Source organism: Nuphar pumila, chromosome 3 (genome assembly GCF_984573655.1).
Source record: "Nuphar pumila chromosome 3, dmNupPumi1.hap1.1, whole genome shotgun sequence".
Classification (NCBI taxonomy): Eukaryota; Viridiplantae; Streptophyta; class Magnoliopsida; order Nymphaeales; family Nymphaeaceae; genus Nuphar; species Nuphar pumila.
Window position 1 is genome coordinate 53,203,113 of NC_143251.1, and position 72,089 is coordinate 53,275,201.

Here is a 72,089-nt window from a genome sequence, read left to right on the forward strand (position 1 = left end):
CTTTCTGAAGTAGTATCTTGCTTTAGTTCTTGATTGAGCCCTTTTTGGACACTTCAGTGTTCACCCGCTCGTCTCGTAACTATCGTCGGATATATCTATGTTCAAACACGCAGTATATGCGTTTTTAAAATGGTATCTCGCCCTAGTTCTTGGTTGAGCCCTTCAGAACACTTCGGTGTTCACCCGCTCGCCTCGTAACTATCGTTGGATACGGATCTAGGTGTATATCTGTTGATTCTGCCGACGCGTCCTATATCGCACAGGCTATGTAATTTACCTTTGTCATCGCGTCGTATGATGCTAAGGCTCCCTGTTTTCTGCACTTCCGATTACTGCACTTCCGATTATGCATTTACTTACGCCGTCGCGTCGAACGATGCCAAGGCTTCTGCTTTCTGCAATGTATTTACTTACGCCGTCGCGTCGAACGATGCCAAGGCTTCTGTTTTGTTATATATGTAGAATATTTCGTTCAGTTACACACCCTGAACAATAGTATATGCATTTCTTTACGCCGCCGTTGTATAAAGCACAGACTTCTGCTTATACTACATATATGGCGCATAAATGAGCGTTTAAAATGGAGACCAAACTCCAAATCGCCAATGCGATTCCCTGACCGCTCCTCGTTCAAGATTCTGCTTGACGAATGAAGCCCCTATTGGAAAGGCTTCACTTTTTGGCAAAATGCTCTTTACGTAAAGACTAAGTCAATTACGTATGGCCTGGCTATGGCCCAGGGTTCCTGCAACCTTGATGGATGCAAAGTACGCACAACGGTGCACATCCATTTCCCCGAATTAAGCGTGGTGATTTCCTACCAAAGAGGGGAGATGCCGCTGAAATGGATAAAAGAAACGCACGCTTTCTCCGTAAAAGAGAGGAAGTGCTGCTGAAATTTCTGAAGAAGCTAAGAATAGCTCAGAAAGAACGTAGCAGGATACTCTGACATATAGCAGAGTGCTACCCGGTTCATGTATTGCCTTCTACAAACGTAGAAGGGTTCGTCGCACCGCTGCCGATAGAGCAGGGGAGGTGCTGACGAAATGGTTGGCAGAAGAGCTGCCAGAACCAGTTGAACGACATAATGATGTCCATTGATGGAACGATGCCAGATCGGCTCATATCCTTGTGCCTACAAGGGCACCTTGCTCGTAAAGGCCGCTGAGCCGGAGTAGAGGTTGCGCCTTGGCTAGGTTTGTACTCGTCGCGTAAAAATACGCCGAGTAGCCGATCTATTTAGATCGAGTCATATGCATGCTCATTGAGAACGGTTACACAACCAGACTCGTAAGGGCCGAAGAGCCAGAGTGTGTTGTTTTCACCCAAAGAGGTGTGATGCTCGTGGTGGCCGAAGTGCCAAGAGCGGTGTTCTGCATGCATATGAATAAGACTTAAGGTCGCACATACCCCACGGTTGAAAATCATGTTAGGGGTACCCCCTCAGTAATGACCGTGTTGGGGCAGACTGAATGGGGTCGGGTACATACTCCCGTAGTGCTAAAAGCACGGGCTGTCTAAATGGCATGTAGATTTTGTCCAAGTAATTGTAAGACTGGCAGACCCCTTCAGGAATTATGCTCACTGTGGAATGACAGTGATGGTACAACCTTGAGTGACATGTATTTTACTTTGGACCTGATAGAGTCCACGATGGCCTCAGTCACTCATGGGTTTTGGGGTCATGGTTATCCTTAAGATCTAAGGATTGAACCCAACCACTGCAAGTAGAGGATGCATCCGAATATGGGCCTAGTAGGGTTCTCCCAGTTGAAACACACTGCCCTACTATGGATAGGGTCAACAGGCCTCTGGGGTATCTAAAATACATAGAATAATCAACCCCCAGAACATCGCGTTGATGCCCGGACAATAGCTCTACCTGCGTACCAAAGGCGGGAGCGGTTAATTATCAAACAATGCATTAGTTCTAGGTGCAGCGATGCTTTGAATGTATAAGTGAATGACGTGTTGAGTCAGTCCTGCATAACCTTTGTGAAGGTGTCATGTTCGGTATACTACTGGACCGACTGGGCAAAGACCCGTGTTGTATCCGCACGACTAAGTGAAGCTCGAGGAGCTGTCCTTAGGTGCGTGGGATACAGATGTGCCAAGTATGAAGACTTGAGCTAGACATCACTTTGAGACCCGAAAGTGGTCATGGCTAAGTCGTGGAGACTTAAGCAGTTATTCAAATCACAGCCCCGAAAAGGCTTGCTCTAAGTCACGAGGACTCGAGCGGATGTTCAACTCATAGCCCTGAGGAGGCTCTTGCAATTTACGCTAAGTCTTGGAGGCTTGAGCGTCGTTATTGCGCATTGCGACCCTAAGTGGTCATTATTGTACCTGAGTTGAATGGTTACATGATTGCATGCTTACCAGACCATCAGTGGTTCTGACCCCGTTTTATGGGGATTTCAGGTGTTGTACCTGCGTGGCGATATGCGGAGCAAGGCGGCATCGAGTTCCAGGGTTTCTCTAGACAGATTTTGTACTGCTTCCTTTTATTGAACCTATATTGTTTTTCTAAGCAGTAGTGTTGTAATAAACATGTGGTTTTCGATAAAATGGAACACTTTGGTGGTCAATGAGTTGCTTGGCCACATACCTGCAACGTGCTCGGAGCTTTCTAAAACCGACGACTCATTATCGTCTTATTCCGCTGCTAAAAGCTTTTCTAAATTCCGCTGCAAAGAAAAAAAAAAAGAAATTCATGAAAATTTTAACTTAGCTTTGTTTTGGAAATCCGGGGCGTTACAATTCTGTATCATGGCCCATTGCCCTGTGGAATTTATAGAACTGTTCTTTAAACTTTCTCATGATCACTGGTGGATCTGCAACTTTGGGAAGCTTCACCATTTCGTGGGATAGTAAATATTCGAGAACCTTTTCCAAAGGCTGATCGAGGAGAGTAAATTTTTTATCCCTGCTCCAATCGATATGCTTGGGCTTTTCCTGAAGATCCCCTTTTTGTTGAGGACCGCTTGAGAGAGGTTTATCATTGTTCTTGAAGAACTTTCCTTTTCTACCTCTGTTCTGCTCAGGCTTCGTGCCACTGATGCTGCCATTCTTGCTGCTACTGCCCTGATTGTCCCCAGGAGCATCGACTGCGTACGTAAAATGTGTCTTCTTCTTTAGATCCTGAACATTCTTGGCCAAAGTGACACCTTCATACATTCCATTTTCCACTCCCATTTCGAGCCATTCTGCTAGTTTCGTCAATTCAATAAATGATTTGGATGGGTATGGAAAAATGAGGCTTTTCAGGGGCTGAGAGAAATTATTGAGAATGATTTGGAGGGCGTGCTCCTCAGAAATGAGATTTCTCATCTTATTACAAATACTCCTCTACTTATGGATGAAATCTCTCGCCTTTTCATTGGGTTCTTGCTTGAGGTTGCACAGATGGTTTAGCGTGGGCAGAGCTTCTGTATTGAACAGAAAGCGCTCGACAAGCATATTAACAACTTTATCAAAATCCCTTAGCTCAATGAGATTGACATGGTCGACATACCACTTGGCAGCTATCCCCTCCAAACTACGGGGGAAACAGAGGAAAAGGGCACGGTTATCCTCGCTGAACCGGGCGCATTCTGCGAAAAACATGGCCAAATGAGCTTTGGGATCGCCGGATTCATCAAACTTAATGAATTTCTTGGGGAGGTTCTCCAGATTGTTATCCCCTTTTAAGCCAAGGTAGAAATCATGCCTGGTGTATGATCTCTTTCCCTTGTCTCGGATTTGCAGATCCTTGACTATCTTTGTTAATGTTTCGATCGGGTCTTCTGCGGGGGGGCCCATATTTTGGTTTGCTTATCGGCACAGACTCTTCCATTGTCCTCTTAGGCTGTTGCAGATGCTTGGGAATATAAATCAGTTCTTCTTCTTCTTCAGAGTTCTCTTCTGCTGATTCTGAATCTTTCGAGGTGCTGTCACGCTGTACTTTCTGTTTACTGATTTTGACCGGCTTTTTCATGGGCTTCTTCTTAAACTTGCCTTTAGCAGCTGCTTTCTTCGGACCAACCATAGCCTGCTCAGCCATCATTTTTGACATCATCTTTTAGAAGACTCTGTACATGGCAGGATCGACATCGCTCTCGTCCCCTGAGTCATGTTTTTTGGATAATCTGGGAGAGCTCATTTCTTCCTGCTCGCTGTCACTGTGCTGCTGAACAATATGCTTACCGGCTCTTGTCTGAACCATCTTGGGATGCCAAAGTTTTCCTGCAGAATACGGGAATGGTTAGAGTATGGAGAAGCTTTTGAAAACCATAATTTTTGAGGAAAAAGAATGAAGGATTTTGGTAGACAATTTCAAGAGATTATCCCATTACCCGGGATTGGGTCATCACAAGATTTGTGACAATTGTGTTACTATTTTGTTGATAACGGAAAAATGTGCCTTGTTACCTAGGCGAGGTTGTCAACCATGATAAAAGATGTTTGAAGAAAAGTAGGAGGAATGTCCCATTTACTCGGGATGAGGTCGTCACCAGAATCGTGACCATTTATGCTATAAAACAATATAAGAAATAAAATTTGGCCCAAAAAGTAATTTTTATTGATAGTAATATTCAAAGACAAAAAGAGGGTGGGCAGACAGTTTGCCACCACTCTTGATATTCAGAAGATACATTTGATCCTGGAAATACAGATAGAAAAATGAAGGAATCCCAAGTATATTTGGTGACATGGTACGCCCCAGACCACTGATCCGACTGTAGGTTGAATTCTGGCATGTTGCCCGTCGGGAAGCGGGTGTTGGCACGAACCTGTCACTGCGAAAACTGCCTGAGACATCTTTTTGGCTGATAATCAACACAGAAGAAGAGGCCAAGCAATCTGTAGCGCTTGCTGCGAGCATAGGTGTAACGAGGAACTGATTTTTTTCTATCGAAGAAATCCCAAACAATCTCCTCCTGATGCAGTTTCTCGATCAAGGCTCGATATTGAATGGCTGACTTCGGCTGTTTACTGCTGAATCTGAAAGAACTAGCCTTTGATGGCACATGTCGCAGGAACCACGACTACAGGGCATAAGTGCATCCTTCCACCAGAATAGTCTCTCCAAGAGCAAAACGAGCCAAGCCTCAATAAAGAAAGGCTAAAACGGTTATAGAGACTGAAAGCTGATGGGTCTGCTTGCTTCCCCATCTTCGAAAGAGCTGGGCCACTCTGATATCTATGAAATTTTGACAATCTTGGAAAAAAGCTAGTCCCACTGTGCATAGAATCATTGCATGTTGAATTCTGTCTTTTGTTGCTCGAGACAAGGTGTCAACCTCTTCGTAAGTTTCGTACTTGCGATAGAGTCTGAACAGGTCAATGAACTGATTCCCACTGATCTCAATGAGAGGCCATGATCTGTTCCTTGTTGCTGGGGCCAAAGCTTCTCGAGCATCTACCCCTTTGATGTTGATCAGGAACTGCTGCTCGATAGGATCATCTGGCTGACCAGCTGGTTCGGGCAATCCCATAATATCATTGAATTCGTCCATCAGTAGAGTCATCTCTCCCCATGGAAACCAAAATGTGCAGGTACGTGGATTCCACCATTCTGCCATAGCCTGAATCAAAGCTCCGTTGATAGTTCGCTTGCCTGCTACTGATGCCATCTCCAACCCACAGTCATCCAAGTGGTCTGGGAACATACGTGAGAAGGTGGCGAACCAAGAATAATACCACCGAGGGAAAAAAGGATGAGACTGGATGACCCGATGATCCAGGGATCCATCTTGTATTTGATAGAAGACATGATCTCGGGGAATGACAACATCGAGAGAATCAGACACCATCGAAATGATACTGGGGCAAAGAAGAATGAGGACAATTAGATAGAATGCAGGACTTACAGATAGACTCTTGAAGAATCAAACCTGGAAATTTTTGAAAGATCGAGGAATTTTTAAAGGAAATTTTCTAGGGTTTTTGAAGAAAATTTGATCTAAAAAGAGAAAAGAAATGTAGGTAGAGAAAGATATACACCTGGGGTTTTTAAAAGTAAGAAAAATTTTTGAATAATACACCCAGGGTTTTTGAAAAAGGTTTGATACATATATATGAGAGAATAAGAGAAATATCACATAACCAAAGCTGCACAAACAAGGATGCGCACACAGCATTCTCTAAAGGCTGACTCTAAATGCAATATTTGAAATGGCTTGTAGGACCTTAATCCTAACTCTAAGGTTCAGATCATCTGATTCCAATCAAGATACGCCGATATACTTAAGCTGAAGCTCGAAGTACGTGGCATAGAAATATTTCTTCGGTTCTAAGATAATGGCTTCCCAGCATCCTTGAGCACCTACCGATATACCTCGGACTATGGCCCTTAGGTACGTGGTAGGGGGGCGCGAACCCAAATAAATGGTCTAGTTGTGAGGCTCTCTACCAAACTATGGTTCAATGAGACAGCCCAACAACGTGAAGACCGGGACAATATAGGTAGGGAGGTTTTCAAAAACATGCTCAACATGCAATAAAGTCAGATGTCTCTAATGCAAGTCCTAAAAGAGATAGATTAAAATGAAGAGAAGCATACACTTGCATACATTGTTTGCATTCAATCCCTAGAATTGAGGAGAGTTATATTTCAGATCTAAGTCTAATGTGAGCATGGAATAATCTTCTCAATATGGTCCTACCAAACCACACTTAGATCCTATATGCAATGATGTCAGCTTAGGACAGAGTCTAGGCTTCTAAAGTTTGTATGGAAATGAAGCTGACATATGTAGAATAAAGACTTAGATAATATTAAGAAGAAAAAGACATTAAATTTGACCGAACAAAGACGAGTCCCATCACGGTCACCAAAACTGTGATCATCGCAAAAATTTTCCTCTCTTGGTATTTCTCTCTCTTCCTTCTCTTTTCTTTTCCGACCTCTATTTTCTCCTTTTTTGAAGGGAGAAAATAAAAGACAGAAAGAAAGAGAGAAGAGAAAAGAAGAGAAGAGGAACTCTTTTGCGAAGATCTCACTTGACTTTAATTTGAAAAGATTTAAAAGATTACTCGCCTCCATTTTGAAATATTTGCGGAAAAACTGGAAGACGGGATTCGCTCGTCGGTACGAGGTTCGACCATTCCTGGCGCCTTTACCAGGGGTAATCGAACCAAGGGTCAAATTCATGTCTTTTTCTTTGCTATAAGATTATCTAAAAATTTGTCCTAAGTCTAAATGCACAAAGAATCATGCTTGTGCAATGCAAGGATGTATGCTCCTTTTAAAAAAATGATTTGGAAATCCCCAAGTGTTTCTGAGATGAATCTGATAATAGAGTGAAGAAATGGTTTCTAACTTAGAACTTTAAGATTTAGAGTTTCAAGTTTCTTGGAATAATCAGAGTTTGGAAAAATAAATCTAGACTTCGAAAGGAATGATTTTGAAAAAAAGGAGAAGAAGAAAGGAAGTTTCAAAGTCATAAATGGACTTTGATTTAGAGTTTTTGAATCTGAATTTAGGAAAATAAATGAATATTTGAAATGGATATGAATTCTACATTTGAAGCTTTGGGATCAGAATAAGATATGAGAAATCAAGATAGAATTGAGAAATGGAATTGGTTTTTAGAATTTTGAGAATCAAGATAAACTTGGATTTTGAAATCTGGGATGAAATGGAATTGAATTTTGAAAGTTGGAATTGGGAATAGAATTTGTTTTGAAATTTGGAAGTCAGGATGGAATTTGAATCCAAAGTTTTGGATTCTAAATAAATTTTGAGATTTAAGATTGAATCCTGGATTTAGAATCCTAAATGGGGGTTGGATCTGAAATCTGAGATCCAAGATGGAAGTGAATTCTGGATCCTAAATGGAATTTGGATCTGAAGTCTGAGATCCAAGATAGAATTGAATTTTGGATCCTAAAATGAATTCTGGATCTGAAGTCTGAGATCCAAAGTGGAATTGTATTCTGGATCTTAAAAGGGAGTTTGGATCTGAAGTCTAAGATCCAAGATGAAGTTGGATTCTGGATCCTAAAATGAATTTTGGATCTGAAATCTGAGATCTAAAAGTGGAGATTGCACTTGGAATTCTGGATCCAGGTTGGGATTAGGATCTAACTTTGGATTCGGATTTCGAAAGTTCAAATGGGACTTCCGAAGATGGATCTGGGTTTTGAAAACCCAGATTTAAATTTAAAATTTAAGGAAGGATAAAATTTTGAGATTTTTAGAATCAATTTCAAAATTTGATTCTGAATGAGAAAATAAACTTGATTTTTGGAGCAGGAGATGACTTCAAAGTTAAATTGAACTTTTGAAGTTTGGATTTTTGGAAATTGAAGTTTGAATATAACATGAATTAGAAATTTCAAAGTCAATTTTGGAATTTGAAATCGAATTTGAATCTTGAAAATGAGATAGAATCTCGAATTTGAAATAGAAACTTGAAGAAAAGATATTCAAAATCACTTGGGTTTTTGAAAAAAAGAATTTTGAAAATATGATGCAATTCTATCCTAAATGATGAATGAATTCAAAGAATTTTAAATTTGGATTTTGAAAATCATATTTCATTCTTTAAATGAATGTAAATAAGATTAATGATATAGTACACTCCTAATTATGGTCATTGAATGTATTATATAATAATCACATTTAAATTCAGGTGAAGAATCAAACATATTTTGGTGCTTTTATAGAGTTTAGAATGAAATTAATCCTCAATATATCTTGACTATGGCCATTGATATATATATTGAATTAATTTTAGACTAAACTCTGATAAAAGAGAAAATATTTAAAGAAAATATGATGAATTTTGAAAAAAATCCATTGTAGATCCAGTGTTATTTTATAAAAGATAAAAATCTTAAGTTTTGTTTACATCCTGACTATGGCCATTGATGTAAATCATCAACTTAGGATTAATCACATTTTATGAAATAGTGCACGTGCCATTCGTGTTTCACCATTATGAGAATTTGAAAAATAAAGGCTAAAAGCATGAAAACAAGCAATTTATGGCATTTACAATGCTCATTCATTCTATCTAAAAAACTGGAAATGTAAATTCTCATTAAGACCTAACTTATTACAATATATAAAATTTGAATTTACAACTCCAAGTAATGATATTTTCCACATATTCCCTGTAAAACACCTGGTTAGTATGAAAATAGAAAAAAATTACACATATCATATAGATGTCAATGATAAAATGCTCATATACCAAGATATACATGATGAGAAGATGAAAAAAGACATATATACCTGTATACATACATATATATACATGCATATATGTATATTCATATATATATATAAGTATATATATATAGGGTATATACAATAGCTTGTGAGATGGGAGATGTGGTGAGGGACTGTAGCAAATGTGCTGAAATGTGGGTGGTTGTGTTGACACCTAATATTAACATAAAAATTGATATTAAGATACACAGGGTGTAAGTATGGTGAAGTGGTATGATGGTAATAATATGCAATGAGAAGGGTAGGTGTTAATGGAGATATTATAGGGGGTTGTGCACTAGTGTAGCTGCGGCAAGGGAATGAACTTGACTCAAGTTTCTGCAAACAACACTGTAGCACTGGGCATGTATACAAAGGTGTACAAGGGTAGTGAATACACTAATGCAGCAGGGAAGACAGCATGTGGGTGTTGTGACAATGAAGTGTTGTGGTGGCACAGGGGACCACAACAATGTTTATCATTGTTGTGAGCATACAGGGTGTGTTGAGAATGGGCTGTTGTCTGTTTCAATGGGGCTGATGAAACCTCTTCATCTTCCCTTTTATATGATCTTCGTTTTCCAATTAATAAATTTTCCTTCACTTAAAAAAAAAACAATTTGATGAACCGAGCTAAAAAAAAAGCCCAATGAGACAAAAGAAATATTTGGCTCCAAGCACATAAAAAATCATACCCAAATACAAAACAAATAGATAGTTTTGATATCTATTAAGATTTTTAGAAGGCTAGGCAAGTGAAACATAAAAGTATGCTGCAAAAAGATGAATCTTGTACAGGAATAGAAAATAAAATAGGAAACAAACTATTATTTAAAATAAGAGAAAGTCTCTGCTAAACTTGGAAAGGAGAGAGAATCTGGGTTCACAACTAACACACAATAAGAGATATAAAACTAAGGACCCAATCTCTGCAGATAGAGAACTCAGGAGAAGAACGGGAGTTGAACTGTTCCAACAAAGTTGAATTCATGGGATAAACGACAATCAGGCTCATGGAATATGATAGCTATGGGGCATGTAACATCACAAAATGTCTGCAGCAGATCCACAAGATGGTAATCTTACATTGGAAACACATAAAAAAAAAAGAAGCAAACCATCATCATATTGTTGAGTCCCAGGTTCAATTTCAGACAAATGGGAAGTAAGATACATAGAATGAGCCTCATCTGTTTTTCAGCAACTAATGCATGGATGATATAGTTCACCAAATTGAATACCACCGAGGTGAAAGCTTAATAAACCATGATGTTGAACTTATATAGGCCTTATTTGCATAAGTTAAGCTGACCATGAAAGTGATATTCCAAAAGCTTGACCCCTTTTCCAGTAAAACACTAATGACAGCTAAACAGAACAAGTAAACAACTAAAAGTGATCATATTCCTTACCTTGCCTATCCAATCACCAGGCCACCGGTTTTTGAGAGGTTCTATTGATCTTGACTTCTCCAGAACTTTCTCACTTCCTAGACCTTGGAAGCTTTAACAGTTGCAGAGATATGAGGATGAAGACAATAATACGCTGTGAGGAATGAGTGATAGATAAAATTGATCGAAGAAATTATTATTGTTAGCTGAAGTTCTGAATGCATTCAGCTTTACTTGAGAAACATGTTCTTTCACTTATGATAGACTCTATTCTTTTCAGCAACAGACCCAGAATTTATAAGGTTAAAAAAAAAATCTTTTAGAATATGCTTGGCATAAGACCCTTTCCCAGCTTTCTTTCTCATCCCTGCTCTTGACATAAAATGCCAACTAAATTCAAAAGCAAATCTGGACTATGGTCGCGCGAATAGTATGGTAGTTTCACCCCTTTTTTTGGAATTATAAATATACACAGAGTAAAGTAGAACATACTATCAGCTTATGATGCTTAAACACCAATTCGAGTCTTACCACCAGAATAACATTTTTTTTTCTGCGAAACTCCCAAATAATGCATAAGGTTTTTACATGATTAAGGGAGAAGATCGCACAAACCCAGATCAAAAGTCAACAAGGTGCTTAAGTTGAGATCTTGAAGCAAACTGGATGCATGGCTACCTTGTGATGGAAAGTGACAAGCTATCACACAATATGGTAGTAATATGAATGTTCAAAGCTTTGCTGAAATCAAATCAGGATGGAATCACTCAAAAGTGAGACTTGATGTGCATCCCTTTTTAATTCAGCGCGGCAAAGTGTATCCCCCTAGAATTTTACAGAATATTATAGCATGAATATAGGTAAACCTATATTGGAGTGTAGGAACATGAAGGAAAACGCAGAGGGTTAATGCAAGTTTGGAGAGATCGGATGAAAATGAAGACTATGTGAGTACCGAAATCCTTGTTCAGGGCAATGAAACTATTGGCATCTGTTCTGAATCAGACAGATGAATCAATGTTCATTTGTTCAAGGTTTTTAGCCTCAAATAGATCAATGCTGCCAATGAAATTTGGGAAATGCCATGGATGAAACGTAAATAGAATAAAATCTGATGTTATACAGAAATAATGAATGATGATGGATATGGTGATGTTAAACAGGAATGCAGGAGATATCATTGACACAGAGAATGAACCGCATGATATATCATAACTTCATTTTTAGAGGATATTGGAACGGATGTAATGAAAAACCCTCATTTACATTATAGCAGAACATGTGGCATAATGAAACCCAAAGGTTGTGAGCTTGCATTTATGCCATGGCAAAGCATAAATGCATGCTTACAGCAAGACTTAAGTAATAGGGGTGCCTATTTATATTACAATCTCACTTGATCGTCTACTGTAAACGAAAGCATGAATCAGAAAGAGGGTGAAAAAAAAAAAACAGAGGAAACGATGGCAAACCCTCAAACAAGATCAAAATGAATCGGATGGTGGGCCGCATCAAATGAGATTAGCAAAAGAAAGAAACCCATTATAGGGAAAAGATAACATGTGGAATCGATACAGGTATGCTATAATGGAAAATACAGAAAATAATAAAAAAAATGATCAAAATACTTAACAGGTTAACCGAGTGGAATTAACAATCAACCATAACACCTTAATTGAGGTAAAAAGATGGGATCACAATAAACGTAAGGAATCAAAACCAGAAAGAAAATGCAAACCGAAGACAAAAATGACAAGAATAATAAGAATAAAAGAAAAAGAAAGAAATAAAAAGAAAATCAGAGAAACTCAGTAAACACAAGGGGTTATTGGAATAAGTATTCCATTATTGTTGCAAAGGGGTGTGTTGGAGTTGCTATGAGCAACCCACCATCACCCATAGCACATTAGTGGGACTAAAACAGGAAAGTTTGAAAGAGAAAACGGAAAATCAAAGGGGATAGGTACTTACTGAGGCAATTTATAGACGTCCTGAAGGAAGGAATTGGCACTCCTTCGATGGAACTAGGGGGGAAGCCCGTTGTATCCTCTCGTTTGCTGGGATTTCAGAATTTAAAGAAGGAGGCTGAGAGGAGAGGAGAATCCGAGGAGATGGAGAAGCATACGGGTGGAGGGGTGAAGGTTGTCCGTGAAAGAGGAAGAGGAGACGATGGCAGGGTGAAAAACGGATGCCGAACCCTTCTCCTTCATGCCTCTTTTAAAGAGGAGAAAGAAGCTTCAGAAAATCGTTTGTTGAAGATGGACGGGAGGAGAGGATGGTAGAGGATGCGATCGGGAGGGAGTCGTTGCAAATTTTTTCCTTTTTCAAAAGAAGGGTCCCTTTTAAGAAAAATTTTTATAAAATGGTTTAAAATGAGTTTTTTAGCAAAATTAACTTTTAAAAAACTTAAAACCATTTGTTTTTCTCGTAGTTTTTCCAATTTTTTCGTTTTTGTGTTAGTTTTTATTTTTTTGCATTTTTAGAATAAAATCCTAAAGTTTTACGAGAAAATAAAGTTTTAAAACTATTTTTTTGTATTTTTGCAAAATATTTACAAAAGAGAGTTTTTATGAGAATTCAAAGCTATTTCTCTGAAAAATTCTTCAGAAAGCGAATTTGGACCTGGAATTTGAGGTGATATTCGAGGTTTGGACCTCGAATCGAGAAAATATAAAATAGTGGATCCAAATGGGTGCCAAATGAGCTGTTTGAGCCATTCAGAAAATGTTTTTGGTATTTGATAATTTTGATTTGTAAATTGAGTAACGAGGCTCAAATTTGGACCTTAAACACCGGGTTCGGCTCCGAAATCGAGTTTGAATGGAATTCAATCCAGAAAATCTGAAGAATAACTGAATTTTAGTTTTGATTTTCTCAGAAGATGGAGTTAGGGGCAAAAAGGTCATTTTTACAAACCTTTGAAAAATTTGGGGTGTTCACAAAAGTGAACTTCCCATTTAAAAGGGTCTCTTCCCCACGCGTATGAAACATGTTTTAAGGAAGCACACTTCCCCGAGTCCTATAGCATTTTTGATAACCCTGAAAAATCCCCTCTCATCATCGAGTGCACATTGGCTAGCCATCAGTTGAAGAAACCTTTAGGCCTCCCTGCCAACTAAGGAGCTTAGTAAATGAAAAAAACAACTTTGTTTTCAAAATCAGTTCACACCTCCCAATGGAAAAACACTTTCCCTTTTAGGTGTCCAGTTCAAAGGCATGTTTGGAAGTGGGAAAGATGTAAGAAAAGTGATACGAATTTGAAAATTCATACAATTTTTCTAACATTTTCAAACAGGAGAAAATTTCTCTTTGAGAGAGTTTTATTTTATTTTTTTATAGGAAACATTCCTCCATGGGGTAGGTAGAGGAATGTTTCTTACCAAGAGAAAATAGTGAGGTTCAATCCCCACCACCCATCTCACCACCACCACCAACATCCATCTCACCACACCATCACCCACATCTCGAACAATCGTCCTCCCCACTATGATTTTTCACTATCCATCACCACCATCCATCTCACCACTACCACTACAACCCACCTGAAAATGGCACCAGAAAAGATCCACTGCCACCACCCTTATAAGGCCCTGATTTTAAACCCAGGGGGATTCCTTTTTATAATTTTTTTTTAACACAATGAAAGACTTATTGATATAATCCCCAAAACTCGAGTGCATCACAATTTAGAATCAAATAATTCAAACCATTGTAATTCAATTATAATCAATATAATTTCATAAATGAAATTCAACATTTACAATTCAAAAAGTAAAAAACAATAGAAGAGTCCAGTCCATCCCAAAGCTTGAAGTCCCTATGTACCTTGACATCCATCTGTTTATACATGCATGGATCTGAAAAATATAAAGTATAAAGCGCAACACACATCATGTATCAACACAATACCTTAAACACTTACTAAGTCTCTCAAACAATCACAACACAATGGTTGCGATTAATTGTGTAACCTTTACATCATTCTTAGTTGGTATAGAAAAATACTAATCATGTATACTCATATGCGTGGATAATCATACAATGTATGCATATCCTTTATGTGCACAAAAACAAACAACTTATACATACATTTATGTGTAATTAAATATATAAGTGACATATACGTACATAAAATTTGAACATATAATCATAAATACATGTACTCACACATTCACTTATGCGTATAGGTCATTCGAGCATACACTTATACTCACATGCAATTCATGTATACAATTATTCTACTCGAGTCTATCACTAGACACACAATCAACTTACACATATAATTACATGTATAAGTCAAGCCCATAAACAATCTTGCTTGCCTAAAAACTTGTGCATACCATTATACATATTTATTTCATCCTGTTACCCTGGAACACCACCCCTGGCAAATCTATGGTTATTCAAGTCTCACAGGGAGTGTTCATTCAACATAGATGTATCTTTCTCATGTTTTAATCCTAAGGATCACAAGAGATAGTGGTTATGATTTAACCTATGTAAACTATATATCATCCTAAGATGATGTAAACACACAATTGACGCATACTATGGATACAAGAGCCAACTATATATTCACGTCTTTGTGCGTATATCAAACATATAATGCATGAATAACTTTATATGTATATGAGCATATAATTTATGCACACCCATGCGTAATCAAACACACAATTCACACATTTATGTGCACATGTCATTCAAATATATAATCACGTGCACCTATACTTATGCATACCAGTATGTGTATAGGTCAATCAAGCATACATTTATGCACACAAAATTCATGCATACAGTTATGTATTCATTTCAATCAACCATAAATCGAGCATATATTTACGCTCACAAGAAATTTATGCATACAGTTATGCATTCATTTCAGTCAACCATATAATCAGTTTATAAGAAATTCATGCATATAATTCATCCTAATATACAATCAACTCGCAAGCTTCTTATGTACACAGAATTTTATGAGTTAATACTTATCAAATTCTTGTTATTCAATCATGCACGTCAACCACATGATTTTAAAACTATAATAGGTTACATACCTACTTATATAACCATCAATCATCCTGCGATGATTTAAAATGCAATACACACATTTTTTTGTGGATGCCATAACATTCAAGTCATGCATACCTTTATGTGTGATCTCTACAAAATCTACAGATATTCTTATGCTAAACCATGGCACACAATGCATGCATACCTTAATGTGTACATATCATACAACTCATGTGTACAAGTAACCTTCATATACTCTTGTGCAATATCAATCAAGCACACAGTTATGCAATTGATTATAAATCAAGCATGCATTCATAATAACACTTAGTTTAGCGCATAATTATGCTCATATGGAATCAAGCACAATCATGTTCATATTGAATTCAATATGCAACCATACTCAGATTGAATTTATCATACATTTATGCACAAACAGAATTCAAGCAAGAAAGCATGACTTACCTTATGCATGACCACATTTTTTGCCTTTCAATTAACATTCACATGCATTATTGAGCAAAAAGGGGAAGAAGTAGAGAGAGAGAGAGAGATAAAGGAAAGAACAAGAAAAGAGAAAGAAAAGAGAAAGAAAAGAGAAGGGAAGATGGTGTTCTTGCATGAATATTTTTCTGTTACTTTGAGGCACCACTTTAGGCTGACTATGTGTACTCAAGCCTCACAAGAGGGGTTTTATTCAACCAATTTGTAGTTTTCACATTTTAACCCTATGGAACACAAGAGACTTGCACGGGATACCTCGTCATGCCATCCCTCAATTGGAAACATCATAGCAACCATGATGATATACAATTATAGCTCAATCTTCGACACATATCTAAAGTATAAGTCCCCTTAGACCACTGGGGTAGGGGAAAGGTTCACATCTGACCTGACGAGAATGACTTTCGTTTATGTTCACTCATTCTTTGGGGTCGGTGCAACATAGGTTCACATATGATCCATTTGCTCAACCTCAATAGTACAAGACAAGGTTACGGTGTCACAAGACTCAAACTTGACCTTAATTTATGTAACTTATTTTTTCTTACGAGAACTTTTTTTCAATACATGTCATTTTGCAAGAAATAAACATGCCCAACTATTATCATATTAGCAGTTGCACTCAAGTCAATACCCAAACATTTCATGTTATTCAACCATGCAATCTCATACATCACATTACATTTATAATCATATTATAACTACGACAGGACTTTAACCTGACCGTATAAGGTGTCATCATAGTGTGAATTTAATTTAATCGCCCTTAGGGTGACTACGGTAGAAATTTAATCCAACTTTCTTTAGTGTGATTACGATAGAAATTTAGTGCAACTTATCTTATTTTACAAGAAATTTTTTTCAATGCATGTCATTTCACAAAGAATATACAAGCCAAGGCATTATCACTTCTTCAATTGCACTCGAGTCAATAATTTATGTGCTATCTAAACATGCATAATATGCTTATCACATTTGCCATAATTGTAAATTTGAACTTAAATATCATAAATTTATTTCAGCAAACAAGCATTGGGTCAATACCCATAAAAATTATTTTATACTATCATGCACTCTATGCATCATCAATCATTCACCAAACTTGTGAACATTAAAGATTAATAGCAAAAATGTGCATTCAAATAAATCATTCGGGTCGGTATCCTTAAAAATTTATGACAAACAAACACACATCATCATGCATTTGCCAAATAGGAAATTATTAAACACGAATAGCGAATCTCGTATCCGAAACAATCATTTAGATCAATTTTCATCACTTTCACATCTGAAAGTATATAATGCACAAAACTACATGCATAATAAAATTTTCTTATTCAAAGCAATCATTTGACATATTCACAATTGTCAAACACGAATGGTGAAAGTTTGCCTTCGAAGGGATCATTTGGGGTCAATAACCCTAAATTTCACAGTGCAACAATTACAAGTATAAATCAACCTATTTGTAAGCAGTCTGTCCTAAGCAGATATCTTCTAATGCGTGCAACTTGGCTTATGCAGTTAAATTTCTAATGCATGCATCCATTTATTCTGTCACATTCCATACGAGCTCTTGGACAATCCAAATCATAGGTTTGCTAAATGGTGTAACCCAGACCATTAATGAATATGCCAAACTAGCATATATGCATCACCAGGTCTCATTCCATCATTAATGCATACAACATATTTGTGTTCCAGCATTACATGATTTTCGTTCATTCATGCTACACATTTTATACAATTATTTATATATGTGTCAGTTGCACACATGCACACATCGCATTACATAGGTATTTGTATGTATGCCTCAATTGCATATGCATGTATCACATCATAAGTATTTGTATGTATGTCTCAATTACATACACATGTGTCACATCACACAAGTGTTCGCATGTATGCCTCAATTGCATACACACACCATAACACATAAGCATTCATACACATGATACTATGGCATACGCCCATGTCGTATATCGACACACAGTTATATACAAACCACCCAAACACATGTATCTCATGAATATTACTATTTACCCTACTTTTCCAACAACATGGCTCTAATCAATAACAACACTCCAACCAAACTAAGCACTAAAGGACCCGCTTGAGTGTAAGCACAATGTATATTTGCCTACTAGAAACCAGTTTGTGAAGAGAATGGACCATACAGGACTTGACTCCTGAAAATGAATGCAATGAAAATATACACATTGAGGTACACACACACAATCATGTATACACTATTGTAACTGCATATGTATGCATCATAATACACACAATCATGTATATGCTTCTATTGCATACACGCAGAATTAAACATTCATTTATATGTCATTCTGACACATGCACACAAATAACAATATATTTCTCATACATATGCCATAATTGCATATGTACACGACATATCACATACGTCTATGTGTATGCCTTACATACGTGCACGGTTATACTTTCATATGTATATCATCCTAACATAATGTATATCATTCTAACATACACACAATATAACATACACTTTTAGTATTCTTACCAGTTTTATATACAAATTTTATCTTTTAATATTTAACATTCACCATGCAAAACAAAACACTTCTGAAGTTCTGGATCACCCGATTCTATGATTATAATTATATGTCTGCCAATTATCAACTTCAGTTAGTGCAATAATAATAATTAAATATTTATGAACCCCAAAAAGCCTTTTTCAGGGTCAACATATCTCGTTGAAAGTTAGGAGAGAACTTGTCCTATCATCATATGCGATTATCCTAAGACACAATAATGATGCAAAAAATCATACCTCTAAAGTCATGTCTTTCGTTTAGGGACTTTCTGAACTCAAAACTCGACACACTCTCCAGTGGAGATTGTCCGTATAAGGCGACAATGGACAGCAGGTGCCATGGCAGTGGCGGTGTGTTGCCTAACATTAGCGGGGCCCATGCAGCCCAGTGGGAGTGACGATTATGGCTACAGTGGTGTGGTAGTGAGGCGACAACCTGCCAACCCTCTTCTTCCTCTTTTCTTCATCTTCTTTCCTCTTCCTCCTTCACAATAGACAAAGGAGAGGGGGAACAAAGACACATAATGAGAGAGAGAGAGAGAGAGAGAGAGAGAGAGAGAGAGAGAGAGAGAGAAGGTAAAAATGAGAGGGGGGAGAGAGCCTCGGCTCTCTCTCCACTTCTCTTCTTCTTCTTCTTTCTTTCTTCCTCCTTCCTTTCTTTCTTCCTTTCTTTCTTCCTTTCTTCCTCCTTATTCCTCCTCTCGCATGTCTTTCTCTTTCATGACATCATAGAGGAGAGAGGGGAGGAAATAGAGAAGAGGGAGGAGCAGCGGCCGGTGGTGGTGGTTGACCAGGTAGGAGGTGGTAGCTGGCGATCTCGGGTGGCCGACGAGTGGAGGTGGTATCTCATGCAAGGGAGGAAAACATAAGAGAGGGAGGCATAGGTGGGGGGAGGGGATAGGAGTCAGTCGGCAGAGGAGTGGTAGTGGTCAGCTGGTGGTGGTGGCTGGTAGATAGGAGTCAGTCAGCAAGGGAGTGGTGATGCTCGGCGAGGAGGTGGTGGCTCGTGAAAGGAAAACCCAAAGAGAGTAGGCAGAAATAAGAGTGAGAGAGATGAGAGAGAAGAAAGAGGAGAGAGAAAGAGAAAGGAAGAGAGAGAGACAAGGCGAGAAAGAGAAAGGAAGAGGGAGAATAGAGAGAGGGGGGTCACCACTAGGCAGCTCCCCATGGAGTGGGAGGTCCCCTCTATGGGGAGTTCCCCTTCTACCCTTCCTTTCTCGTAGAAAATTTCTTTTTTGCCCCTACTTTCCAATTTTTTTCTCATAGTTACTCCTTTGGGATTTGGGTTCTCTGGATCTCTATCCAAACCCACTACGTATTTGTCCCGCTTTCTGTTAAATAGGCTTTATGGAGTCCCTATCTATCCAAGTTGAGTTTGGACCGATATCTTAGTCTATACAACTCCGCCTATAGGTTTAGACTATATTTCTCTGGTTTGGATCACTACCAGATCTAAATTTATGCAAATCTTATGCAATTAATCTCAAATATTTGTATAAAAAAATTTAGGTATTACAACCCCTCACGATAATTTTCACCACTACCACCACCACCTACCTCTCAGAAAACCACCCTCCACACCATCAATCACTACCCACCATCACCCACATTCCAAAAAAATGGTATCAAAGAAGCTTCCACCACCCACCTCCCAGAAACCCACACCGGAGGATCACTACAAGAAAAATATGAATTAGCGTCAGACATTATCCATCGCTAATCCATCGCTGAACTGTTTAGCGATAGATTGATGATGGATTAGTGACGGATATCATCCATTGCAATTTCTTGGTCGCTAAATAGTGACAAAACTTATCTGTCGCTACTTCTGTCGCTAATTTATGATGAATTAGCGATGGCCATGATCCATCATGAGTCCGTCGTTAATTAGCGACGGATTAACAACGGCCATGATCCATCGCGAGTCCATCGTTAAATAAGCATGGATTTGGTTTTGCGACAGATACATATTTGTCACTAATCTGTCACTATTTTAGTGACAAATTAGCGATGGATTACATTATGTCGCAAAACCAAATATTAGTGACGGATAATATCTGTCGCAAAATTTTTTTAAAAAAAATAAAAAATTGTTTGAAATAAAAAATTTAAAACAATTTGAAACTTGTGCACATGTTAATTAAAAAACTAGAAAAGAGAACTGACAAACATGTTAATTACATAACTACATCCAACATGATTTGTTTGTTGTTCACAAATGTTAAAATAAGTGCTTGAGAAAAGCAAATGATCTCACTTAAGAGGGTGAGATTGCATACTGCCAATGAGAAAACCACTTCTCAAAGGTGAGTTTTGTTCAAATCATCAAAGTAAGTGTGCTCCATTGCCTTCTTTGCAGAGATTCTTTTTGAGGGATCATATTGCAACATGTTTTGTACATGTTAGAGGAGACATGTAAGTCAAGGAGTTAACATGAACTTAATGATCTAAAAGAAAAAAAATGGAATGGGGCATATAATACCCAGAGAAGATCCAGGCCAACAGGGTCAAGATCAAGAACTACTGTTAATAAACTATTTGGCTTCCATTGTGGGTACTCATGCCAGTTTTTTAGTGCACTTACACCAGGCCACACATCTCCATTTGGAGTTCCCAGCAACCTACAACCAAAGGAAATAATTTCTAGCTGACCATTTGAAGCAATGCAATAGTTCATATAGAAGGAAAAACTAATAAAGTTAAGGGTGAGCTAGTAGAACCTGAATATGTGCAATAGCTGTTGAAGTTCAGAGTCTTCTGGAAAGAGTGCTTGATTTGTAACAAGCTCAACTGCAACATAATTTCAATCTTTATGTTGTTGAAATAATAATAAACATGTAATTGGAGGAATTCATGTTAATGAAAATTTGGAATAACAATGTCGCTTGTAAGTTCTAATTGTTCTTCAACAATTACCAAAGACGCAACCGACATACCATGTCTACTGGAGTTCAGTAGTGAGTAGCACCTAGAAGGACCTCAGGAGCTCCATACCAGAGTGTCAGGATCTCTATCGGTGTTTGCAATAAGAATTCTATTAGCACACTAATCTAAGAACAATACAAGCAACCTCCAAGCAATTAGATCCCATAAAAACATGTCCATCATGCAACAATGAGAATCAGCAATGTGAAGTTAAAAATTTCTTCTCAAGTTTCCATCGTGCTAAGAAAAACACCTTGAAAACAAGAAAATACTTTGTGTGTGTGTGTTCTACAAATTCTCTTCAATAAGCATTCAGTATACACACACACACACACACACACACACACACACACACATATATATATATATATATATATATATATATATATATAGAGAGAGAGAGAGAGAGAGAATTTCCTTGTGCATGTACTAACTAAAAGCATAAAGGATTACACAAGTATTTCTATTACCAAGAGATGGAAATTCTATCTGAAGTTTGACAAAGAACTTAAAACTCCAATATAGAGAATGGACTTACTTACCTAGCACTAAACTACCATCACATGGAAAGGGCAACAAGTCACCTCACCAGCTTACAAATGATAGATTGATGCAGATTATCATTAACTCAACTTTGTCAAAGCCAACGAAATATAGTTGACAGATGAAAATTGTTTATCAATAATAGGAAAGGCAAGAGAATTGAATTGCATAGATCACTCTCATCTTAATACAGGTCATTTCTCAGTTACGAAGTAAAATAACAGAAAAATACCACAACATTTTTATTTAAGCAAAAGTTGTTTCAGCTTGGATGAGTTGAAACTAGAAGATATAGTCCTTTGACATTTACTTGGTTTCAGCTTGGATAACAATTATACAAAGCACTCTGACATGGTTCCATTGATATCACCATAACTAAGTAACTGGTCTAGCCATTCTAACAAAATGATCTATCTAACTATACATCATGAATCTATAAGGAGTCACTAGAAAAAACCAAACATAAGTTGAACCTAAAAAATGAACACTGAAAAAGCTGTGACTCGAAACAGAATTGTCTGGATCATATTTAGCAGAAGATTATTTACATGGTCAATAGCTGATGAACTAAAATGCACATGAAAGCACCTGAAAAGATACAATTTTTCCATGTTTTATGAAATTGCTCACAAGAAGATTGAGAATGAAAGTATATGACAGGTTTCATGGACCTAAAAAGCATTGTTGTATGTAAATGGATTTGCACTTTCAGTTGCCAGTGGGCCCAGTACATGAGTTGCATTTAATCTTAATTAAGCTAACCTTGGAGTGTTACATTCACCATTTAATAAAATAAAATAGTGTTTTAAACTACTTCAAACAACTAGACTATGAAAATTGGTTACCTGTATTTTCTTCATTACACTTGCATATGCAAAGCCGAAAAAGATTATCACAAATCGAAAACTTATTTTGATGCATGGTCCATGGATATGTCCACTTGTACAATCTCTTTATAAAAGCCATCTATTTAAAGCAGAGAAGGATCACTAGAAACACGATGTGAAAATTCACAAATGACAAAAATATTCAGTCACAAGTAAAATACCATAAACAATTAAGAAGAACCAAAAGAAAAAAATTCTTAGTAACATGTAAAATGTTAATTCATATAAAAAGTAGACTTTGCAGTTATAAATCCAAAGAGAAACAACTCGCTGAGACATCAAAAGAAAAATTAAAATGCCTCATGTCCATTTCTAGAATCTTTCAGATGTTTCTACAGATAATGACCACACAGGATCATCAATCAGACTTTCTACATGTCTCTATCTCAAGTTGCCTAGGGTTTTCAAATTTTCACATGAATTGAGATAGTCCCTGTCCTAAAAAATCACGGTCAGACACAAACTCGCTAGCAATACAAATCACCAAACTTTGCAAACGTCAGCCTACAACAGAACAATCCAACCTAAAGAACGCATATTTTCTCAAATTTTAAAGGAAAACAAGACCAAAGCGGAAGGGACTACCAAGAATATTGGAAGAATGCGAGAAGATGAGGCCTACGATCCTCAAATCCCTCCTCGGGATAGCCACGCGCCTCATGATCGCGCTCTTGTCTCACTCGATGAGTTCTGACTGCCCCGTCTGGTCGAACCTCATCCAGAGCTGGGCTCCATCTTCTTCTTCCCCTTCCCGTCGGCCACGGTGATGGTGTTGTTGTCGGGTGCCGGGAGAGGCTGCATCTCAGTCTTCTCGGGGCTGATCTTCTGCTTGGAAACGGAAGATCAGACAAACTCCAATCTTTTCCCCATCCCCGATGCACCGTCTCCACCTCTGCTCCGTCAGAATCTTAGCGAACAGAGGCCGACAAATGAAAAGAATTAGGGCATCCCATGCTACAACAAACGATCAGAAGGCACAAAGAGCGATGCCGGAGAAATGGAGGGTTCGGTCAGAGACGCCGGACGATGATGGGAGGTAGATAGTCCGGCGGCCTCCCGAGTTCTCTCTTTATATAGGGATACAGGAGATGCACCCCGCGCTCTGATTTGAGGCAATGCCCTTATATAAAGGGGAAGAAGAAAAGAGGGAGGAGGAAGTCACGACGGTGATGGGTCTTCGATGGACTCCTGAACGGGGAGGAATACGACCACTGTCGACCGGATGGGCGGATGCTAGTGGTTCTTGAACCCGAGAACAACTCGAAGGGAGAGAGGCTCTACTGGTGGCTTTCGACCGAGACGACCCCTCAAGAAAACCAAGGAGAGAGGGAAAGGAGAGCAGAGGGGAGAAAGCGGTTGATCCTCGGCATACCGAAGGAGGATGACGGCCTCACTGGGTCTCTGGCGGCGGCGCGAGTTGGCGACAGAGGTGGAGTGAGGGAAGAGGGAGGTGAAAAAAGGTTCGGGGACGACTGCAAATAGTGAAAAGGGAGGATATGAAACAGAAATAGGAGCTTGCGTTAGGGTTTTACTGGAATTAGTTGTGGAATTAGCGACAGAAAAAATTTGTTTCAAAATCCATAGCTAATTAGCGATGAAAAAATTTTGTATCAAAATTCGTCGCTAATTAGTGATGAAAAAAAATCTGTCGCTCATCCGTCGTGAAGTTGCGACAAAGTTTGAGATGAAATGTTTCCATCGGTAATTGGTGACGGATTTTGAGACAAATTTTTTTCATTGCTAAGTTCGCAATTAATTCCAATTTTAAGGACGACTAATTTTCTCTACCTAATCCGTCGCAAATTTGCGACGAAAATAATCCGTCGCTAATTAACATTTTTCTTGTAGTGGATCTCCACCACTACTTCCTCCTATTCTCTTATTTTTTCAAGATTTTCCATTTTATTTTTCTCATGCTACCCAAACAAGTGAATTTTTTTTATTTAAAATTTTTTATTATATCGAAACTTCTTATAGGCAAAATTTATTTTTCTATGCGAGTTTTTTTTTTTTTTGCTTCCAAATGTGCCCCAAGAGAAAGTAGCTTTCCTTGGGTGTGAGTGTAACAAACGCCCCTTTAAAGGCAAAAAGAATGAACCAAGGGAAGTTTGTTCTCTTCAACTCCTTAAACGATTCCCATTAAAATCTCCAACAATAAGGATCGTCCTACTCTCTTTTCTTATGAACACTCGTCGAGAACCGGATCATTTAACGCGCTGGACCGCTGCAAGGTAAACCCCGGGTGGGGGTCACAGACACCCAAGCCCAACCCACGGTAATTTAAGCAGACATTGCTGATAAAAGTGACAGACTTTTTTTTTTTAATGATGAGGAACACTCACCGAAGCAAAGAAAACCCTGGGTGGGGCCTCACGCCCACCTTGCCTTACGATGGCCCACATCTGAAAACTATGGATACACCCTTGCACCAGCAGGGTTTGATCCGGTGCTTTCATCTCCGCACCCTCGTAACTACCCTGCTGGCCACGCGTGGTGATGGCCGTTTTATATACTGGTTGGATTTAGAACATATAATGTCATCTTTAGTCAGATCCAGGTTGGAATTGGATAAATAAATAGGTTTAGAACTAGGTTTGACCTGACCCATTTTATCATTTTCTGCAGATCCAGTGTTAGAGATGGTTAAAACTAGATCCAAATACAAATTTCTACCGTGTGCTTTGAGTTGGATCCGAAACCTGAGCCACTCATTGACTGGCGGGTCAACCTTGACACGAGCCAGATGCAACCTGTTCGTAACCCTAAGAATCTCAACTACTCTGCGATTAGTTGATTACCACCATCTTGGTTAATTAAGCATAATATTTTTGCAATTTTTTTCAAGATAATTAATACATTTGTAATTGGAAAAGGGATCCTTTCTTAAAAACTTAAAAAATATCCTCCATCAATTTGCTGCAAATCACCAAGTCATGAAAATGTCCTTACCCAATTTGTCAAATTAAATAATGCTCCATTTTTTCTGATCAGGTACCATCACATGACACACTTTGAGTGTGCCTCTTCACCTGGCTGCCCTTCATCTGCTTTTGGGCCCCACAACTGACAGACTGTCAGTTAAAGATGGAGGGCAGCGGGATGCTGAGGCACACTCAAAGTGTGCCATGTGATGGCACCTGATCCTCGCTCAAGTAGTACTACACGTGACGATGAGACTTCATTTCCGGTTTCCTCCTGCCTTACCTTAGTCACGACAGCCATAGTAGCCAAACGCTTCCCCCACAATTCCTCGGAAAGTGTTTTGATCGGCAAATCATGATTAATAGGCAAAAAAGTCGATCAACCTCGTACTTTAGATTTTTTGACAAATCGGGATTAATTGGCCATGATAAAAAATCATGTTTAATCGGCACAAACATTGCCATTCACATTTTAATAATAAAATACCTGCAATTAAAATTGTAAATTTGAAATAATTTATAAAAAAACTTAAAAAAAATGGTGGCATATTCAATAAAAAATTTGTAAAATTGCAAGAGAGAAAAATATGACAAACATGATAAATTATCAATAAGTATTTAGTATCTAATTGTGCAAAGAAAATCAATGACATAAAACAAAATTGTAAACAACAATTATCTAATAAAATAAAATAGCCATTCAATTTATACTTTATCAATCTTGATTGTCCTATTCTCTAAATCTGCAAAATTCAACACCTCACAACTTATCAAGACGCAGAGAATGCACTCAGCTGCCTATATCTCACCACCATCATGTTTTTAAAATGACTTGATTACAATCTGCTTGTGAAGCGAAAAATTTTAATCAGCATCAAAAGGTATTCTGCTTTGTGCGAAGCATACTAAACTTGATCATCATGACAATCATCGAAAAGGGTTTTCTGCATCTTTAGCAAATGTTTTTTTCAAGAAAAACTAAAAACAATATCATTCAAAGAAAGAACAAAATGGTGATGAGCATTCACCTCCAAAGGCATAAAAAAATAGATAAAACAAAACAGAAAAACAAAAATCCAGCAGCTACAGCAGAATTTCAGAGGAAAGAACATAATAGAATTCTACTACAAACAAGTCAATTCCAGTCGCTTAAGCACCAATATTACAGAAACAGAGCATTGCGGCATGGTCGATAACTTCGTTCACATCATCAATCTCTGTTGTAATCCCTGCGAAGTGCCCTTTTTTTGTTCTGTTTACCATAACTTATAGGAGTAATGAAACACTTGATGCATGACAAAAAAAAAACACCACCATGCTCCTGAAGAGATCAACTTGGTCGTAACGATCATTCCCCACCGTGAGACTTGGTCCTAACGGTTTTAAAAAAAAAAAAACCTAAAAAAAAACTGATTTTGAAGCCACTTATGACGTTTTTTTCACGATCTGCATGACAAAATCTGTTTTTTTTAGTGAATCACCCGAAATCATGAGTTTATCACCGAGGCACGGCTCACACAATTTTAGTTTGAAATCAGTGGCTTTCCCTCGCATGTTTCTCCGGTCAAATTAATCGCCGATTTGAGCTAGGAATCACAGGACAGCTATATTGCGAGAGCAGATTTTGTTAGAGATAAAGTCCCAGCTCACGTTGGAGTCTGGACTCATGACGGAGTCGGTGGAAGAGACAGCGACCCAACTCTCACGTTGGGGTCCTCAAAGATCACGTTGGAGTCATGATCAAGTCCAAGATGCAAATCATCATAGGGCCCACACGTATGACAAATCAAGAAGCTTCCAAAAAGGAGTCCTCAAGAAACCTTCTCCCTGTCTTGGTGAGTCCTCAAACAGATCAAGAAGATTCCAAAGAGTCCTCAAGAGACCTAATCTAGATGAGGCACATCTTCCTAAAGTTATTAGTTCCCATACTCAAGTAGGACTCTCTCTCTCTCTCTCTCAAAATCATGTAACAAGGAGGACTCTCCTCCTAAAACCGTGTAAACCAGTAAACATTATAAATACATGTGGTCCTCTCTCATTTATAGTTGAGAGATTGTGAGAGGGCCAACCATGGACCTAGATCCAAGTGATCAAATCACGTTAAAAATGGCTGTGTGTTTGCTTGAATTGATTGTGGTTTGGCAAGTCTAGTCATGGTATTAGAGTAATAACTATTTGCCTCATTTTTTGTGCCTAAGTCAAGCATTCAATCACTCATAGAGAGTAGTCAAGGTATGAGCAATGATTCATCCTCTTCCTCTCTTCTTTCATCTCTTTCAGCTCCCAACATGTTTCAATACTTTCTGAGTGCTAAATTTACTGCTGGCAATTATGCTTTATGGACCTCTTAGTTCAAACCCTTGCTAATCTCATTTGATCTGCAAGGGTACATTGATGGTTCAAAGGCCAAACCAACTGAATTTTTTACTCAGGATGGGAAGCAAGTCCCTATTCCTGAGTATCTTGTTTAGGGATGGCATGACCAGCTTCTGTTAGGTTGGATCATTTCATCAATGTCTGAGGATGTCCGCACCCAAATTATGGGTTTGGACACTTCATATAAGGTATGGCAAACCCTCAAAGAAGCTTATGTTGTACATTCTCATGCAAATTTTATGCAATTGAATAAGCAACTTCTGTGCTTCAAAAAGAGAAGCAAAAGTATTGATGAATACATCTAGAAAATTAAGTTGATTGCATATCAACTTGTTGGGAAACCTGTTCAAGAAGAGGATCTTATTCTCTATGTTCTTCGACGTCTTCCCAATGAGTACGACTCATTTTGGGTTTTCATTAACACTCGGGATGAATCAGCCCCAATCAGATTAACCAAACAGAATAGCCTGCTTCTATCACAAGAAACTCATCATGCTGAAAACGGTGAAAATAAGAAAGCTTCTTTAAGGCAAATTTTGTTCAAAGAGAAGGAGGTAATTGAGGAAACTATCAAGAAGGCCGAGGTGGTCAAGGAAGCTTTAGAGGTCATTGAAGAGGTGGTCAATTCTATGGAAGACCACCCAATCAGTTTGGAGGGAGCTCATCGCCCAACGATTATGGCAACAAGCAGTATATCACTTGCCAATTCTACAATAAGCCAGGGCACTCCACCAAGGCTTGCAGGCTGATTACAAGTGAAAATCAAAATGTACCACCTCACGTGTATCATGCAACTTCTTCAGTCCCAACAGAGGATGCATGGTACCGTGATTTAGGGGCTTCTTATTACATCTCACCAGATTCCAACGTCCTATCAACCCACTCCAGGCCCAGATTCTATGAAGATTGGTAATGGTAAAGGTTTGAAAATTTCTTATATTGGTAGCTCTTCTTTTCATTTTGAAAAATATAAATTGCTTGTTAGTGATATCACTAAAAGAAACCTGTGGATTAGCGACGACCTAAATCCGTCGATAATTCGACGCTAATCCGTCGCTAAACAGTTTAGTGACGGATTAGCGACGACATAACTTATTTGTCGCTACTTTCGTCGCTAATTTGTGATGGATTAGCGACGGACATGATCCGTCATGAGTCTATCGCTATTTTAAATCAGCGACGGATAATATCCGTCGCTAATCCATCGCTAAATTTAAAAATAAAAAAAAATAAAAAAATTTGCTTCCTGCTGGGCGGTATTCCGACAGCAATAGGACGGACTTGTACCGCACCACACATGCGTTGCACCCGAGCGGACCGGCCCGCCACTGCGGGGTCTTTTGCACAGAACCGGCGCGTTCTCCGGCCTCCATCGAAATCTTCAAAGGCTTCCTCCTCTTATTTTTATTTTCATGAGTTCCCAATGCTCCCTGCTGAGATCCACCATCACTTGATGCAGAAGTCATTAATTCATCAACTTGTTGAGAGCTCTGAGTAGATCCTGCCTCCCCACAGGCGCGTTCCTCTGCGAACTGAAGCCAAGCATCATTTAGCTTGTCCTCAACATGTGTAGGGGGCGTGGCTAATCCAAAGAAAAATATGTTTTCTTCAACTGCAATAGCAGTGAAAAAAGGAAGCACATAAAGAAGTACCATACACAAACTAAGAAGGAACTAAATTGATCGAAGTTTGAATTTTCGTTTCTTGTTGTTACCTTCAGAGTTAATATAAAAAATGTTGAGCGTATCAGACGATTCATCAAATGGTGGTCGGATTGGCCGGAGATACCTTTTTCGGTAATGCCGAAATGACAGGATGTTGGCTGCCACAGTGATGGTGACCAAGACTCCGGCAAGCTTCGTCGCAGATAGGATTAAGCCAAGCACGACCATGAGAGAGAGAGAGAGAGAAGAGGAAGCAGTAGAGCCCACAAGCACTACTTAGTTCCTTGGTAGTATTTCGTTCTCTACGACGACACGTTTGGCATTTTAATGGTAAATGGTGACACGTGTAAATTATCAATTGGATTTGTTCTCCGGCAAGTTTCTTGTTGTTACCTTTAAATTTCGAATGGAGAGAGAGGAAAAATTTCGTGCCTTACATGGGACGGTTTAAATTGAAAAGTAGTGACAGAATTAGCGAGGGAATTTTTCCGTCTCTAATCCATCGCTAATTAGCGACGGGAAAATTCCCTCAATAATTCCATCGCTAATTAGCATTTTTCTTGTAGTGTTTGGCGACGAAAAAATTCCCTCGCTAATTCGTCGCTGATTAGTGATGGATTTAGTGAGGGAGATATTTCCGTCGCTAATTTTGCAAATATTTTGAATGTTAGCGATAGATAGTTTTCTCTCGCTAATCCATCGCTAATTTGCGACAGAAAAAATCTGTCGCAAATGTTTGTCGCTAATTAGAGTTTTTCATGTTCCTAAAATAACCAAGAAATTACTTTTTGTGCAAAGATTCACTCAAGACAATGGAGTACCATTAAAGTTTCATTCATCCTATTATAGTGTGAAGGACAACAAAACTGGGTAGGAGCTTCTTCGTGGAAAAGCTAAAGATGGACTTTATTTTGTTGATTCCTTTAAAAATCTTGATAATAAAAGTGCTTATGTAGGTGAAAAGTTAATTTTGATACTTGGCACAATAGGCTTGGACATGTAAGTTTATGGGTTGTTCAAAAGGTGATTCAAAATTCGATTTGTCCTATATTAATAGTAATACTCACATTTGTTCTGCATGTCAAATGGGGAAGCAACATAAATTGTAGTTTTCTCGTATTTCCTATGAAAATCTTGAGCCTCTACAAATTATTTTTTTTGACGTGTGTGATCCAGCCCTAGTGGCTAGTGAAAACGACTATAGATATTATATTGTTTTTGTTGATGCCTTTTCAAAGTACTCCTGGTTATATCCGGTGAATTATAAATCTAATATTGCACATATTTTTTATGAATTTAAGGTGCTGGTTGAAAATTTGATTGGAAAGAAAATCAAATATTTACATACCAATGGTGGTGGTGAATACAAAGCTCGTGATTCTTTCTTAAAAGAATCTAGAATTAGGCATCGTATCTCTTGTCCTCATACATAGGAGAAAAACGGTGTGTCTGAACAAAAGCACAAACATGTAGTTGATACTACTTTGACTCTAATGGATCATACAAATATCTCACAAAAGTATTTGACCTATGCCTTCTCTAGAACAGTGTTCCTCATCAATAGGCTACCTTCACCAAATCTTAAGTTCAAGTGCCCCCTTGAAATCTTATTTAAGAAAAGACCATATTATAAGTTCTCAAGACCTTTGGTTGTGTCGGCTTCCCAAACCTAAGACCATATAGAAAAAATAAACTTGGTTTTATATCCAAAGTCCATGTTTTCCTAGGATATAGCGACAACCACCATGGTTATTTTTGTCTTGAACCTCAAGCTCATAAAGTTGTCATTTCAAGAGATATCGTCTTTGATGAAGGAAAATTTCCTTTAGGCAAACCTCAGGAAAGCCAGAGTTCACCCAGTCACATCAATGTTCCAATTGTTGTTTCCATTGATCCCAAGCCTATGACATCATCAGAAAAGTCCTCACCTATTATAGGAACTGAGACTAAGTCATCTAATGTTGCATCTCATGACTCACCTGACATTAATCTAGTTGTCAACCTTGGAGCTCTACCTAAAGTACCTGAACCAACTCATGAGACAACACCTCTTCTTATGCCTCACAAAACACATCAAGTGATAAATGTGCTCAAGATCAAACTCTTAAACCCAAAGTGCCCCATGTGCAAAATACTCCCTTCCTATAGCCTTGTTAAGTGAACTTACCTGAGATCAGAAACCCTTTACCTATAAACAAGCTACTCAGAACCTAAGTGGTGTCGAGCCATGAATGAAGAGTATGTTTCCCTTATCAAAAATAACACATGACAACTAATTCCTCCTGATAAGAGTCATAATCTTGTATGGTGCAAGTGGGTCTACAAGATAAAGAGAAGAGTTGATGAGACTCTTGAACGGTATAAGGATCATTTAGTTATCGGGAGATTTCATAAAAAATGAGTTGATTTCTATGAAACATTTAGTCCAGTTGTCAAGCCAACCACTATTTGTATTGTTTTATCTCTTGCGTTAAGTGCAGGATGAGATGCCAGACAACTTGATGTTAATAATGCCTTTCTTAATGGTACCTTAGAACAAGATGTGTACATGGTTCAACCACCTGGTTTTAAAAACCCAAAATTTCTTTGTTATTTATGTAAACTTAAGAAGGCTTTGTATGGATTGAAACTGACACCACATGCCTGGTTTTTAGAGTTGAGTAATGCCTTGATTCAGCACAGCTTTGTCAGATCCAAAATTGTCCCTTCATTGTTTATGTTTCATAAAGATAAAGTGTAGGTTTTTATCTTGGTATATGTTGATGATATTTTGGTCACTGAGAATTGTCAGCCTTATATTGATAATCTCATTATATCTATTAAGAAACAATTTGTTCTTAAAGATCTTGACAGGTTGCATTACTTTCTTGGAAAAGAAGTTACCTACACTCAATAGAGCCATATTCTCTCACAAAGAAAGTATGTTTTTGATCTCCTTATGAGGACTAACATGCTTGACGTGAATCCCATATCCACACCAATGTCTGGATCTAGTAAACTTTCTGAAATAAGTTGTTTAGCGTTTGATAATCCCATATTATTAAAGTATTATAGGTTCATTACATTATCTCATGTTGACCAGGCCAGACATCTCCTTCAGTGTGAACAAAGTATGCCATTTTATGCACCGTCCAACTTTGGAGCACTGGGCTGTAGTCAAACACATCATGAGGTATGAAATGTCCTCCATTCAATATGGACTAATTTTCAGACCATTCAAGTCCCAAGGAATAATTGTGTATTTCGATATAGATTGGACTAGATGCCCAAATAACCGATGATCAACCTCAAGGTATGCTCTATAACGCCCCAAAATTTTCAACTTAAGAATTTAGATTTTTTTTTTATAAATACGAATCTTTCAAACAAAAAATGTTTGAATACAAGTTGAACAATTATGGGCAAGTTATAATGAAAAGAAAACTACACAAGACTAAATTCATTCCTCTTAGAACTTGGATCTCGTTCCAAAATCAACGATTCCATACATCCAACTTTGAAATTCATTCATCAAAATAAAAAAGATAATTAATTTAACATCAAATTATCACATTAATGTAAATTGTCAAAATGGTTCCCTCCAAACAGAAACCCCACAATAATCCAAGGAACAACTACTGATAGTGTTATGGTTCACCAGCCTTGGTCCTGCACTGCGCCATCGCTCTAACTAACGTTCTTCACCTGCATTCTCTATAAAATGAGGTATGTTTCTTTCAAGCTGGTAAGATGCAACACAACATAAAGCATGTGCAATCTAAAGTATTCATTTTCACATATTGGTCACAATTTCAAACAAGCATTCACAATATATAGACAACATGATTCATTCAGCGACATATCTATGATATGATAATAATGCATAAATCTGAAACTGTGCATAAATCTCACAATTCATCAACTACGTATTTGGGATATGATTTTCACGACATGAATATCAACAAAAGATAACAATTCTGAAACTGTATATATAATTCATTGTTTCATCTTAATTACTTAACTCACGGTACTCGAGCCCTCACTACATCAGCAATGCTACTTCAAGAGTATATTATTTGATGTACCTGAAGAGTCAACCTGAATAGGGGTTCTAAAATGGGCAGCCTGTGACCAAGAGAATTCCTGTAATTACAGTCATAACTAAAAGTGGATGCATCTAACACTACTGTAGTAGATGAAGTAATCACCTAAAACACACTGAAAAACATGGCATCCCTAACTTCAAGTGACTGGAGATCAATAAGATGCCTCGCTTATAAAACAAAGTGGCACCACAGGTGAACCTACATGCCTAATGTAACTAAAGGTTGTACCTTCTACCTTCTCTAAGTAGATCTGTCGTGGATGGGTTATTGGGTCTACTATCTTTATTAGATATATTATTGTATCACGCACCTCATTCCTTGAGGTCATTCAGGGCTCAAAAGCTCAAGTACCCCCCTTAGGGCATAGTCACTGGTGTGAGTTTTATGAAAATGATTTTTAAAACAATATTTTATGTAAAAACAATGTGAAAGCCATACACCAAATAAATAAAAACCGGCTCGCACCAGTGGTGGAGTTTGGGTCGATCTCAGGGAACGGGAAAAATACTTTGTATTCTATAAACAACTAAGCTATTCTTTATTGCCTTAAAAATAAAAATAATTGATTAAATAATTGAGAGTGTGGCCCTCTACGAAGAGCTTAAACAAATAAATAAATGGTTTTATTATAGACCCAATGAATTAAATAACTAAAATAAATAAATCTTAATCTAAAAATAAAAGAAAAGGTCTTCAGTGCTCAAGCTTTTATTCCCTTTTTATCATCTCCTACTTCCCTCTTGTTGTTACTATAATCTTTCATTTCTTTGGAGGGTTGCTTGGTTTCTTGAAGGGCCTTTTGAGAGGATCTTTTGGGGACCTGAGAGACTCTTTTAGGGTACTTTTGAGAGCTTACCGCACATCTAAATGCTTCTTTGCAAGAATCAAAAAATGAAACACGAAACAAAACACAAAAACTCACAGAAATTCAATGTTAGTTTCAGCTAAAAATCACAAAAACATGAAATAAACTAACTACATGTAATAACTATGAACTAACTTGTAACAAACTAAAGTGCTAAAAAACAAAATAGCAAAACTAACTATGAACAAATATGAACTAAGTTATGAATCAAATTAAATAGAAGACAAATTAGCCTAACAAATTAACTAACTAACTAAAAAGCAAGAAAACTAGAACTAAAAGAATCTAATAGACTAAGTGTTGTATGGATTTTCAGAATGAATAAATAAAAACTGAAATAAATTTTTTACCTAAACTAATCGATGACTAAATGAAATAGTAAAAGCAAAACCGGCTATTTGTTCATTAAACTAACTATGCATGATAAATAGAACAAATATCCAAAATAAATAATGTGAATTACAATTTATATAAACTAACTAAAGTTAATTAATAACTATTCTAAACAAAACTAAAACAAACTAATGAATACTTAACTAAACTAGCTAGATTAATGACTTAAGTTAATCGAATGAAATCTAAATGCAAGAATCTGCTAATTACTTTAACTAAGTTAAGTTAACTAATTAATTTCTAACTATTCTAATAACATAAAACTGACCATATACTAATTAAATTTTTGAAAGAAAAACTAGATTTAATGTTAAACTAAGATTACTAATTAAAAGAAATAATTAACATTACTACTACCTAAATCGGCTAAAACAGATTATTTCTACCTAAAACGATAATTGAACAACTAAATTATAATCTAAATACCGAAATTAAAATTTTGAAAAAAAATTAATTAACTAACGAAACACTAAATAATTTTAAACTACTCAGCTGAATATTAAAATAACAAAACAAAACTAATTACTTAATTATACTACCTATCGAGTTCTACTACAATGAAATAACTGATTAAAATTAATTAACCTAAACTAACTAATCTAACATGCTAGAAATAATGCAATACATGATTAAATAAATGAATAAACTAACTTATAACTAAAAAAAACACAGGAACGATTAAATCTAAATATCAAAAATCATAAACTAGCAAAAAAAAACTCTAGTGAGCTAAACTAGAAAATTCTAATTAATTAATTTAATGAATAATAAATATAAAAATAATCACTCTAGACTAGATTTTCCCTATATCTAACATAAACTAAATTACCCTAACGAAAATATCAGAAACTCTTATGTTAAAACTATCGATTAGAATAAAATATTATTATCCTACATGTAAATCAAGAGAATGGCTAAACTAGATTAAGCTGTATATTTTTTTCTTTTTATATTTTCAGATGCTGAATCTAAACTAAATATGCTGAATATGTAATAAAATGATTTATGATATGCAAAAACTTAAAACTACAAAACTATGGTGAAACGGGAAAGAAGAAGCAAACCATACGATCCCCTTCCGATGGAAGGGTTGAGAGGAAGAAGATGGTTTTTCCTGGAGCTGCATGTACCTCCATCGACCAAGGCAAGAAGAATAGACGATAGAAAAATGTTAGAAGCAAGATGAATAAAGGGAGAAAGGAAGAGATCGAGGGAGAACCGATTGGGAACGAAGAGGAGGAGGAAGGGAAGAGGGAGAAGAGGCCTGCATTTTCTCAGAAGGAAAAAAATGTGGGTTGCAACTTGAAAACTATTATTTATACTAAGTATTAGGTTAAAACACGATTTTCTATGAAAGTTTGAAAATTTTTAAAAATTCCAAAATAGGTCTTCCTCAAAAATGTGTTTTTCAAAAGAAATTTTTCTAAAGTAATTAAAATTAGTATATACACACATAATCTAATTAGGCTATGAATTAGAAAAAATCTAAACTAACTAAAACACTAAAAAATGCAGGGCAAGTTATGAAATATGAGATTTTCCTATCTTTTCGATTTTAAAATGATTTCTCAAAAATAAAGATAAGAATAAGTTTTTAATGCAATTTTTCTATGGATCATGTATAAAATAGCATGAATAAAATGTAAAATATATGCATGATCAAATTTTCTCATGCTTATTGTTTGCTTATCCTCGAGCAAACTGACCCTGAACAAAAAGCAAAAGAAAAATAGAGTAAAAACCTAACTCACTTTCGTAGAAATCACAGTTGTATTTAGCGTATGCAACAAGCCATTTAAACCCCTGGGTTACCCCAGTGGACGAGTAAGGTCTCGTGAGGGTTTGCAGTGATGCTACCCACAAACATCTCTCTCATGTATGCATAAGATTCAAATTCAAAAAATATTAGGCAATTGAGGATTTTATTTTCATAAATATTTCATGCCATTACACTTTCAAAACATGATTAGAGTCTTTTACAGGCCATCACAGAATAAAATATTTTCTTTTACTTTTCTAAATATCATAATCATTTATGCTTTATTCTTAGAAAATCAAATATATACATATTATTTATTTCTCCTCACTCATATGTTTTCTGCACAGGTTTTCTCAATACTTATTCTTAGGCAGTGAACTTTTTCTTTTATGCTATTTCTTTTCTTTCTTTTTCTTTTTCTTTTTCTTTTTCTAAATTTTCAAATTTTTTCACTTTTTTTTTCTTTCTTTTTGCTGAGCACTGTTTCAAATTTTCAGTTTTCATAACCCGTGTAACGAACTTTGGGTCAGTGACTCCCAGGCCAGATGACCGTAGGGCACCAGATACAAAGTATCCCTTGGACTTAATTGCTCGAGTCACTAGACCTTCAATTTAAATAGTTTACGTATAGTTTACTTCTTGTCATGTGCAATGTCAACATCTATTAGGCTCTCTATAAAGTTCATGTAACGGGCTTTCGAGCTGGTGGCTCCCAAACCAGATGGCTTTAGGGCACCAGGTGTAAACACCCCTCAGTCTCTACTTACTCGAACAAAATAGGCCACATATATTAACTTAGACAAAGAAGTGTCTTTCTTCGTTATCCTTTTCGGCATGGGAATCAAACATTTTAACTTGTATTTGTGCCCAGCTACTAGAGAATATGAAGACATCAAACAACTAAATGTATGCTCTTTTTTACTTTTTGAGCTCTTCTTTTTAATTTTGTTCATTTGCTTAGTTTTCAAAAATAAATTATACATATTCATACTTATAATTCAAAATAAACTCTAACAGACATCTACTGCTATTTCTTTGAAGTCTGCATAAATAACCATATTTTTCTAGATCAGTGTCAGAAATATTTTTTGTGAGGCTTAAAAATTCTCTAAAAACATTAGATTATGTAAAGCATTCATATAAGGTCAAACTCAATCTTTAAAAGCCCAAATTTTATGAGTTTTCATCAATATGCAAGTACAAAGACAGAAAAAGATTTGGGTGTAAAAACTATACCCTCCCTCATGCTTGAATGACACTGTCCTCAGTGTCACTCCCCCATGCTTGTATGAAACTATATGAATGCACATGAGAAACAGAAGAAATAAAAGAAAAGTGGTAGAAGTCACCTAATCCGTACTATAGAATCTTACCGGATGCTGCTCTGTACTGGCTCTGCAGAGATTCCACCTATCTCAATGCTTATAACTCATAAAAATGCACAAAATACAATGCATACATGATCTATCATTCATGCTCATGAACAAAGAAAGTGACAGAAAAATATCACAGCTACTAAGATTACAACACTAATATGGGTTGCCTCCCATAAAGCACTAAATTTTACGTCTTCAGCCAGACATATTTCTATTGACCCTTCATCGTCTATGAGATCAATAGACGTGAAGTCATGCTCAATTTAGAGGTTTGAGGAGAATGGTTTCATCTATGACCCTGCCCACTATATTTCCTCTAACGCTACCTCTCTGGACCCTGCAATGGCTCTCTGGCATGCTAAGAACGAACTTAGTCTCCACGTGAAAACTATTCTCACAAGAAAGCGAGCCATAAATCGAATATCTACCTATACAATCATCCAACTATGAATCAGATTGCTTTCCTTTGACGTCCATCACATGGAAGCATTCGCCATTTCTTGTCGCTCTAGTAGCAATATAAAAAATGTTTATGCATAAGTGTTTGTTGCCAAAAGAAATATCCATCTTCCCAGTACGACAATCAATATGAGCGTTGGTAGTGGCCAAGAATGGTCTCCCAAGAATAATGAGGGTCTAGTGAGCGACATCAATGCTCTTCATGTCTAGAACGAGAAAATCAACAAAAAAATAAAAGTCCTCAACCTTGACTAACACATCTTTCAATATTCCTTAGGAGATCTTGGCAGACCTGTTGGCCAACTGTAATATGGTTGTTATGGGCTTTAAATCTCCAATCCCAAAAATGTCATAAAGAGAATTCGATAGTATATTCAGGCTTGCCCCAAGATCGAGTAATGTATGCTCAATGGTTATGTTTCCTATGACACAAGAGATGATCGGTGGCCCAGGATCCTTCAGTTTAGGTAAGGCTTGGTGTCGAAACAGAGAGCTCACATGTTCAGTCAGAAAGATTTTCTTGGGCAACGATCTTGACTTTCTTTTCTGGGTGCAAAGTTCCTTAAGAAATTTTGCATATGCGGGCACTTGTTGGATGGCATCCAGCAAGGAAAGGTTTATGTGAACATGCTTAAATATGTCAAGCATTTCGTGCATTGTAGCCCCCTGCTTTCCAAAATCATTTTGTTTTTCCAAAGCCTGAGGAAAAGAAGCTCTAGGAATATATGAAGGAGAAGACATAGGTCGTGGGCCTTGCCTGCTTTCCTTGGGCCTAGTGGAGGAGATCAACTGGTCAATAGGTCTGTCACTGGGCTCTCCAGTCTTCTCCTGAATAGGGTAGAGTTTCTTCCCACTTTGAAGGGTCATAACAAAGTTGGCCTGCTCTTGAGGAGACTCTTTGAGATGTAGGCCATTGCGCATGGGTTCCTTACCCCTCAGGTTGACAATAGGTTGACTTGGGAGACTTCCCTCGCTTCGCTTGCTCAAGGCCTCAGCCAACTGTCCCATCTAGGTCTCTAGCTTTGCTATTGAATGTGTGTGAGAGCTGATATTGACCTTTATATCAGAAAAGGCCTCTAGGAGCGTCTTCTGAAAAGATAGACTCGATGTGGGCTCCTGAGGAGAAAGCAAGCTAAGCTAGGGAGGGAAGGGCCTAAGGGAATGTGGGATGACAGTAACCTTGTGAGAAGTTACTCGGTTTGTGTTGTGTCTGAAAAGGCAGATGGGGTGTGGCTTGTGGATAGCTCTATGCAAAGTTGGGGTAGTTTCACCATCCCAGGTTATAGGTGGCTGCATATGGATCGTGCACTGGTCTGGTGTGATCATTGCAAAATTTTTCCTCTCGTTCCTTTTTCCTCTTTTCTTTCCCTTTTTCCTCTTTTCCTTCCCTTTTTCTTTCTAGCCTCTATTCTCTTTTTGAAGGGGAATAAAAGATAGAAAAGAAGACAGAAGAGAAAAGAAAATAAAGAAGAGAAGAACTCTTTTGCAAGGTCTCACTTGACCTTTATTTGAAAATATTTTGAAAATTACTCGCCTCCATTTTTAAAAATTTGTGAGAAAAATGGAGAGACGGGATTCGCTTGTCGGTAGGAGGTTTAATCGTTCCTGGCGCCCTTACCAGGGGTAATTGAACCAAGGATCGAATTTATGCCTTTTGCTTTGCCTAAATATTGTCTAATAATTTATTCTAAGTCTAAAAATGCACATAGAATCATGCTTATGTAATGCAGATGCAGATATGTATGCTTTTGAGAAGAATAATTTAGAAATTTTTGGATTTTCTAAGTGATTCTTGAAATAAGTTTAAAAATATTTTGAAGAAATAGTTTTTTGAAAGTTGAAGATTGACTTGGAAAAGTTAGATTTTGAATCTAACTTAAGACTTGAAGTAGATCTGGAAAAAGAGACTTGAAGTTCGAAGTCTTGGAATAATCAAAGATTTGAAGATAGATCTTGAATTGAAGAATGAAGAGAATAAGGAGAATTGGAACTGAGATAGAATTTGAAGTAAAAATAAAATTTCAAAGTCAAAATGAACTTTGAATTTGATTCTCGAAAATCAATTTTGAAAAAGAATTTTGATCTAGAGATGGGAAATGGATTTGGGAATTGGATTTGAACATCAAGAAGGAATTTAAAAATGGAATTTGGTTTGGAGAAATCCAGATGGAATTTGAAGATAGAATTGGATTTTGGGAAATCCAGATGGAAATTTGAAAATAGAAATGGATTTAAGAAATCCAGATGGAATCTGAAAATGAAATTGGATCTGAAAAACCCAGATGGGGTTTGAAGATGGAATTGGATTTAAGAAATCCAGATGAAACTTGAAAATGGATCTTGGAAATCCAAATGGGATTTGAAAATAGAGTTGGACTTCAAAGATCCAGATGGTATTTGAAGATGGATTTGGATTTAAGAAATCCAAAATAGAATTTGAAAAGGTAGTTGGATTTGAAAAATCCAGATAAAAACAATGGAGTTGGATTTGAGAATCTAGATTGAATTTGATTTTGGAAGTGGATTTGAGAAATCCTAAATTGATCCTGAAATCTGCCTTGAATTTAGGGAAAACCAAATTTTGAGATTCAGATCAAACTCAAAACTTTGATTTTGGATAAATGAATTGGATTGAGAATCAAGACTCAATCTTAGATAAAACTTGAAGATTTTGGAATTAGAAATAGAGAATAAACTTTGATTTTAAACTTGAATTTTGAAATCGGGAGATGAATATGGGATTTCAAAGTTGAACTCAACTTTGAAATTTGATTTGGAATATTGAATTGATTTTGAAATGAGATTCTGAACTTGGAAAATGAATTTGGAATTTCAAAGTTGAATTAAACTTTGAAATTTGATTTGAGTTGATTTCGAATTTGAATTTTGAACTGGAAAATGAATTTGGAATTTTAAACTTGAATTGAACTTTGAAATTGGAATATCAAATTGATTTGGAAACTGAAGTTTGAATTTAAAGATGAGATTGAAATTTCGAAGTTGATTTGAACTTTGAAATTGGGATATTGAAGTTTGAATTTTTGAAATAAGATAGAATCTGAGAATAACAAGATGAATTTGAATTTATAAATAAGAATTGAAGATTGATTTGAGAAATGAGAAAGATATTTGAAAATATATCTCAAAATCACTTGGATTTTTGAAGATAACTTGAAAAAAATTTGAGAAAATAATGTAATTCTATCCTAAATGATGAATGAATTAAAAGAATTTTGAAAACTGGATTTGAAAAGCATATTTCATTCTTTAGAAGAATTAAAATAAGATTAATATTATAATACATTCTTGACTATGGTCACCGATGTATTATAAAAAAATCTATATTTAAATTCAGATAAAGAATAAAATACATTTGGTGCCTTTATAGGGTTTTGAAATGAAATTAACCTTCAATATATCCTGACTATGACCATGAATATACGTTTTAAGTTAATTTACAAATCAAACTCTAATAAAGGAAGAAATTTTTTCTAAAAATATGATGATTTTTGAAAAGAGACCCAGTGTGGATCCAATGTTATTCCATAAAAGATAAAAATCCTAAGTATTGTTCACATTTTAACTATGGCCATAAATGCAAATCATTTACTTAGGATTAATTACCTTTTATTAGAATGGTGCACGTGCCATTCGTGTTTCACCATTGTGGATTTTTGAAATAAAAGCAAAAATGATATGAAATAAGCAATTCATGATATTTACATGCTCATACATTCTATTCTAAGACTGGAAATGCAAAATTCTCATTATCATCTAACTATTACAAATTTGGAATGGAATTGACATCAAAATTTTCAAACTAAGAAGGAAAAGTAACTTCTTCTACCTGATTCCTGCAAATTTCAAGTTAGTCCAAGCAAAGAGAAATGTCATGTTGCAGAATGCATGTCTAAAAGCTAAATGAGAATTTATATACCTAGAATACATGGGTATTATCTTAAATTGATGGAGAAATGGATGTGGTAATACATATATAATATGCTAAACTTAATGAGAAAATATGCATTACTAATCGGAGGTATATATATATTAATCCCTAAGCTGATGGAAACATGGTGGCATATGCATGTAGGTGGAAGGAAAACAATGTTGTTGCACTGCTTTAAGTGCAAGGAGAAACACAGCAGTGCTTTGCACTGTTGTGGGTTCAAATAAGCCACAACAGTGATTTACACTGTTGTAAATGCAAGGAGAACCCCTAAGATGCTTGGAGAGAGGGCATTGTGCATTGCCCAATGGAATGAGTGTTAAAGTGTGTCAGGGGTTGTTGGTGGATGGGGATGGAAGCATAGTGCAAGGGAACTAAGTGATTGGGTGAAGTGCTAGAAGCATAGCAACATGGTGTGATGAAGATGAGTGTTGATGTATCAGTGGACAGCAGGGGGGAATATAATGAATTGTTAGCAGTGCGACAGGTGACACTTAAAGCTATTATGAATAGTGATAAGGTGCAATGTAGTAGGGTACATGAAAAATGTAGGGATTTGGTACCAGCAAAGGTGATACAACAGAAAATATGGTGTAAATGCTGCAAATGTTAGGTAATAAATAGGAAAAATGCAGCAGGGTGCCCGAGTGGAGCTGGAGTTGGACAGTGTAAGGGTGCACAGGGGAAAATGGAGTGATGTGAATGAAGTGTAATGTGCATTGGTGATTGAGGGAATGGAGATGCTGTGCGTGGAATGCTACAGTGGAGAATGTGGTGTGTTGTATGATGACAGTTGTGAAGGTGCTGCAAAATAGCTACAGCAAGGTGGGATAAGGGTGTTGATATGTGAAGGTGGACATGTAATATGTTATATACAATGTGTTGTGGTAGAATAAAAATGCACAGGGAAGTAACATTGGAAAGACAAATGTGGTGGTGATTGTACTACAGAAGGCTATCTATTCTGAACCTATAGCTGAGAGGGACTGGCCGACCCCTGTACCCCTTGAAATTTATATTTGGTTTTACACCAGCTTCAATGTAATCAATTATTTTTAGTGATAAAGCAGGAGCGTAGACACCACCGTAAGAGCTTCCACTCACATGCAACGGATTGGATAGGAATTCAGGAAAACTCGAGAAACCACTTTACCATCAACAATTGTCTCTGTAGCCATCATTATCTTGGTTTGAGAGGCCACCCCGTAATTGTCTGTAACGTTCTTCAGGATATAACTGAATTGAGCTGGCACCAGAGATGAATGCTTGCTATTGGCCTGGCCACTTAATGTTAACATTCTAAACAAAAAAATGAAGGGGAAATTGCAGATGCATATAGAAGATGATGCAAGCACGATCCCAATGGATCAACAGGTGAAGCACAATGTTGTAAATTAACAAGACGACGCTGAACAGAGGAAGCCAACACATGAGGTTGATTAATCAAATAAGTTGGACGATACCCAATGATGCTATCAACATGTATCAAATAAATGAATAAAACTATCTAAATGGTCGGATTTAACAGAGTGATGCTAAGGAGTGAATTAAAGAAATGGAAGGCTGAAACAGGGAATGAACAGGTTTACAGAGAAAAAAAAGCACAAAGGAAATGTTGGATAAAAAAAAACAATTATGATCACCCAAAAGGGAATTTTAAATGAACTAAAATTTGAGATTACAGATTAGATATATAATGCAAAAAAAAATGTTAATCAGGAAATGCACAGACGATTCAGAAGAATGTGAGACGCATGGATACTACTGGTCCTAAACCAGATAGTGAAGGAAAGGTAAGCATTGGGGACTCCTTGATTTCCCAAAATGTCGTAGAAGATCAGTCTAATATAATTATAAATGACGCATAAGACTATTGAAGGGTTGCTACAAAGTGGAGCCGATCTGATACTAGATCAGATCGGATGCCACTATGAAAGTCACCTTCAGATCTGCATAGGTGATGTTGCTACAGGGGATCGACTATAATGTAAAACGAGGGGATGAAAATAAGAAATCAGAAACATGAACAGGAAATCAAGATAAAAAAGGATAATGAAAACGAGAAAACGAAACCAAAGGAAATTGCAAACAGAAGATCAAGGATAAAAGAAAAGAAAGAAGAGAAAAAGGGGAAAATTTAAAACAAAATCAGATATGGGTTGAAATGTACAGGTCGATGACAAGAACATCGACAAAACTCAAATATGAACTAATGAAACTCGACAATAAATTGTAAATAAAGAGGAAATATGATGTTGGAATATTGATTTAATGCAGATCTAAAACTAGAGAGTTTGTAGATCTACTGCCTAATCCAACAATAACAATGGATACAGAGAAAGAAAGATAAATAAATAATAAAAAAAATGATATGATAAACCGCAAGAAGGAGTGTTAGATCTAAACATAAACAGATATTCGCACTTGCATAAGCCGAAGGAATTTGATAAAATAAATTGTAAAATAAAAAAAAACAAAATGTTGGAACCATCCATTCCGTTGTTGTAGCAATGGGTGGATCGATCCTACTATATGCAGATTGATTCTACCATGGATGCATTAAGATAAAAAAAAAGAAACGAAAAGGGTACTATAAAAAAATGAAGGAATGCGGCAAGGCAACATAGGAAGTCTTTACAGGGGATCAAAAGAAAAAGGGGATGAATGCTTACCTGTAGCTGCAGTCGATCTTCTTCAATTGCTTAGGGAGAACCAGAGGAAATGAGAAAAAGAGGGAAGATGAGAAGGAATCGAGAGGAAATGTGATGGAGAGGCAGAAGACGGATGAGAAATCGGGGGCCTTCGGCTTCTATTTTATAATAGAAGGTCGTTACGCCTTTTTCAAAGAAGGTCCCTCTGATTTTGAAATTTTACAAAATAATGGTTGTTTTATAAAAACTTTTCTCAAAGAGGGTTTTAATTACGAAAAGGCTTTCAAAAAGAGGGTTTCTAAACTATTTTTCTTTTTTTATTTTCTTTTTTCATTTTTATTTTTTTGTTCTTTTCCCTTATATTTTCTATATTTTTTTGTGTTTTTGAAATAAAAACTCTAAAACTATGGGAAAATAAATGATTTTAAACTATTTTTGTAAAATTTGAAAATATTTACAAAAGAGGGTTTTATGAGAATTCAGGGCTATTCTTTGAAAATTTCTTCAGAAAATGGGTATGGATCCGGGTTTTGAGAAAATGTTCAAGTTTTGGATCTTGAATTGAGGAATATAGAATAATGGATCCAAATGGATATCGAATGAATTATTTGAGCCATTCAGAAACTACTTTTGATATTTTTATAATTTTGATTTAAAAATTGGATAACAGGGCTCAGAATTAGATTTTGATATTGGATCCAGATCCGAAATTGAGTCAGATATAGAAAATATATTTGGATTCCAGTGAAATCAAGAAATAAGTGGAATTTTGATCAAAACTGACTCAATTATTCAAAAATGGGGCTAGGGGCAAAAAAGGAAATTTTTATAAAATTTTGGGGTGTTCACATCTGGCAAAACTTTGGGCAGTCTTCACTTGATCCTGAACGAATTCAAGATAGAGTGGCACAGTTGGACAATCCAAAACATAGTGTGCAGGGCTAGCGCATAGCCCGCACACTTTTTCTTCATGATTCAATGAAGCTGGGTTAGCCAGTAACTGATCAACTTTCCTGGTCAACTGGTCCACTTTGATTTGTAAATCATATTCGGACCCAACTTCATAAATCCCTCCCTTTTTAGGACCACCAGAAACAAATATGGTTCTATCAAGTCTCGAGGATAGGGCATGGTGTATAGAATTTTCACATAGTGTTTCGAATAGGGCCCATGCCCCGCCCTCACTCTTGAGCATGAACGTGCCTCTACATAAAGAATCAATCATCTGCCTGTCTTTCTCAGACAGGCCATCGTAAAAGTATTGCACCAGTTGCCAACGGGGCACCTGGTGGTGGGGGCACTTCCGGAGAAGATCTTTCATCCTCTCCCAAGTCTCATGAAACTGTTTTCCCTCAATATGTGAAAAGCTGGTGATGACTTTTTGATATTGGTTCATCTTACCAATCAGAAAATATTTCTTGAGAAACTCTCTTTGCATGTGTTCTCAAGTGGTAATCTGAACTGTATCTAAGACCTTCAGCCAATGCTTGGCTTTGTCCTTGAGGAAGAACGGGAACAACATCAACCTCAAGGTGTCATCTCTGAAATTATTGATCTGCACCGTAGAATAGATATCGAGGAATACATCAAGATGACGGTAGGGGTCTTCATTGCTAAGGCCATAAAATGATGGCCTTGATCTCAAAATGATTGGCTCCTACATCAGGTCTCGTGATGCAAGAGGCGGGAGTGTAAACATTGGGAATAAAGTACTCCCTGAGGGGACGGGTCAATTGTTCATCCTTAGCCATAGGACCGGGTCTGTGGGCTCTCCTAACGAGGGATTCTGGGTCTTCTAAAGTCTTCACAAGCTCGGGGTCAAGCGAGCGTCGACCTTGCATGCACCTAAGGGTAGACCGGTGCAACAACCATCCTAAGAAACTGGTTTTCTATCCACCTAACGTGCAAAGTGGTCAAACCACAGCAAACCACAAAGTAAGTAAAGAAAAAGAAAACTAAAAATTTATAAACACAGTACCACACACTTGCATCCAATAGATATTTTGCGAAAATAAACTAAGAGCATGGTATCAATCGTGCACAATCACCTCCTAGGGGTATCCTAATAGGTGGGTTGTGAAAGAAAAGTAAGTTGGTATCTACGGTTTGTAAACACGTGGTTATAGATCCTAAGTACTGAAAGAAACTAGCAATCCTAAACAGTTAAACAGGGAAAGAAACTACCAATCCTAAGCAAAAAACAAAAAGAAAACTATCAACCTAAGTAAACGAGAACACACAATGGTAATAAAGTGAATACTCGTATTTTAATAGCCGTTTCCCGACAACGGTGCCAAAAACTTGGTGTGAGTTTTATGAAAATGATTTTTAAAATAATATTTTATGTAAAAACAATATGAAAGCCAGACACCAAATAAATAAAAACTGGCTCACACGAGTGGTGGAGTCCGGGTTGATCTCAGGGACTGGAAAAAATACTTTGTATTCCACAGACAACTAAGCTACTCTTTATTGCCTTAAAAATAAAAATAATTGATTAAATAAATAAGAGTGTGGCCCTCTATGGAGAGCTTAAACAAATAAATAAATGGTTTTATTACAGACTCAATGAATTAAATAAAAAAAATAAAATAAATCCTAATCTAAAAATAAAAGAAAAGGTCTTCAATGCTCAAGCTTGAAGTCCATTTTTATCATCTTCTGCTTCTCTCTTGTTGTTACTATAATCTTTCCTTTCTTTGGAGGGTTGCATGGTTTCTTGAAGGGCCTTTTAAGGAGCTAAAAGAGCTTTTTGAGGGGACCTTTTGGAGACCTCAATGAGCTCTTTTAGGGTACTTTTAAGGGCTTACCGCATGTCTAAATGCTTCTCTGCAAAAATCAAAAGACCAAACACAAAATAAAACATAAAAACTCACAAAAATTCAATGTTAGTTTCAGTTAAAAATCACAAAAACATGAATTAAATTAACATGAAATAAACTAACTACATGTAATAACTATGAACTAACGTGTAACAAACTAAAGTGCTAAAAGACAAAATAGCAAAACTAACTATGAACAAACATGAACTAAGTTATGAATCAAATTAACTAGAAGACAAATTAGCCTAACAAATTAACTAACTAACTAAAAAGCAAGAAAGCTAGAACTAAAAGAATCTAATAGACTAAGTGTTGTATGGATTTTCAGAATGAATAAATAAAAACTGAAATAAAAATTTTACCTAAACTAATCGATGACTAAATGAAATAGTAAAAGCAAAACCGGCTATCTGTTCATTAAACTAACTATGCATGATAAATAGAACAAATATCCAAAGTAAATAATGTGAATTGCAATTGATATAAACTAACTAAAGTTAATTAATAACTATTCTAAACAAAACTAAAACAAACTAATGAATAATTAACTAAACTAGCTAGATTAATGACTTAAGTTAATCGAATGAAATCTAAATATAAGAATCTGCTAATTACTTTAACTAAGTTAAGTTAACTAATTAATTTCTAACTATTCTAATAACATAAAACTGACCATATACTAATTAAATTTTTGAAAGAAAAACCAGATTTAACGTTAAGCTAAGACTACTAATTAAAAGAAATAATTAACATTACTACTACCTAAATCGGCTAAAACGGATTATTTCTACCTAAAACGATAATTGAACAACTAAATTATAATCTAAATACCGAAATTAAAATTTTGAAAAAAACTTAATTAACTAATGAAACACTAAATGATTCTAAACTACTCGGCATATTTAGCACTAAAAAAATTCACTTAATATTTAGCATAATTTACATTATATGCAAAGAAATCACTAATTAATCATAATTAGTGAATAAATGTGTAATGTCTAACCACTAAAATCTAATAAACCCTAATTATTGAACATAACCACTCAATCACCAACATTGTCAGTTAGACACCAATTTAATTAGCTAATAATTTAATTAATTAAATAGTTTAATCACCATTCAAAATTATCCAAAATTCTAAATTTAATTATTGGGTGACCCACAAGGTCAACTGCACCAAAAATTAAAGCCAGAAAAAATCAATTCAAACACATATGTCAAAAAGAAGCTAGTATTCAATAATTCACAATGTTCAACAAATTTTTTCATTAAAATATTACAATTTTTTTGGGTTTTACATGCTCTATATTTAGGCCCAAATCTTGTATCCTGGAGCTCTCAAAAACATCATATAGTGTCCCGCTCTAGTGCAAAGGCCGAATATCGAATTATTGCCAATGTTGCCACTGAAGTCACGTGGGTTCAATTCCCTCTTTGTGAGCTCAAAGTTTGGATGCAGTCTCCTCCAGTTGTGTGGTGTGACAGTGTAAGTGCCACGTACCTTGCAGCTCACCCCATTTTTCATCGATATCTATTTCATTCGTGAAAAGGCGGCCAAGCGACAACTATGTGTTCAGACCTTGTCCTCTCATGATCATATTGCAAGCATTCTGACTAAGCTGTTACTAGTTTCATAGTTCAAGTCTTTCAGAACCAAGCTCAATGTCACACTCTAGACGCTGAGCTTGAGGGGTTCAGTTAGAGATAAAGTCTCAAGAGTCCTAGCTCACGTTGGAGTCTTGACTCATACAAGGGTCAGTGGAATAGATAGAGACCCAACTCATGTTGGGGTCCTCAAGAGATCACGTTGGAGTCATGATGATCAAGTCTAAGATGCATATCATCACAGGGCCCACACGTCTGGCAGATCAAGAAGCTTCCAAGAAGAAGTCCTCAAGAAACCTTCCCCCTGTCTTGGGGGGGAGTCCTCAAACCGGTCAAGAAGCTTCCAACAAGAAGTCCTCAAGGGATCTAATCTAGATAAGGCTTATCTTCCTAATGTTATTAGCTCTCATAATCAAGTAGGACACACTCTCTCTCAAAATCATGTAATCAGTACTCTCTTCCTAAAATTGTGTAGCCCAGTAAACATTATAAATACATGTGGTCCTCTCTCATTTACAGTTAAGAAAGATTGTGAGAGGACCAACCGTGGATGTAAATCCAAGTGATCGAACCATGTTAAAAACATGTGTGTGCTTGCATTGATTGTGGTTTGGCAAGTCTGGTGTTTTTTCAAATTTATCTCACAGCGACATGTCATTTTAGCTGCATGTTTTATCCCACTACTGAATAGCTTGGACCACACTTACTAGGAAGCGAAATGGATACCTGAAGTGATGCTTAAAGTAGAAGTAGGAAAGCAAATGTTAAAAAGTAATATGAAATGGGAAGCGAGATTCATTTTTTGATAGAGAAGCAAAAAAGACATAAAAAAATTATAAATATAAATATAAATATTAACATAAAAAAAAGAAAAAGGAAAAAACAGTAGGAAAAAGAGATGCAAGAGGAAAGTGATTTGAAAAGCGAGTGGTTATTAACCACACTTCCTAGAAATGAGAAGCAAGTTTCCCCCAAGCTTTTTGGGGAAGCACGGCACTTCCAGCTTCAGAAGCACGTCCCCCCCTAGAGAGGCACGTCTTGTAACTATGGCTTGGGCACAACGTGACATGTATAAAAATCATATATTATTTTTAAATTAATTATAATAAATTTTTATACTATTTTAATCAGAATTACGAATCTCATTAGTGAGATTTTCTTAGCAAAATCTTTAAATTATTGGCATTTAAATTTTAAAATATATAAAAATATGCAAATTAAAAATGCAAATATTGTGTTTGTAATTATGATATCTTCAATATATATAGCTATATTTTGAAAATATTGTGCTTTCGAAAGATTGTATTGGTTTCCGAAAATCTCCCAATAAAATCACGAGATTTTTTAAAACATGGTGATATTTGTGACTGATTTTAATAAAATACTATTTCTACAGATAGAATACAAACAAATAATTTTATTATTAAAAAATTAAAGTGTCCTAATTTTCAAAAATATTATGTGGGACCCGACAGGCTGTACCTCATAGATGGAGGGCGGTCAGGTACAGCAACATACTCAAAGTGTACAATGTGATTGCAACTGATTCACCCTCTGTTGTCAGAAAAAGATCGGGTGCCATCACATTGCACATTTCAAATGTGCTGCTGGACTTAGCACCCATCATCTGTTGGGGCCCACAACTGACATGCTGTACGGAGAATATGGAGGGTGCTTAGGTGCAGCCATTGCACCTGATCCAGCCTCGTTTCGAAGCAGGTTATATGTTCCCCCCCCCCCCCCCCCCCCCCGAACAGGGCAGTTAGCTACATCTCATGATCGGGGGTCCCAAAGAGCACCACGTATGTAAGCATGTGCATCTCGTATCCCCATGTTTGTCACCATTAATTAACGTTGGAGTTTGATGCGATTGCAAAGACTTAAGTACCCTCTCCTCCATTGGTGCAAAAAAAAATTACGGTTCTTGAAAAGGAGTGGTTGTAAAGACTTAAGTGCCCCGAAGATGATTATTTAAGACTCAGTCTCTGCACTGCAGGATTATCCGAGAAAGAAATCTCCCCTGGAGGAGGCCATGAACATCAACCCTCTTACCCTCTCTCTCTCCCTTCTATTTCTACTTCTATGCACATCCATTAGAAGATCATACATTGCTCCATCAAGCACCGACTGACCTGCACATTGACTGTTGTGGAGCCTGATTCAAAGTTTTTACCCTTATAGGAGGAGGGTTTGGGGGCTCATCCCAGCGTGGGCACCGACTGACCTGCACATTGACTGTTGTGGAGCCTGATTCAAAGTTTTTACCCTTACAGGATGAGGGTTTGGGGGCTCATCCCAGCGTGGGTAGCATCATTCAACTCTCACTCTCTCTCTCTCTCTCTTCTATTTCTGCTTCTGTGCACATCCATTAGAAGATCATACATTGCTCCATCAAGCACCGACTGACCTGCACATTTACTGTTGTGGAGCCTGATTCAAAGTTTTTACCCTTACAGGAGGAGGGTCTGGGGGCTCCTCCCAGCGTGGGTAGCATCATTCAACTTGAAGAGTTGTGGAGTCTGATTTAGAGTTTTTACCCTTACAGAAAGGGGGGTCTGAGAGCTCCTCCCAGTGTGGGTAGCATCATTCAACTTGAAGAGTTATGGAGTCTGATTCAGAGCTTTTACCCTTACAGAAGGGGGGTCTGAGGGCTCCTCCCAGCGTGTTCATGGCCTTTTGCCCTTACAGAAGGAGGGATTTACATTTCGTAGAACACCCGTCACCGGAACGAGATGAACACCCGTCACCGGAACGACGGCTCCGCTGAGACCTCCTCGCTAGGGAGAGGAAGACGACGTGGTGGAGCTTCTGCTGGCCATCCTCAGCGCGACTGCACCGACTGGGTTGCTGTCGAGGAGGAGGGCGAGAACGGTGACTCTTAGCTTGGGCAATCTTTCTTTTGATGATTGTGGTTTTAATGTATCGTTGAAGTTAAAATGAGGAATGAAATGACAATAAAAATTGCTGAAAATTTACATAAATAAACTAGACTCAATAACGAAGACACCACTTTTTACGGATTTGGAATATGACCTCCGGTTAGGGAGATATGGCTCTGACAAGTTGGTCCTAATTTGCGGAAGACACTACAAATCGCTATAGCGATTTGCGGAAGACACTACAAATCGCTATAGCGATTTGCGGAAGACACTACAAATCGCTATAGCGATTTGCGGAAGACACTACAAATCGCTATAGCGTTTCGCGATTTACGGAAGACACTACAAATACTACAAATCGCTATAGCGATTTGCGGAAGACACTACAAATCGCTATAGCGATTTACGGAAGACACTACAAATTGCTATAGCGTTTCGCGATTTACGGAAGACACTACAAATACTACAAATTGTTGTAGGAAAGCCCGATAATACTACAAATCATTGTTGGAAGGCCCAAAAAAAATTTGGTCCGGAGGGCGCTGCCCCCCGAGCCCCCCCTGGACCCCCCCGCCCGCTGACCGCGCAGCGGGATCCGTGCCGGGGGGGAGCCCCCGGACCCCCCTTCTGTAAGGGCAAAAACTCTAAATCAGGCACATAAGTAGAGAGAGAAGGGAGAGAGAGTGAGAGGGTTGGTGTTCATGGCCTTCTCCAGGAGGAACCCTTTACCTCCCTTGATTTCTTCTCTACAAAGAGAGAGGGTTTTACAGTGTTTTACGAAGAAGAAAGAAGAAGAAGATGACGATGGAGCAATGTAGGATCGTCTGTTGGATGTGCACAGAAGTAGAGAGAGAAGGGGGAGAGAGTGAGAGGGTTGATGTTCATGGCCTTCTCCAGGAAGAACTCTTTGTTTCCCTTGATTTCTTCTCTAGAGAGAGAAAGGGTTTTACAGTGTTTTACGGAGAAAGAAGAAGAAGACATGTTTGTCCTTTTTTTGAACAGAAAAAGAAGAAGACTTTGAAGAATCAACATCATCCTCGACTTTCTGGATGGAGGACATGTTTGTCCTTTTTTTGAACTATTTGTTTTTTCTTTTTTGAATGAAGGGCATTTTTGTCATTTTTTCAAACCATCACTTTATGAGAAGAATAGCAATAAAGGGTACTCAAGTCTTTGCAACAACACCAGAGTCCGATGCAAAGTTATGTCAACATACACGAGAATACGAGCCCCATGTGCATGAATACGTGGCGCTCATTCGATCCCCCGAACACGGACGTGGGATTCAGTGAATCATCGGGGGCGAACATACACAACCCTCTCGCCTCGTTTTGCTTGGGCATAAAATAAAAGGTCAGTGGGACCCACCACATGAGAACATGAGAGAACGCCTTTGTGAGTTGAAGTTTTTGCACATACAATGTCTTGACGTGATCCCTTCCACCACCACGGGGTGGCTGCGTAGCCAGTGAGGTGGTTGCGAGGGGTGCTGAGATGAAACGCTGCATCAAACTCGGCTCATGGGTGTGTCCGTAGTTTTTAGAGAGAAGTCACGTAAGGCGAGGTGGTTGAGAGGCTCCACATAGAGTTTTCGTGCTTCGACGAGGGTTTCTCGTGAAAAAAAAAACATGATTTGCCACATAACAAGCTTTTGGCTCAGAGATATTGCTTGCTTTTCGGGAAACCAGTAAAGCCCCCTAAATTATAATTACCAAAAGAGGAGAAGATTTGACCATTTTTTAGCATGTACAGTTGTCCGCCCATCAGACTACGAGCCGCAATTAAAAAAATTTTTTCTTCTTTTTTTTTTTCTCTTTCTGAAACCTGAATGGCTGCATGGGGTCAGTAGAAGCTTATACAGCTGCATTCCTCATGGTTGACATATGTTCACAAATGCTCGGTCTTGTTTTAAAGCGCAAAAGACAACAGAAAATGACCCGTTACCCAGTTTCGCAGAGAGGGAGAGAGAGAGAGGAAAATGAGAGATTCATGGACCTCTTCTTCTTCTTCACTAGTGTTGTTGGTTCCTTTGATAGTGATAGTCGTGGTTGTATCCACAGTTGAACCCGGCAACTCTTGGTTGCCTTCAAGGCTTTCATGGAGATACTCACCCCTCTCTTCTTCTTCTTATTCCTCTTGCTGTTCTTTCTCAAAACATTCTTTGAATCCTTCACCACCACCACCTGTTATGGCTTTGCATGCAAGAGAGGAGAGAACACCAGAACAAGCGCAGCCCCCACTTTCTGCAATTGCTTTCTCACCCCCTTTGGCTTTGCATGCAACACAGGAGAGCCCACTACAAAGCCCACCTCCTTCTTTGTTGTTGAACTCTTCTTCAGCCCTTCCCCTCACCAGCATGGCCCCTCTTGCTTCACAATCGGTGAGACATCTTCCAACCCCATCTTTCCCTCATTCTAACTCTTTTGGAAACTGTGCTAGTACTGAAAAAAAAAATAGTTGGTGTTGGTGATGATGGTACTTTTATGATGGAAAGTGGGTACTGCAACTATGTTTCTTTTGTAACTCCTTTTAGTCTTGTGGTTTGTTGTTTTCTAAGCTATTGAAGGTGCTGGCTAAATCATTTTTCCGTTATTATTAAACTATTGATGTGCGGACATAGTATCAGTTCGTTTTATGATATGCTGAATGTTTTAGTTTTCAGAGCTCCCTATCTACAGTAATGTTGATGATGCCTAACATAAACTTCTTTCTCACTCTGTTTGGGAGCCTTGCATGAAATGGAAACACAATTTCCCATGTCTCTCCAACGTATGGTAGGATGGACTTGCCAAAAACATCCTCTTGTGAATGGTGTTGAAATGTGGTGTTGGGGCTGCCAACTGCATTAAGGCTCCCAAACAGCAGAGAGCATGGGAGCACTCGGATTCAAGGCTACCAAACCGAGTGTACTTTTCTTTTTTGGGGAATTATATTGTATGACCTGACCAAATAACATTAACAAGAATTGTGACTCCTAATTAGTATTATTCTCATGTTGCTCTTTTTCAGTTTATTTTTGCTGGAGGTGTTGAATTTAACCTTATGAGAATCTATGGGGATAGAAAATTTTCAGCACTAAGTAGCTCCGTGACTCTTGGTTTTGTTGAAATGGAACAATGCAAAAAGCTGTTAGTTATTGTGTTCCTTTGAGACCATCCTCGTAGGTGGTATGAATTCTCGCTTGCTTCAGTTCTCCCCCTTTCCTTTGTTCTTCTTCAGGTAGGAGAACAGAAGGATGTAAACATTGACAGATTGAATAAAAGGAGGAGGAGATTCAGCAAATTAGGGAAGCTTGAAGCAGCTCTTGCAAGGGCTCGAACCAGAATCCGGGAGGCTGCTCTTTATCAAAACCAGACTTCCATAGAGGATACAGATTACACCCCAAGAGGACCGGTTTATCGGAACTCGTTCGAGTTTCATAGGTAAGTTTTTAAGAGTTTGAACATGTGAATTCCTTGTTGAGGAACTCCGTGTCTGCAATTGAACTGATAAAATATGCATCTTGATTTCTCTCTCCCTCTCTCAAAAAAAAAAAACTGACATATTTCATGAGCAAGCTTAGTTTTGATCAAGATTCCAGTCTTACCATACTATGCTCAATTTAGCTCTTTTTCAGCAGTGCTGTTTCCTTCTATGCTTATTGAATTAAGTCAGTACTTTGTGTAGAAGCTACACTGAAATGGAGAAGATATTTAAGATTTATGTATATAAAGAAGGGGAGCCCCCATTGGTGCACGACGGTCCCTGCAGGAGCATATACTCCACGGAAGGTCGATTCATTCATGAGATAGACCAAGGAAACCGTTTCATAACTAAAGATCCTGATGAAGCTCACGTCTTCTTTCTTCCCTTCAGTGTGGTGAAAATGGTCCGTTTCATTTACATCCGTGAAAGCCGTGACAGCCGCCCAATCAAGCGCTTCGTGGCCGATTACATCAATGTAATTTCCAAGAAATATGGGTATTGGGAGAGAAATCTTGGGGCAGATCATTTCATGGTTTCTTGCCATGATTGGGTGAGAGCAGAACGTTTTTCTTCTATGCTCTGTTTTCTCATGTTCTTTTCATTCAAAGCTTCCTCTTACTTTGTTTTTACTTACTGCTTTCCCTTGTTTCATTTTGTATGTTTGATCTTTTAGATTAGTTGCATTTTGCTTTTGATTAATGCAGGGGCCAGAGACATCGACCGCAACCCCTTACCTATACAACCACTCAATTCGAGTTCTTTGTAATGCCAACACCTCCGAAGGATTTAATCCGTCGAAAGATGCTTCATTGCCGGAAATCAATCTGCGAACCGATAAACTAACCGGGATGCTTGGTGGCCCCTCCCCTTCTCACCGGCCAATCCTCGCTTTCTTCGCTGGAGGAATGCATGGTCCTATCCGACCGCTCTTATTGGAACATTGGAAGGGTAAGGATCGCGATGTTCGAGTCTATGAGTACCTGCCCAAGAACCTCTCTTACTATGGTCTCATGAGGAAGAGCAGGTACTGCATCTGTCCATCTGGCTATGAGGTTGCAAGCCCAAGAATTGTGGAGGCAATCTACTTTGAGTGTGTCCCAGTGATCATCTCAGAGAGCTATGTGCTTCCATTCAGCGACGTGTTGAACTGGGATTCGTTCTCGATCCAGGTGTCAGTGTCAGAGATCAGAAACTTGAAGAAGATTTTGATGGGGATCTCAACAAAAAGGTATATAACCATGCAAAGGAGAGTGAAGCTGGTGCAGAGGCATTTTGTTGTCAACAGCCCTCCAAAGAGATATGATGTCTTCCATATGATCCTTCACTCTGTGTGGCTTAGAAGACTTAACCAACGCCCTCTCATTGATTTGCAAGAATTGGATACATAATTAGGTGTGCAAATCTATCCTCTTCCAGCCCATTCCCATATTCTATTGTGATTTACTAATGTAAATTATTTGGAAAGTTTGAACCATGATTTCTTAGGAGGCTGTTTGTGTTGGGTCTTTCATTTTAGGTTCATAAATAGTTTGCTTTTGAGAGGGAAAGAGTAGCATTTGAATATGGCTTTCTTCTGTTTCATGTGCTACTACTTCACACACACACACACACATTCATGTGCTACTACTTCACACACACACACACACATCATGGCAAACCCCATTTTGAATGGGTGATTGGATTGACTAGAAACCGGTACGTGCGTCGGTGAGTGAGAGATAAGCGTTAGTTGATGGCAGTAGCATTTGATGCCTATGCATAAAAAGCCTATGAACAGGCTAAGCTAACATTATCATATGTATTAGTTTTTTTTTTTTTTGGATAATCCATGGGACAAAACCCCCCCAATCACCGACAAGCACATTGGCTGGCATCCTGTTGGTAAAACCCTTGAGGTCCCCCCTGCCCACCGGGGAGTGCACTTAGCTTCGACCTTACAGTAAGGGACGCCACCAGTGGGTTTCAAACTTGTGATGTCCGTTAAACTTTGACACAAGTCACCCCTACCAGATGTGGATATGATGGTCCACTGTGTTAGAGTTTTGGTTCTCAGTACTCGTGAAGTTTTACACTTTTGACAACAAAACAGGGCCGCGGTCAACATGTTACCTCTGGGCCCGTAAGGGTGGGATATCTGAATGAACCTTACTGGTGGTTTCTTCCCGTTATCAGAAAGGAAAAAGATAAGATGCATAGATAGATGTCTCTGTAATGGGAGTCTTACAGAGAGACATGATGTAAACCGTGTGGAATGATAAGATATAATTGTGATATAATTGTGATGGGCATTTTAGTGTAAAACTGAACATAGAAGCTGTACCATGGAGATGGTCACCTGTTCTTGGTGTCATCAAGTAGTGTTTGGTATGTGCGAGACCTTTGGCATTACAGGAGACTTCATTTTTGGCGGGATATAGAAACAGTCGAGTATGTTGCTTATGTTATGCATAAACATAAATAAATGGGCGATGTTGGTCAAGTGTGTAAACCAAAGGGTGATGGTGTTCAACACTAACGGATATGTCCATCTAAACTGAAATATTGAGAGGGTTATACTGGATTTAGATGATTTACTGTGGGCCTAACATTCAGTGGGGTAATATTTATTGTTTTCTGGACGTGCATCAGTAGGGTCTGTCTTTGTGTGAGAAGGACAATGAATGTACGGCATACAGAGCTTTGGGGCGGTTTCTCTCCCTGTAAATATAAAAAAACTGCTGAAATCTCGATTAATTAGCAAGTTTGCTTTGGTCACAGGTAAGGATAAACAATCACACTTGAAAAGTAGGGATTGATCTTGTGACCAACTTTCAAGGCAAAAATAATCACCAGCTGGCAATCACAATCACAATGGTTGTTATTGTGATTTACAATCATAGGATCTTGAGAAAATCCAAGAATCATATGGCATTGCAAACAAGCCCTAAAAGTTATTGGAATAGAGGGGGATGAAACTGCACTATTCTGGCCAAGTATCCAATGCCTGCTTGAGCACCACTTTGGCATTAAGCAAAGAATCAAACATGTGTTGGCATCACTTGTTCAGCAACCAAGCTGCTTATTATGGTAACCAAAGATATTCCCCGGAGTAGGGCTGTCAAAGGGTTGAGTTGTATTGGGAACCTGACCCCACTGGATAATAAGATTAACATTGCTCCATATCCAGGTCACATTGCTCTAGATCCAGCACATCCAGGTTGACACCTTGATTCAAATTTCAATCATTCTCTTGAAGGAAAGGAGAAGTCTAGATCATATTGAGACTGCGTTGAAACCCAAACAAGGTAAGGCTGAATCAGGCAAGTGTGAATCAGGAAAGAAGAAAGTTCCAAGTCAGAATTTGAAATCCAGGCTGAATCAAGCAAGTGAGTTAGGAAAGAAGAAATATCAAAATCAGAAAGAGTCGACTATAGTAAGCCAACACAATGAGGTTGATTTAGGTAAGTATGAACCAGGAAAGAAGCAGGTTCAAGATAAGAATGAATCAACTATGGTAAGCCAACATAGTGGGTCGACTAAGATGCTCAAGATCAGATCCAGCCAGCTGTCAACACAGTGGGTCGACTATGGTAAGCAAGAGCAATGGAATCCAAGAACAGAAAAAGAATGAATCATGCATGCACATTCATCTTTCCTTTGAGAAAAATCAAAATGAATTTAACATGCAGGAAACAGATTTTAGTGCCAATGTTTCCTCTCAAGCCTTTTCAAATTAAGGAAACGAAGGAAACGTCTAAGGCAGTCCTACAAGGCAGAGAAAAAGACAAAAAACTACCTGTTTTGGATCCTACGATAACACAAGATTATCATTTTTTGTAAAATTTTGTCTTTGGTTTTGTTCAGCTCATCTTGTATAAAGATGATGAATGTTAAGGGATCGACAAACCCGGTTTGCACAGATGAAGACCGAGAAAGGAGCAGAAAGGTAAAAATATGTAACAGGCCTTCTTCAAGGGGGATATCTCACTTATGATTTTTAGATCGATATCCTTGAGTGAAAACCTCTCCTTTAATAAAGGAGAGTTTCTGGTCGAACTCCTCCCCTAGGTAGTTGTTACCCAACAAAATTGAAGATCTATCGATTTTCTCTTTAAGAAGAGAAAATAGGTAACTGACTCACTCCATGTCTATCCAAATGAAGCACATTTGGACGTGTCTCATTTGGATAGGCCCACTATTGGGCGGTTCATGCATTGGAGAGAGACTGGGCCCACCTCTCTCCTCAACGCATGAACCTATGCTTGAACATGACCAACCATGGTCATGTATGACCAACATCTCCCACTTTACCATGTGAATATAATCATGATGTAGGATTTTGCCTCACACTATTGAAATATTTCACTTGCATCAAGGTTCCTGAAATGCTTTTTTTTTTGTTACTCATACAACCATATGTCTTATCAAACATATCTTAATCTCATACAAGATATATGCTTCGAGAACATTTCCTTTGGATTAGCAATCATATCAGATTTAGGTAACTGACTTTGATTTCATTCCTTTCAATCATGTCATGAATATAATGATATTTTATCATGTTAACTTTTATAATTGTCCGCTTCACTCTTCATAAGAGAGATGACAGCTTGGTTATCACAATAAATTTGAACTGACCCATTGGTTATATCCTGCTTCAAATCATTAATAAAGCAGCTTATCTAAACAACAAATATGGCAGCAACATTGCATGCAATATATTCTACTTCTTGAGTATGTTGAGTTATGCAACCTTGTTTTCTATATGACCAGGAAATTACTCCTTCTTTGAGGATAAAAATATATACAGAAGTGGATTTACTATCATCTCTATTGCCTACAAAGTCAGCATCAGAATATATAGTCAATTTTAATGCATCATCTTGAAAATACAATTTCAAGTTTATAGTCCCTTTTAAATATCAAAATATTCTTTTCACAACTTGCTAGTGAAGCCAATCAGGATTACTTTGATAACGACTAACGAGGCCAATAACAAAGTTGATAGCAGGCCTTGTGCATAGTATAACATACATCAAGCTTCCAACAGCTTGTGCATAAGAAACATTTGTTTTTTTCTTGTGCATCACCAGGATTATCGTTCTTGCTCAATTTGACACCTTTTACAATCACTCATTCTAAATTTTTTAAATATAGAATTTATAAATATTTCTTGACTCAAGCTTAAAAGTTTAGAATTTCTATCTCGAGTAATTTTAATTCCAAGAACATAGAATGTGTAACACCCCAATTTTTATAACCCAAAATTGGTGGAATTTTTTTTTAATACATTTAAATCTTTTAGCAGTTAACAGCGGAAAAACACATTGGGCATAAAACTTGGCGTGCTACTTCAGATGAATGCTTGCAAACATATACTTATGGAATTTAAACTTTAACAACTAATTAACTATGCATGAAATAAAAATCAAGTTTCACAATATCCAAAATTAATCACATTTGTCCTTGAATTGAATTAAAGTAAAATCAGAGTTCAGAATTCATGAAGCAGAGGAAAGGTAGGCTCAGTCCCCGTCAAAACCTTCCGCCTTCGCACGTAAGTACCTACTCATTACCTGAAAAATTTTAAACCATATAGGGTCAGACAACATGTCTCAGTAGAGTAATTATGCTAAACTTATAAGACAGAATAACAAGACAAAGATTTCAATAGAAATTTCATAGTTTAACATTTAATTTAACTTAAACAATCATACAACAACTCATGCATGTTTAGAATTTTCATATATAACAGAAAAACATAAATCCATACATTCAAAATACAAAATGCATGAACCATTAAAATGCATGACTTACCATATGCATAAGCTCTTTAAATGCATGCATATTTTCTTATCTTTAGTTACATTTTCTTAATTAGATGATGCATGCGATGCTAAATTAATGCACACACTATTTAAGTTATCACTTCTTAGCCCTGCTGATACGACACAGACAGACATTCTCAGATCAGGACCATGACACAGGATGTGTTTTACATACAGGGGTGGCTTTAGCCTGGTCAGGTCCATTCACTAAGACGGGGTGAGGGACGTTAATACGAGAGAGATTCTCAACACCTTTCAACCCGATGCATCAGTTTTTTCCTCATGAGTACTATAACCTCTACGCTGCAGTCTAATGCAGAGGTTTTCCCCCTAAAATCGTGGGAGGGGAGGAGCAACCTTCTGTGCCCGTAACAGAACTTGCCCCACAAAGTTTTGTATCACCTGCTACTCTCCAAGCAAGTATCTTGAGTTTAATGTCACATGATTACTTGATTACAGTCATACTTTTTATGCAACATCAAACTTAAACCACTTTATGGTCATGGATGAATTCTTATAAAGCATTGGACAAAGTCATATAATTAAACTTGTAACAGACATTTGAGCACATGCGTAGCATAAACATCTTATTCATTTTCACACATCATAATGCATATGCATGTACATGGCCAATGCAACAAGGAGAATATATATGAACATCCATATCAATAAAACAATCATATCATCACGATATCATGGACATACATGTAGTCAACACATTTTTAGAATTTAAAACATAAACTTGTATTCATTGGACCTTTTGATCCTAAATCTTAAATGTGTAACCTTCCATTTACAATTCATGTCATAATCATATAAGATTGCATAAAATCAGACCTGCATAATCATTCACATAATGCATACTAATTCTATAAAGAAATTGAATAAAAACATATATACTATGCACCCTTTGAGCCTTGATTTATGAATTTGCCCTAATTTTTTTTCAATTTCATAACTATGTCCGACTGGTACAGAGCTCACAAAAAATTTTTGGCTCCATGAACAGAGCTGAAATTTTTACAGTATATAGGAATTATTGTTAGCTATCTATAGTCGCAAACCGTTCGTAAAAACTTCTTTGTATGAGAGAGTTATGCATGTTTTACTACAAACCTATTTGTTTTTGTTTAGACTGTTACAGAGACGTGCTCAGTCCATGAACAAAGCTCAAATTTCTACAGTAGATGCATAATGGAGTTAGCTTTCCAACGCAATAATTCGTTCATCAAAACTTATTCGGACAAGGGAGAAACGGCCATTTTACTGAACGGAGGTCAAGTGGAATACCTGGAATTCCGAGATTTGCATTTGGGTGAATCAAACCGAGTCACTCGAATCCCAAGAAAAATTAAAAGAAATAGGGAATACGCCTGAAATAAAATTTTAAAAATTCTAAAATATTCACAGTAGATGAAACACTTCATAATCTATCAATCCAAACTAATACTTGCATAAAAATCATGGAATAAATCAAATACAAATATATTTTACAAATCTATTTCTAAGAAACCAATTTTTATGATAAACCCGATTTCAAAAATGGTTTTCTTTAGGGGAAAACGTGTTTTTGCCATGGATCATTAGATCTGAGTCAAACCCACGGTTAGGAGGGTTTGATCATGATCTAAACTCATGAAAAAGCATCAAAATCCATGCCAAGAACTCTGTTCTTGCAAGAAAAGCATAGAAACCCTACCTTTTGTTGAAAAAAATGTATTTCTTGATTAATAAACGGCCCTTTTTGCTCGATCCACCGATCAGCCCTTTCTTCCAGCAAGGTGAGGACCTTAGATCTCCTCTCCACACCCCTTGAGGCCTGGATCTTGCACTCAAGAACCAAAAGAAACCCTAAAAGAAGAGAATAGGGAAGGGAAAGAGAGGAGAGAGAGGAGAAGGTTTTTGGGGGAGAGAGAAGCTCTCCTTTTTTTTTCAAGTACAAATGAGGAGGGCAAGGGCTATGGGAGGGTTTTATAACCCTTCTTAAACTAGGTTATATGCTGGAATCAATTCCAGCCCTTGATCTCATTAATGAAATTCATTTGGAGCCCTTGATCTCCACTTTGACTTTTCAAACTTTAAATAACCTTGAAAATCACTATACCTTTATTTTCAATTTGAATTTGAAGTAAGATGCCACATAGGATGGGACGGCCCACCTATGGGCTCCTACTAAACTAAAAAAATGGATTTTAATTTATAAAAAAGAAAACTATTATATTAAACTATTATTGAGTAATCATAAAATTCCAATTAAAAATCGTTTTTGTTTTATATAACCACAACTCATGTAAAAATGTAAAGGAATTGAATATAAGTTAATTCCATCTTATTAAGCATATTAATATGTATATTTTTAAAATCTATTTTTGTTAATTTACTTTATTTAAATAATTTTACTTAAAAGAAAATTCAACATTTTCTTTTTAAGTAAGACGTTTTCAATTAGACATCACTTAGAATTTTCTCAGATATCCAAACCATGTAGGGTTTATATTTACTACAATTCACTATAATTAAACCCCTTAATCCTTACGAATATACTCAAACATTAATTTTTAAAGAAATTAGGGTTCTATATTGGCACGAAATTCAAGACATTCACAATGCTATAGAAAAGAACTTAGAAATTTTCGGATATTACATCCAATCCCCCTTAAAAAAAAAATTGTCCTCGAAATTTGGTTAACATTACGTACCGAACAAGTATGGATATTTAGCTCTCATATCAGCCTCGGGCTCCCAAGAACACTCCTCAAGCCCGTGGTGCTGCCATCGTACTTTAACAAGTGGAATTGACTTATTTCGCAACACTTGTTCTCGTCGATCTACTTTCTCTACCGGCCGTTCCTCAAACGTGAGATCTCTCTGAACCTCGACCTTGTCATACTGAATAACATGAGTAAGATCTGGTACATATTTCCTCAACATTGACACATGGAAAACATCATGGATCTTGGAAAACTGAAGGGGAAGTGTCAATCTATACCCGGTGTCTCCTATCCTCTCAAGGATGAGAAACAATCCTACATACCTCGGACTCAATTTCCCTTTCTTGCCGAACTAAAATACGCTCTTGGTTGGTGATACTTTGACAAACACATGATTACCAACCTCAAAAGAAACCTCTCACCTCTTTGGATCTGCATAACTCTTCTGACAGCTCTGCGCTGTCAAAAGCCTCTTACGAATCAACTGTACTTGATCCGTATAATGCTGCAAAACTATAGCCGATTCAACAGTTCGATCACCTACCTCGCTCCAACAAACAGGGGACCTACAGGGTCGCCCGTACAATGTCTCATATGGAGTCATGCCGATACTCGAATGATAACTGTTATTGTAGGCAAACTCAGCTAACTTTAGGTGCTTACTCCAGTCACCTATCTACTCCAATGCACACGCTCGCAACATATCCTCGAGTGTTTGAATAGTCCTCTCTGTCTGACCATTCGTTTGGGGGTGAAAAGTTGTGCTAAACTTAAGCTTTGTCCCCAAAGCTTTTTGAAGTTGTCCCCAAAACTTTGACGTGAATCTAGGATCCCTGTCTGAGATAATCGAAACAGGTATCCCATGTAATCTGACAATCTCGTCGACATATAAATCTGCCAAACTCTCCAAGGTTTGATTCGCCCTGGTCAGTAAGAAGTGTGCCGACTTTGTAAGGCGATCCACAATCACCCAAATGGTGTCATACTGCTGGCGTGTCTTGGGTAGACCTACCACAAAGTCCATGGTAATGTCTTCCCACTTCCACTGCAGAATCTCAATCGACTGCATCATACAGCCTGGTCTCTGGTGCTCTATCTTGACCTGCTGACAGATTAAGCATCTTGACATGTATTCAGCGACGTCTCTCTTTATGTCAGGCCACCAGTAATTCCTCTGAAGATCCTTATACATCTTGGTGCTTCCGGGATGTATAGTAAATCTGGTACGATGCGCCTCATCCAACAACTCTTTCCTCAACTGGGGCTCTGCGGGCACCCAGAGCCTCTGGTCGTACCAGATGCTTCCATCCTCCTCTAAGTGCAATGCTGATTGATCTTGCTTGCATGCTGCAATCCTCTTATTAAATTCAGGGTTATCCTTTTGTTGGGCGATGATCCGGTCCATGAGTTCTGTCTGCACTGCCGTGCTAGTAATCTGAATCTGACACGATTCTGCTTCAAAAGGCTTCCAGTCTATCAGGTCTTTGAGTAATCTCCACTCACTGCTGATAAAACTCGCAAGGCTCCCTGCCTTTCTACTCAAAGCATCAGCTACTATATTGGCTTTGCCTGGATGATAAGAAATAGAGAAGTCGTAATCTTTTAGAAATTCTAACAATCGTCTCTGCCTCATGTTCAAATCCTTTTGTGAGAAGATATATTTGAGGCTCTTATAATCTGAGAAGACCTCAAATTGCTCACCGTACAAATAATGTCGTCATACATTTAGTGCAAAGACTACTGCAGCAAGCTCCAAGTCGTGAGTGGGGTAGTTTCGCTCATGCACCTTCAGCTGACGTGATGCGTAGGCGATCACCTTGCCGTGCTGCATCAAAACGCATCCCAAACCAGTACCTGATGCATTACTGTAAATCACAAAGCCTCCTTGCCCAGAAGGCAATGTGAGTATAGGGGCTGTAGTAAGCCTCTTCTTCAGCTCTTGAAAGCTTTCTTCGCATTGCTGGGTCCAGACAAACTTAATTCCTTTACGAAGTAGTTTTGTCATAGGTGAAGCGATCTTCGAAAAATCCTGAATGAAACGACGATAATAGCCTACAAGTCCGAGAAAACTGCGTATATCTGAGACGCTCTTAGGCTGTCTCCAATCTATGACTGCTTCCACCTTGGCAGGGTCGACTGACACCCCATCTTTAGAGATTACGTGACCCAAGAACATAACTTGATTCAGCCAAAACTAGCACTTCGAGAACTTAGCATATAGATGATGTTGTCGAAGTGCTTCAAGGACAATCCTTAGATGCTCCCTATGATCTTCCTTGCTCTCGGAGTAAATTAGGATATCGTCTATAAATACGATCACGAAAAGGTCTAGGTAAGGCCGAAAGATCTTATTCATCAGGTCCATAAATGCCGCAGGGGCATTTGTTAACCCGAAAGGCATCACCAAAAACTCGTAATGGCCGTATCGCGTCCTGAATGTTGTCTTTTGCACATCGCATTCTTTGATCTTCAGTTGATGGTACCCTGATCGAAGATCAATCTTAGAGAAGACCTTGGCCTCTCGAAGTTGATCAAACAAATCATCGATCCTAGGAAGAGGATATTTGTTTTTTATTGTTACCTGATTCAGCATCCTATAGTCAATGCACATACGCATTGACCCATCATTCTTTTTGACGAACAATACCGGAGCTCCCCAAGGTGAAACACTAGGCCGAATAAAGCCTTTATCCATTAATTCTTGCAGCTGCTTCTTTAGCTCCTCTAACTCTGCTGGGGCCATATGATAGGGTGCTTTAGATATCGGGGTCGTTCCAGGCACCAACTCTATCGCAAAGTCCACCTCTCTGGTAGGCGGTATGCCTGGCAGGTCATCTGGAAAAACGCCTGAAAAATTTTGAACTACGTCCAAGTTTTCCAGTGGTGCAGTACTGGGGTCTATCAAAGAAACACTGGCCAAAAAGGCCTCACACCCCTTTTCTACACAACGATGTGCCTTTAATGCTGAGATAAGTCGTCCTTTGCTCTCCTTTTTACAGGCCTTGTACTCGAGTACAGGCTGATCAGGGTGAGCAAATTGAATGCGTCGCTCATGACAAAGCATACAAGCGTAATGCTCATACATCCAATCTATGCCAAGAATTACATCATAACCGACCATATCCAACAGGATAAGATTGGCAGGGAGGTTCTGCCCTTCTATCATAACCTCTACTCTAGATAGATAGATACGAGCGATAGAGCTACCGCTCGAAGGTGTGATAACTTCCAGAGTATATCCCAAAGAAGTCGGCGTGACACCAATCAAATTCGCAAAACGTACGGATACGAAGGAATGCGTAGCATCAGTGTCAAAAAGAACTTTAGCATCAAACTTTGCAATAGGGATTGTACATTCAATGACGTTGGCATCTTCTTGCAACTCCTCTGCAGAAGTCGCATATACGCGTCCAGTAGCTTTCTTCTGACCTTGCGGCTAGGACTGCTGAGGTCGCTGCTGCTGTGGTCCTCTAGAAACAGGGGCAACTCCCTCCTGAGTTGGCTTCATAGGGCAGTCTTTGATGAAGTGACCTTGTTTTCCACATCTCAGACATGCACCCGAGACTCTATAGCAGACTCCAGGGTGCCTCTTATTGCAGTGCGTACATACTGCATAAGACTGCGGTGCTGGTGTGCCGCCCTGTTGTCCCTTGGCCTTCTTTGCGGGTGGCGCCTTACTACTCTCCACTGTTGGTCGAGGAGCCTTATTCCCATTGCCCTTCGACTTGTCGAAACGGCTAGGCTGAGTCTTCTTAGAAGACTCCCAGTCATCCTGCGTCACAAAGACATCGTTACGATCTATCGAGATTGTTTTTGAAAAAAACAAAACAAAAGTTGGTTCTAGTTTTCCCCACCTGAAGTACTGTGGCCATCTCGATGGTCTGGTTGAGGTTTTGAGGACGGCTAGTCAGCACTCTCGTCCTCAGGCCATCACATAAACCCTGCACATACTTCTTAGTCCGCGCCTCGTCAGTGGTATAAGTATGCGGGCAGTACTTCTCTAAATGTCGGAAACGTGTAGTGTACTCTGCCACCTTCATGGACCCCTGTCGAAGATCTAAAAACTCTTGTTTGTTACGATCGTGCGCGTATTGGGGAAAGTAGGTGTCCATGAATACTGCTGTAAACTCCTCCCATGTGAGGGCGCGTCGCTCATCAGGCGTATAGCGTACTTCGCGTGTCGTCTCCCACCAGCCCTTGGCATCCCCTTGGAGCCGATAAGTGGCAAAAGAAACCTGCCTCTCAGCGAGAACCTCGAGAATCTCGAAAATCTCGCTTATGGCGCGAACCCATTCCTCCGCTGCATCCGGATCTTCCTTACCAGTGAAAGCAGGAGGGCTCAATTCCATGAAGCGCTTGTACGACGCCCCATTGGTTGCGACAGCTGCTGCCGCAATATGTCCTTCATGCCGAAGGCCTGCACCATTGCCATTACCTTCGTTGCTGGCATGGTTCTGATAATAGGCCGTCAGATTTGCGAGGGCTTCAAAAATAAAGTCCCTCTGAGCAGTCCAACCTGGGGGCTGTCTTCCGGCCATCTAAAGACACACACATTGATTCAGATTACTTATAAGTTGGGTATAAATACAAAATTCTCATTCATGTAATCCTATCAGATCTACGTTCTGATTCTTATCGCATTTATCAACAGAAATAATTATAGACATACAATTTTTACAACAAGTCATCAAAACAAATAGAAATGAAAGCATACTTACAGCGATGGTGGTCGGTTGGACGAGCTTTGAGCCATGCTTTCCTTATACTCTGATACCATGTTTGTAACACCCCAATTTTTATAACCCGAAATTGGTGGAATTTTTTTTTTTAATACATTTAAATCTTTTAGCAGTTAACAGCGGAAAAACACATTGGGCATAAAACTTGGCGTGCTACTTCAGATGAATGCTTGCAAACATATACTTATGGAATTTAAACTTTAACAACTAATTAACTATGCATGAAATAAAATTCAAGTTTCACAATATCCAAAATTAATCACATTTGTCCTTGAATTGAATTAAAGTAAAATCAGAGTTCAGAATTCATGAAGCAGAGGAAAGGTAGGCTCAGTCCCCGTCGCAACCTTCCGCCTTCGCACGTAAGTACCTACTCATTACCTGAAAAATTTTAAACCATATAGGGTCAGACAACATCTCTCAGTAGAGTAATTATGCTAAACTTATAAGACAGAATAACAAGACAAAGATTTCAATAGAAATTTCATAGTTTAACATTTAATTTAACTTAAACAATCATACAACAACTCATGCATGTTTGAATTTTCATATATAACAGAAAAACATAAATCCATACATTCAAAATACAAAATGCATGAACCATTAAAATGCATGACTTACCATATGCATAAGCTCTTTCAATGCATGCATATTTTTTTATCTTTAGTTATATTTTCTTAATTAGATGATGCATGCGATGCCAAATTAATGCACACACCATTTAAGTTATCACTTATTAGCCCTGCTGATACGACACAGACAGACATTCTCAGATCAGGACGATGACACAGGACGTGTTTTACATACAGGGGTGGCTTTAGCCTGGCCAGGTCCATTCACTAAGACGGGGTGAGGGACGTTAATACGAGAGAGATTCTCAACACCTTTCAACTCGATGCATCAGTTTTTTCCTCATGAGTACTATAATCTCTACGCTGTATTCTAATGCAGAGGTTTTCCTCCTAAAATCGTGGGAGGAGAGGAGCAACCTTCCGTGCCCGTAACAGATCTTGCCCCACGAAGTTTTGTATCACCTGCTACTCTCCAAGCAAGAATCTTGAGTTTAATGTCACATGATTACTTGATTACAGTCATACTTTTTATGCAACATCAAACTTAAACCACTTTATGGTCATGGATGAATTCTTATAAAGCATTAGACAAAGTCATATAATTAAACTTGTAACAGACATTTGAGCAAATGCGTAGCATAAACATCTTATTCATTTTCACACATCATAATGCATATGCATGTACATGGCCAATGCAACAAGGAGAATATATATGAACATCCATATCAATAAAACAATCATATCATCACGATATCATGGACATACATGTAGTCAACACATTTTTAGAATTTAAAACATAAACTTGTATTCATTGGACCTTTTGATCCTAAATCTTAAATGTGTAACCTTCCATTTACAATTCATGTCATAATCATATAAGATTGCATAAAATCAGACCTGCATAATCATTCACATAATGCATACTAATTCTATAAAGAAATTGAATAAAAACATATATACTATGCACCCTTTGAGCCTTGATTTATGAATTTGCTCTAATTTTTTTCCAATTTCATAACTATGTCCGACTAGTACAGAGCTCACAGAAAATTTTTGGCTTCATGAACACAGCTGAAATTTTTACAGTATATAGGAATTATTGTTATCTATCTATAGCCGCAAACCGTTCGTAAAAACTCCTTCGTATGAGAGAGTTATGCATGTTTTACTACAAACTTATTTGTTTTTGTTTAGACTGTTAGAGACATGCTCGGTCCATAAACAGAGCCCAAATTTCTACAGTAGATGCACAATAAAGTTAGTTTTCCAATGCAACAATCCGTTCATCAAAACTTTTCCGGACGAGAGAGAAACAACCATTTTACTGAACAAAGGTCAAGTGAAAAACCTGGAATTCCGAGATTTGCATTTGGGTGAATCAAACCGAGTCACCCGAATCCCAAGAAAAATTAAAAGAAATAGGGAATACGCCTGAAATAAAATTTCGAAAATTCTAAAATATTCACAGTAGATGAATCACTTCATAATCTATCAATCCAAACTAATACTTGCATAAAAATCATGGAATAAATCAAATACAAATATATTTTATAAATCTATTTCTAAGAAACCGATTTTTATGATAAACCCGATTTCAAAAATGGTTTTCTTTAGAGGAAAACATGTTTTTGCCATGGACCATTAGATCTGAGTCAAACCCACGGTTAGGAGGGTTTGATCATGATCTAAACTCATGAAAAAGCATCAAAATCCATGCCAAGAACTCCGTTCTTGCAAGAAAAGCATAGAAACCCTACCTTTTGTTGAAAAAATGTATTTCTTGATTGATGAACGACCCTTTTTGCTCGATCCACCGATCAGCCCTTTCTTCCAGCATGGTGAGGACCTTAGATCTCCTCTCCACACCCCTTGAGGCCTGGATCTTGCACTCAAGAACCAAAAGAAACCCTAAAAGAAGAGAATAGGGAAGAGAAAGAGAGGAAAGAGAGAAGAGGGTTTT

General features: G+C 37.7%; 4 protein-coding genes across 4 annotated transcripts; 1 reads left to right on the forward strand and 3 right to left on the reverse strand.

Annotated features, from left to right (window-relative positions):
• Positions 1-10,143: 10,143 nt before the first annotated feature.
• Positions 10,144-23,692, reverse strand: LOC149842895 (cyclin-dependent kinase B2-1-like). Its single transcript, XM_090000756.1, has 4 exons — positions 23,599-23,692; positions 21,397-21,466; positions 21,159-21,297; positions 10,144-10,254 (listed from the first exon to the last, which is right to left on the reverse strand). The coding sequence occupies exons 1-4, from the start codon at positions 23,690-23,692 to the stop codon at positions 10,144-10,146; spliced, it is 414 nt and encodes a 137-aa protein (XP_089856882.1).
• A 5,297-nt stretch (positions 23,693-28,989) lies between these two features.
• On the reverse strand, positions 28,990-30,220 carry LOC149842896 (beta-glucosidase-like SFR2, chloroplastic). Its single transcript, XM_090000757.1, has 3 exons — positions 30,043-30,220; positions 29,621-29,940; positions 28,990-29,073 (listed from the first exon to the last, which is right to left on the reverse strand). Exons 1-3 carry the CDS (start codon positions 30,218-30,220, stop codon positions 28,990-28,992), a joined length of 582 nt encoding a protein of 193 aa, XP_089856883.1.
• An 8,982-nt stretch (positions 30,221-39,202) lies between these two features.
• On the reverse strand, positions 39,203-39,937 carry LOC149842897 (uncharacterized). Its single transcript, XM_090000758.1, has one exon. The coding sequence runs from the start codon at positions 39,935-39,937 to the stop codon at positions 39,203-39,205; it is 735 nt and encodes a 244-aa protein (XP_089856884.1).
• A 15,254-nt stretch (positions 39,938-55,191) lies between these two features.
• Positions 55,192-57,688, forward strand: LOC149842898 (putative glycosyltransferase At5g03795). Its single transcript, XM_090000759.1, has 4 exons — positions 55,192-55,215; positions 56,055-56,257; positions 56,502-56,850; positions 57,005-57,688. The coding sequence occupies exons 1-4, from the start codon at positions 55,192-55,194 to the stop codon at positions 57,686-57,688; spliced, it is 1,260 nt and encodes a 419-aa protein (XP_089856885.1).
• The last annotated feature ends 14,401 nt before the right edge of the window (positions 57,689-72,089 follow it).

Bases quoted from the DNA above. Each gene is read 5' to 3' on its own strand.
- LOC149842898 (XM_090000759.1), top strand. From the start codon at position 55,192: ATGGCCCCTCTTGCTTCACAATCG. The intron at 55,216-56,054 runs GTGAGACATCTT...GTTCTTCTTCAG, and splicing joins CCCCTCTTGCTTCACAATCG to GTAGGAGAACAGAAGGATGT. The intron at 56,851-57,004 runs GTGAGAGCAGAA...TGATTAATGCAG, and splicing joins TGGTTTCTTGCCATGATTGG to GGGCCAGAGACATCGACCGC.
- LOC149842896 (XM_090000757.1), bottom strand. From the start codon at position 30,220: ATGGTCGTGCTTGGCTTAATCCTATCTGCGACGAAGCTTGCCGGAGTC. The intron at 29,941-30,042 runs GTAACAACAAGA...CTGCTATTGCAG, and splicing joins TTTTTATATTAACTCTGAAG to TTGAAGAAAACATATTTTTC. The intron at 29,074-29,620 runs GTGCGGTACAAG...ACTTGTAATCAG, and splicing joins TCGGGTGCAACGCATGTGTG to CCTGCAAGCCTTGGTGGAGT.
- LOC149842897 (XM_090000758.1), bottom strand. From the start codon at position 39,937: ATGGGACAGTTGGCTGAGGCCTTGAGCAAGCGAAGCGAGGGAAGTCTC.
- LOC149842895 (XM_090000756.1), bottom strand. From the start codon at position 23,692: ATGAGGCGCGTGGCTATCCCGAGGAGGGATTTGAGGATCGTAGGCCTC. The intron at 21,298-21,396 runs GTTCTACTAGCT...CTTTGGTTGTAG, and splicing joins CAGCTATTGCACATATTCAG to GTTGCTGGGAACTCCAAATG. The intron at 10,255-21,158 runs GTATTATATGCC...GATCTGCTGCAG, and splicing joins TTGGCCTGGATCTTCTCTGG to ACATTTTGTGATGTTACATG.